The sequence below is a fragment of the Limanda limanda genome, chromosome 21 (assembly GCF_963576545.1).
Source record: "Limanda limanda chromosome 21, fLimLim1.1, whole genome shotgun sequence".
Taxonomy (NCBI): domain Eukaryota; kingdom Metazoa; phylum Chordata; class Actinopteri; order Pleuronectiformes; family Pleuronectidae; genus Limanda; species Limanda limanda.
Genome location: NC_083656.1, coordinates 11,109,085 through 11,176,928, shown reverse-complemented (window position 1 = coordinate 11,176,928; position 67,844 = coordinate 11,109,085). Strand labels below are relative to the sequence as shown.

At 41.8% G+C, this 67,844-nt stretch overlaps 10 protein-coding genes across 11 annotated transcripts in view; 7 read left to right on the top strand and 3 right to left on the bottom strand.

Annotated features, from left to right (window-relative positions):
- Positions 1 to 14,834: 14,834 nt before the first annotated feature.
- On the bottom strand, positions 14,835 to 19,164 carry rexo4 (REX4 homolog, 3'-5' exonuclease). Its single transcript, XM_061094784.1, has 9 exons — positions 19,101 to 19,164; positions 18,682 to 18,984; positions 18,250 to 18,578; positions 18,023 to 18,169; positions 17,161 to 17,354; positions 16,968 to 17,056; positions 16,801 to 16,875; positions 16,144 to 16,218; positions 14,835 to 15,994 (listed from the first exon to the last, which is right to left on the bottom strand). The coding sequence occupies exons 2-9, from the start codon at positions 18,886 to 18,888 to the stop codon at positions 15,836 to 15,838; spliced, it is 1,275 nt and encodes a 424-aa protein (XP_060950767.1). The 5' UTR covers positions 18,889 to 18,984; positions 19,101 to 19,164; the 3' UTR covers positions 14,835 to 15,835.
- Positions 19,165 to 19,427: 263 nt separating this feature from the next.
- LOC133027973 (phosphatidylinositol N-acetylglucosaminyltransferase subunit P-like) lies at positions 19,428 to 21,161 on the top strand. The gene is made up of 5 exons (XM_061095157.1): positions 19,428 to 19,668; positions 19,763 to 19,847; positions 19,985 to 20,057; positions 20,142 to 20,260; positions 20,730 to 21,161. The coding sequence occupies exons 2-5, from the start codon at positions 19,763 to 19,765 to the stop codon at positions 20,843 to 20,845; spliced, it is 393 nt and encodes a 130-aa protein (XP_060951140.1). The 5' UTR covers positions 19,428 to 19,668; the 3' UTR covers positions 20,846 to 21,161.
- Positions 21,162 to 21,679: 518 nt separating this feature from the next.
- Positions 21,680 to 28,038, top strand: LOC133028243 (phosphatidylinositol N-acetylglucosaminyltransferase subunit A-like). The gene is made up of 10 exons (XM_061095438.1): positions 21,680 to 21,846; positions 22,023 to 22,059; positions 22,167 to 22,325; positions 22,434 to 22,538; positions 24,531 to 25,016; positions 25,116 to 25,386; positions 25,673 to 25,805; positions 25,996 to 26,128; positions 27,198 to 27,404; positions 27,717 to 28,038. Exons 1-10 carry the CDS (start codon positions 21,680 to 21,682, stop codon positions 27,999 to 28,001), a joined length of 1,983 nt encoding a protein of 660 aa, XP_060951421.1. The 3' UTR covers positions 28,002 to 28,038.
- Positions 28,039 to 34,040: 6,002 nt separating this feature from the next.
- LOC133028331 (phosphatidylinositol N-acetylglucosaminyltransferase subunit P-like) lies at positions 34,041 to 35,051 on the top strand. Its single transcript, XM_061095527.1, is given in 5 exon segments — positions 34,041 to 34,125; positions 34,304 to 34,376; positions 34,461 to 34,579; positions 34,937 to 34,962; positions 34,965 to 35,051. Coding segments are annotated over 5 exon segments (390 nt in total).
- Positions 35,052 to 35,801: 750 nt separating this feature from the next.
- Positions 35,802 to 38,801, top strand: si:dkey-197c15.6 (putative nuclease HARBI1). Its single transcript, XM_061094427.1, has 2 exons — positions 35,802 to 36,577; positions 38,123 to 38,801. The coding sequence occupies exons 1-2, from the start codon at positions 35,884 to 35,886 to the stop codon at positions 38,551 to 38,553; spliced, it is 1,125 nt and encodes a 374-aa protein (XP_060950410.1). The 5' UTR covers positions 35,802 to 35,883; the 3' UTR covers positions 38,554 to 38,801.
- Positions 38,747 to 49,614, bottom strand: LOC133027419 (receptor-type tyrosine-protein phosphatase H-like). Its single transcript, XM_061094424.1, has 22 exons — positions 49,292 to 49,614; positions 48,433 to 48,562; positions 47,367 to 47,624; positions 46,863 to 47,120; positions 46,359 to 46,616; positions 45,855 to 46,112; positions 44,974 to 45,231; positions 44,580 to 44,837; positions 44,078 to 44,335; positions 43,299 to 43,556; positions 42,992 to 43,213; positions 42,400 to 42,669; positions 42,081 to 42,174; positions 41,950 to 41,997; positions 41,470 to 41,551; positions 41,269 to 41,359; positions 41,074 to 41,150; positions 40,659 to 40,793; positions 40,313 to 40,435; positions 39,933 to 40,093; positions 39,346 to 39,481; positions 38,747 to 39,155 (listed from the first exon to the last, which is right to left on the bottom strand). The coding sequence occupies exons 1-22, from the start codon at positions 49,358 to 49,360 to the stop codon at positions 39,024 to 39,026; spliced, it is 3,834 nt and encodes a 1,277-aa protein (XP_060950407.1). The 5' UTR covers positions 49,361 to 49,614; the 3' UTR covers positions 38,747 to 39,023.
- A 1,981-nt stretch (positions 49,615 to 51,595) lies between these two features.
- LOC133027420 (receptor-type tyrosine-protein phosphatase H-like) lies at positions 51,596 to 56,495 on the bottom strand. Its single transcript, XM_061094426.1, has 8 exons — positions 56,461 to 56,495; positions 55,963 to 56,220; positions 55,465 to 55,722; positions 54,967 to 55,224; positions 54,469 to 54,726; positions 52,423 to 52,680; positions 52,082 to 52,229; positions 51,596 to 51,864 (listed from the first exon to the last, which is right to left on the bottom strand). The coding sequence occupies exons 2-7, from the start codon at positions 56,084 to 56,086 to the stop codon at positions 52,198 to 52,200; spliced, it is 1,188 nt and encodes a 395-aa protein (XP_060950409.1). The 5' UTR covers positions 56,087 to 56,220; positions 56,461 to 56,495; the 3' UTR covers positions 51,596 to 51,864; positions 52,082 to 52,197.
- Positions 56,496 to 58,323: 1,828 nt separating this feature from the next.
- Positions 58,324 to 60,170, top strand: zgc:56095 (Ferritin, lower subunit-like). Of its 2 annotated transcripts, none has more exons than XM_061094422.1 (5): positions 58,324 to 58,419; positions 58,867 to 58,970; positions 59,064 to 59,210; positions 59,297 to 59,422; positions 59,653 to 60,170. In XM_061094422.1, the coding sequence occupies exons 2-5, from the start codon at positions 58,869 to 58,871 to the stop codon at positions 59,800 to 59,802; spliced, it is 525 nt and encodes a 174-aa protein (XP_060950405.1). In that variant the 5' UTR covers positions 58,324 to 58,419; positions 58,867 to 58,868; the 3' UTR covers positions 59,803 to 60,170. The 2 variants fall into 2 exon arrangements, with proteins under 2 accessions (XP_060950405.1, XP_060950406.1); XM_061094423.1 differs by lacking the exon at positions 58,324 to 58,419 and adding an exon at positions 58,689 to 58,756.
- Positions 60,171 to 62,446: 2,276 nt separating this feature from the next.
- On the top strand, positions 62,447 to 65,263 carry syt5b (synaptotagmin Vb). The gene is made up of 8 exons (XM_061094965.1): positions 62,447 to 62,675; positions 63,418 to 63,593; positions 63,683 to 63,781; positions 63,877 to 64,044; positions 64,248 to 64,415; positions 64,557 to 64,674; positions 64,811 to 64,944; positions 65,054 to 65,263. Exons 1-8 carry the CDS (start codon positions 62,447 to 62,449, stop codon positions 65,261 to 65,263), a joined length of 1,302 nt encoding a protein of 433 aa, XP_060950948.1.
- A 1,664-nt stretch (positions 65,264 to 66,927) lies between these two features.
- LOC133027822 (dynein axonemal assembly factor 3-like) overlaps positions 66,928 to 67,844 on the top strand; it is a 3,798-nt gene continuing 2,881 nt past the window's right edge. The window contains exon 1 of the mRNA XM_061094964.1: positions 66,928 to 67,009. Within this exon, the coding sequence (XP_060950947.1) occupies positions 66,928 to 67,009 (82 nt within the window). The remainder of the gene's footprint in view (positions 67,010 to 67,844) is intronic.

The window sequence follows — 67,844 nt, the reverse complement described above, 5'->3', positions numbered from 1 at the left end:
TGGTGGTGATGGTGGATTTGGTGCAAAGTGACCTTGTGCAGGTGCAGTGAAGAGGGAGAGGAGGAGGAGGGGGGGGTGCAGGGATGAAGAGGAGGGAGGTTTCGGGCACAGAAGCAACTCACACTTATCATTGCGAACACACAAAGGACAACAACACAACAACACACACAGGTGAGGTGGCTCTGCAGCACGTCAGCGGCCTCACTGGGGGATTGGGAACACCACATGCACGCGTGATGGGCAGATTTTAAGCTATAGTGACCGGGCTGGGGAGGGTGGGGGTTCCCAGCGGGGGGGGGGGGGGGGGGGGCAATCCCTCGCCCTGTAGCCCCCTTGTCCTGTCTCCAGAGCCCCATATGGATGATGCTGGAGCCCAACGCTCACTCGAATCGTCTCTCCCTAATTAGGCCACTGTGAGACTGCACAGCACACAAACAACACCAGCATCACCCAGAGACACTCCCCCCCCACCCAGACACACACACACACTCACACACATATCCCACACCTCAACAGCCTCTGACAGAAGGTGAGGGCTCAGAAATGTGGAAGAAATAGAAGAACATTTTAAATCCAGCTTCCCCCCCACCCACCCCCAGAATGCCTCTCTGACATGAGGTGGTGCAGCACTGTGTGTGTTTGTGTGTGTGAGAATATAAGTGTGTGTGTGTGTGTGTGTGTGTGTGTGTGTGTGTGTGTGTGTGTGTGTGTGTGTGATGTGTGTTAATTGCCTCCCGAGAGTGCAGTGTCCGTACTAATGTTGATCTCCTCAATCAGCCCGTGTGCGTGCTACACAAACTGCAGCCACCCCCCCCCCACACACACACACACACACACACACACCACCACCACCACCACCACACACACACAAACACACACACACAAACACACACAGCACCGAGATTCACACAAGATCAAGTCAATCCTCTGCCTGCCACTTCTCCCATGCACTGCTTTGTATATGTGTGTATGTATATGTGTGTGTGTGTGTGTGTGTGTGTGTGTGTGTGTGTGTGTGTGTGTGTGTGTGTGTGCGTGCGTGCGTGCGTGCGTGCGTGTGCGTGTGGAGGGTAAGAAGAAGGAGTAGAGGGTAAGAAGGGGAGAGAGGGAGATGGAGGAGGAGGAGGAGGCCATAAATCTGATTTTTAATGGAAGGATAGAAAAGGACAGAGCAATCAGGCAAAGCAAGGCAGGCAAACACCTGGAGACAGGGACGTAGCGAGGGAGACATGGAGGTGTGGAGGGGGGGGGAAGTGAACGCAGCATCCCTTCTGTGTAATGGAAGAATGGGGCTGCAGGAAAGCAGTGCAGAGGGGGGGGGAGGAGGAGGGAGAGCATCGAGAAAAGGAGAGGGCGCTATAAAAGTGAATGAATTCTGCTGCAGTAAAAAAAAGCCAGAGTTATTTGCTCTCGCTCTCTTTCCCTCTCTCTCTCTATGTCTGACTCTCTCTCTCTCTCTCTCTCTCTCTCTCTCTCCTTCTCCCAGCGAGGTCAGATTGTTCGCCCGTGAGCTGCAGCGCCAGCCGTGGGGGGGTGGGGGGCCTTCAGAGGAGACACGCGTTCGCAGCAAAAAAAGAAGAAAAAAAGAAGCCTCCATACGTGTGCCGTATATCTGTGTTGTTAACCTTTTTCCTCTGTTCAAAGAAATCCAGCGTGCTCCCTCCCCCCTTCCTCTCCCATGTGAGGGCCCACTGCCCCCCCCCTCTTCCTCTCCCTCCCACTACACTCGCTCTCTCTCTCTCCCTCACTTTTCCTTCATCGCTCGCTCTCGTATTCCGCATAAGGGAATCACATTTCATTGAAGGGGATTCAAGGCTTCACTTCTTCCTCCTCTTCCTCCTTTCCGAACATTCCGATCCAGTATCCCCACCACCTCTCTCTCTCTCTCTCTCTCTCTCTCTCCCTCTCATTCTTTCACTCAGCTCTAATGCAGTCTTTTCTTTCATTCCTCCCCTCTTTTTATCCTCCTGACCCATTCTTTCCCTCCCTCTGCTCAAAGTAGCATTCCTTCACTTTGGCTCAACTCTCTCCTCCTCTCTCTCCCCCTCTCGGACTTTTGCTGCCTATCTTGTGGGACACTGCAGTCATCCTCTCTTACGTGTCTTTGCTGTTCTTTGGCTCATTCCACTGCACTTTTTTCAATCGTTTTGGATTTATGGAGAAGTTTGTTGTCTCTCCCTTCTTTTCAGTTCATTTATTGACATTAAGTTGATCTTTTTTCTGATTTTAATTTGACCTTTCTTGACATGATTACTCAACTTTTTTCAATTTTGGAGGATCCTGGAAAAAGACTTAACGACACTCAGGTAAGCTCAAGTAGATCAAGGCTATTGCATGGGTAAACAACCAACGTACGCATTTTTAAAACTGCGCAGAGCTGATAAAACCCCCCAAATGATGTATCATATGTGCGCAGATCAGAAAAATAAAGTACCTTAAGTGTTAAATGCCTTAAATTTCTACTTCTTTGCAGTTTTTTTCTGCAGGACCATGAAATCTGCTTGCTTGGCAAAAAATGTCTGCACCGAGTTTTGCAGTTGAGCAGAGTTGCGCTGTGTCGCAGAGCCAATGTGGTTTGGTCTGCATCTTTAACAACTAATACAGATTTAATAGGAATAATTCATTGAGTGAAAACATCTACACCAAAGAGGTGGACGGTGGAGGGGACAGCGTAAGAAGATCTGTATCCAGACTCAGCTTTGTCCTGTGGGGTTTTCCAGCAGGGACCTGCTTGTGTTGGGAGGTTTGTGTTTCAGCACCACGGACAGCGGCACACTCTGCCTCCCTGTGACGGGATGCAACGCTTCTCTGAAACTTTCATCCTTCTGACTTTCCTTCATAGGCTGCTGCAGCTTATTGGTGGACTGCTGAATATTTTATACGCAGACAGCCACAAGTCTGTAAGTGTGGTTAAATGGCCTTTTGCTCCCCGGGAGTCATGTGTGGTGAGCGTATTGATTATATGAATTTGATTGAGTATTCTTTCATTTATTTGAGTAAAATCGGAGGTTAATCAGTGGGTAAGGAGTAGCTGGGCTCTTGCCAACTTTTCCACAAACTAATAACATCGTTAGGGTTTAACGTTATAAAAGGGTTTTGAGTAAAAGTCTTGTTGTCAACAAGAGCCAGATTATTGATCCTGACGGGCATGTGAGCCGAATGCTTTCCAGTTGCACTTCAGGACGCCTGCAGTTCTCAGCTTAATACAGGGGGACAGTGAGCACATCCCTGAGAGTCTGCCTCAACACTTTGATCACTGACAGCGAGTGTAATTGCTTTGAAAAAAACAACTACCACCACTGAGTAAAGGGGGGGGTAAACCCTGAGGAGGAGGTGTTGAGGCTACAGAAAGTGAGCGTCGCATGGAAAATGGAGGAAGGAAGTCAAGCATAGAGGTGAAGAAGGAAGGCAGAGAGAGCGACAGAGCGTACGCATGAGAAGAAAGGTAAAAATCGGAGTGAGAGGCAAGGGAGGGGGAAGCCAGAGGAGCAGAGTGGAGGAACAATACCTCCCCCACCGCTACAACCACCACCTCTCTCTCTCTCTCTCTCTCTACTGCAGCCTTTCCTGCCTTGGCCACCGTGTCCTGCGCCACCCTGCTACTACCAGCTCACCACTGCACACACACACTCAGGTGGAGAGAATCCAGAGAGAGAGAGGCAGAGAGGGAGGGGGGAGGAAGAGAAAGGGAGGGAGACGCATACACACACCTGAGTGCAGCAAACGGGGCGAGGAAGACCAAAACAAGGCTTAATCGTTATAACTCAGAGGAAGATCATTTCTGCAGAGGACTGATAGATAGAGAGAAAGAGATCGGGGCTGAGAGAGAGAGCGAGAGCGTGCACTAAGGCTGCACTGACGCTAATATATATTAGCAGAAACACTGCAGCAAGAGGGGGAGGGAGCATAGAATTATGGGATGCATTGACTGTGAGGTACCAGCAGCAGTAACCGGGGAGGGTGGCGGGAAGAGAGAGTGAGAGAGAGAGAGAGAGAGAGAAAGGGAGAGAGAGAGAGAGAGGGAGAGAGAGAGAGAGAGAGAGAGAGAGAGAGAGGGGGAGAGAGAGAGAGAGAGAGATAAGAGAGAGAGAGAGAGAGAGAGAGAAGGGAAGAAATGGGAGGAGTGCTGACTGTGCGGAACAGACCCAGCAGTTGGCAAAAAAAGCCAAAACCTTTACCAATCGCAGAGAGGGAGAGATAGGAGGGAGTGAGATAAGATGGGGTACAGGGCAGACAAGGAGAGAGAAAAGGATAGAAAGAGAGAGAGAGATAGAGAGAGTGTCTGTGTGTGTGTGTGTGTGTGTGTGTGTGTGTGTGTGTGTGTGTGTGTGTGTGTGTGTGTGTGTGTGTGTGTGTGTGTGTGTGTGTGTGTGTGTGTGTGTGTGTGTGTGTGTGTGTGTGTGTGTGTGTGTGTGTGTGTGTGTGTGTGTGTGTCTGTGTGTGAGAGAAGGAGGGGATGGGGTGAGGTATAGAAGAGAGAGGGTGCTTGGGGAAAACCAAAGAGGGGAGGAAGACAGAAAAAAAAAGACCTTGCGTTGGCTCGGGGTATGGTACCTAAACGGTTGTGAAGGTGAAAGAGGGGGAGTGTGCTGGAGGGTAAGGAATGGTCTGCAATACTAATAAGAGGAAAGAGAGAGAGGAGGAGGTAGAGAGGAAGGAAAACAAGTGTAGGGATGTAAAACAGATAAACAGCTGAGCAGAATGGCAAATGTACCACTGGGGGAAAGAAGGGTATTGCAGGCGAGTGTTTAAGGTATGTGTGTGTGAGAGAGAGAGATAGATAGAGAGAAAGAGTGTGAGCGTGTATATGAGAGAGAAAGATAGAGAGAGACAGTGCACAAATTACGTATGTGTTTCTGGTGCACAGCCATTTTTTTTTCCACCCGCTGCCTCATCAAAGGATGTAACCACAAGGCTTCACGCTGCTCCATCCATATCGCCTCCCTCCCTTCCTCACCCCTCCTCCTCGACTCTACCTTGTCTCCCTCTCCCTCCCTGGCACGCACACTCCCCGGTGCTGAGGAGACCCCAGCCGGAGAAAGCAAGTCACTGCAGCGCGGTGGAAGCACTGCGGTCACCTCCCCTTTTAGTGCGGTGTCACACCACACAGTGTCCTCTCTCTTTCTCTCTCTCTCTTTCTCTCTCTATCTTCCCCCCTCAATCCCCATCCTCCCTCTGACTGTCAATGCGCCTCACGCTGGATCTCTGATGCTGCCAGGAGAGAAGACGCCAGATAAGGTGTCGGTGCATGTGCAAGAATAGCGAGCGGAGCGAGAGGATGAATCAAATAAAATCAGAATGAACGCGAGAGGAGATGCATGAATGGGTGAGAGAGTGAGGGGAGACAAGAACAGACACAGGGGTGGGTATGCAGATGAAAAACAAGAGGAGGGGGGGGGGACACAAAGATCCAGCAGCTCTGAGAACAGCTCATTTAGACAGGGGGGGGGGGGGGCATTTCTCATCATAACAAAGCTCACCAGGGGCTTATTCCCAAAACGTGAATTAAATAGCCAATCAATTAAGCAAGCAGGGAGGAAATCTACCAGTGTGGACATCTCCTCCAGGGGCTGACCAATCCCCACAAACTGCAGCAGCAACACCCCCCCGGGGGCTACAGGTTTGTGCATATTGGTCGGCCACCCCGCCCCCCCACAACCATCCCCAGGAGATGCTCCTGCTCTTTTGCTATGATCCAGACACTTTTTTTTTTTTTTACAGAGACAGAAAGGGAGGGAGAAAAACAATCATGTGCTCCTGGTTTCCTCCTTTTAGCTAGCTGGGGGGATGATTAATACATAAGGCCATATTCAGGAATAGATGAGCGGCGATGGAGCCTGTAATGGAGCTCTGAAAGCTCAGTCAGTGTCCGTGACTAAAATCCTGCCTGGCCCGCAGGAGGATAAACGTTGAGATTTGGTTGAGGGGGGGGGGTAGACTGAAGGGAGTGATTAGGAGAGGAGTTACAAAAACTCCCTGAGGAGCAATGATTGGGTGGAGCTAGAGGTGAGAAAAGGCCTGAAAAAGCCCTGAGTGCAAGAGGAGGGAGAAATCCATTGGATGGGATCCAGTGTCATGTCGAGAAGGAGCTCTATTTTCGAAGGTGGAAAAATCGGAGCTAATATCCTTTGACTTTGAAATCTGGTTCTCGGTGGAATTTGCATCGAGAGCAAATAGATCTAACCCCCAGCACCTTCCCACTCTCTCTCAAGTATTAAAACCGTCTACTTCTAATTAATGACACTGCCCCAACGGCGTAATTAGGCCCATTACGATCCAGCGGTGTAAAGACGTGATACACGGGGCCGGACGGGAGAGAAGCGGCACGAGGAAAGAAAAGAGAGATTACTGCTCAGACGCTCGGCCTCTGAACCAGCCGGCGATTAGACCCAGAGGAGGGAGGAAGGGAAGTTCACAGGTTAGACTCTCAGCAGCCAGGGAGGATGGAGAGAGAAGTTGGCCTCTATACAAGAGGAATGATGGAAAACAAAGAGGAGGTGTAAAGTGAGCTGGAGGTGAATGTCAAGGTCAAGGGGTCGATCGGGTAATAAATTAGTCGGAGGGACACGAGGGAAAGTTTTCCCACAACTGAGGAGAAAACCGTCAGGGACGAGGAGAGAGGAAGGGTCAGGGGCGAAGAACACACACACACACCCAGGACACGACACATGCGTAATTCAATCACGGCCTAAAAATAGATTTATCCCCCCCCACCCCATCACCATCCCCTGCTCAATCAACAGGGCCCTCCTTTTCAAGCCCCATCATAACTCTATTCTCCATTCACATCCACTGACACAACATGCCACTGTCTCTGGTGGGTTTGGCTTTTTATTCCCCCCTCCTATCATTTCCTCCCTTTTTTTTTTTTTGCTTAAATCGAGACGGGTGTTTTCTGGGTTACCCTCACATCTAAAAATAGCTCAGGCTGTGGATTTATAATGCAGGACTGAGGTGGGGGAAAAGCAGGGGAGCGAGCAAATGGAGAAAGAGGAGCTTGAGTTCCCATTAGGGGGAAGAGCACGCTGGCAGAGGGAAGGCAAAAAAAAAAAAAAAAGAGGAAAAGAAAACGTGTGATGCACGAGAAAGTGAAGGAAAAAAGAGGCGTTATGAAACTGGACACTTGGTGTGTGTAGATGCAGACGGAGCTGCAGGTTGACAGAGTCTAGACGTTCAACTGCCCCCCCACAGACCTGCAGGACCAGATCTCTCGCAGTGACGCTATGTTCTTCCCCATGGTTCCACTCCAGTAGCCCCCCCCCCCTCCCCCCTTCCACATTTCTTCCTCACACCTTCCTCTCCCTTGCTGTCATGCATGTGTGTGTGTGTGTGTGTGTGTTTGTGTGTCTCGCCCTCCTCCCCTGTGGTACCTTTATCAAACCTCCATTTCAGGCCTTGACACCTACCCAAGTGTGCACACAAACACACACACACGCACACACACGTATTTACACACAGTGAGACAAACACACACACACAAAGGCAAGTGAAACGAAAATGCGTGCGTGGAAAAGGCACAAAAGCAACACACACGTTGACAGTTCCTCATGCAGGCAAGACACAAAATGATGCTGAGAGGAATGCACACACACACACAGACAGACAGACACACACACACACACACACACACACACACACACACACACACACACACACACACACACACACACAAACACACATTCCTCCCAGTGGCATTAAACTGCTCTGCTGTGGTGGTGTAGATGGGGAAACACCCACCAATTGTGCCGTGAGGAGTGTTTGTTATATTTCATATTTTTTCCAGGCGTCACATTCATTAAACCAGACAGTGTGTGTGTGTGTGTGTCTGTAAAAGTACACTTCTCTTTGTATAACACATGCAGTGAAGAGCTCCGTGATTCCTATGTGATCGTTTCTCCTCTCACATCCTGATTCCTCCAGATTACTCATCAACACGCACGCACACACAGGAGGATACAAAATGTGGATATATTAAAAAAAAAAACACACGCAGCTATTGTGGATAAAACGATACTTGTTGAATGTGGCTTCTGGTCGCTGTGATCTGTGGATGTGGCCGCGGAGCCGCTCGGACATCACCCGGAATATAAAGCCACCAGATGCACAGACACATGTATAGATACACACCGATGCACACGGACACGGTTCATACTCACTTGGTTCAGGTTGGTTTCAGAGGTAACAGATCGATCACAAGGTAGTTTCTCTGTGTGAGATCGCTCTTTTTCTTATGATTTCACAGAGTATCCAGTCTCTCGCAGGCATTCAGCTACAATTTTTGTTTTTGTTTATTCTCTCTCCCACCGCTTTATAATAAAAAAAAGCCCCAAAAAAAACAACCGGGATTGCGCGCGACTGTTGGACGCAAATCTCTCGTCTCTTTCTCTCGCTCTCTCTCTCTCTCTCTCTCTCTCTCTCTCTCTTTTGTTTCTGGCACGGTTTTCACCAGAGCTTTATGGTCATGCTGCTGATGGTGGCACGGGGATGGAATGAAGCAAGAGGTCCCCCCTGATATCTGTTTCTCTCTCTCTTCCCTCTATTCTCCCTCGATCTGCCCTCTCCCCACCTCTTTTGTTATTGCCGGGAAAATGGAAAAATAGATTTGCCAGCCTGTGTGACAGTGTCTCTACGCTTCCAGGCGCAGCGACCATTCAGCTCCTTCTCCCTTTTATTCCCCCCAAGATGTTTCAGTGGATGCAGCCTGTGGACACCTCTCTCTCTCTCTCTCTTTGCCTTTCCCCTTTCCCTTGTTCCGCTGGATGAGCGTCACCTTCTGCACTATTTTTTCTCTCCCCCCCCCCCCCCCCCCCCCCCCCCCACGTCTCTCTCTCTTCCTCAGACGATACATGTGGGCGGATTAGAGAACAAGACAACATGGGGTGGGAGGACCCCGGTGGATACAGAGGCTAATTTCTCATAACTGAACTTCATAAATATACACAAACGCAATAAAGATGCAACACACACACACACACATACACACACACACGCGTGGCTATAAACGGAAGGAGCTGTGTTGATTTATCATCATCTGTTTAATTGGCCCTTTTTTTTCTCTCTCTCTCTCTCTCTCTCTCTCTCTCTCTCTCTCTCTCTCTCTCTCTCTCTCTCTCTCTCTCTCTCTCTCTCTCCTCTTCCTCCCTCCTCCTCTTCCCACTTTAGCCTGCACAGCCCACACATGCTCACGCTGCTGGACGGACGCACAAACACCATTTTGTCTACAGGTTCCCAGCCTTGACTCTGGCTGGGGGCTGACATCAGCAGTCATGTGGCAGCAGAGGAAGCAGGTGGGTTGATGTGTGGTGCTGGAGCCTGGCTCTCTGTGTTCTCTGATGATTTCAGCAGCGAGAGGAAGAGCAGACACACACCGATTTGAAGAAAGCGTCTTTTTGCTCCGAGGGCACACCTCCATCCACGAAGAGAGAAAAGGATCCATTTCTGTTTGGATTTTTTTTTAAGGTCGCTATATAGCTGTGAATTTCTTGGGACAAGCCTGGATCAATATTATTGGATCATTTCAGATTCCTCGAGAGAAATCAATGTCTCAGGGTTGAAACAAAAATAGTCTATATTCAGATACAGTTTGATGACATAAAATCCTGTATAAGACACATAGAAGACACATTTATCAAAAACACAGAAGGCCACAGCGACTGCTGCAAAAAATCCATACGTAAATATAAAAATATCAATAAATCAATCAATCTCAATTGTATTTGTATGGCCCATATTTACAAATCAGTTTATCTCAGGGTTTAACAAGGTGCAACATCCTCTTTCCTTAACCCTCAACAATAGTGAGGACAAACAACCAAGAAAACCTTATCAACAGGTGGAGAAAAACTAAGAAACAGCTTGTAACATAATGAAAAAATGCATCAATGTTTAAAGTATTTGCACTTAGGAAAATGTCTGATAGAGATGAAGGGAGCAGCAATGGCAAAAGGAAATGGAGGAGCTATTGCCAGTAATGGTGGAGTATGTGAGGCAGGCGTATTATATGTCAAGCTATCTTGAGTGGTGGAGTGGTTCATCCACTGACCAGAAGGTCAATGGTTCGATTCCAGTCTCTCCATTTGCATGCAGAAGTGTCCTTGGGCAAGATACCAAACCCCAAATCGCCTGTGGTGACTGTGTCAAGAGCTATAAAGAAAGTGCACTGCAACACAGATGCATGACTGTGACTGTGTGTGAATGGCAAACTTGTACTGTAAAGTGCCTTAGATGGTCATCGAGATGGGGAAAATGCAATGTAAATAGATACTATTTACCATTCACTCCAAAGATATACATGTTTCAGTTTCCAGAAGTCCCACCGCTGCAGATTCTTCCTGCAGGAGGTGGGTTCCTCGTGCTGCTGAGGCACTTATCGACAGGAAACTCAAAGTGAGTGCAACATCGCCTCATAAACATTACAGGAGTAGTAAAAGGGCAAAGGCTATGGCTAGGTGCCGGTGGCATTTTCCATTGACCACAAAATGTTCTTGTGAGAGCAGAGTGCGGACAGAGAAAGGATGAGTAAGGGAAACACGGTGAAGTGGAGGACGTTCTTTTCTTTTAAGTGCATTTAGAACTACAGGACCGACATTATGTTAATGTTAAATTAAGCATTTAAAGCTGCAAAGGGGATGCTGATGAATACAGAGCCCGTTTTATTAATTCATCGTCTCCTCCTTTTCTAAATGAGACAACAGCTGACGTCGACAGATCTGCACTGTCTCCAGACGCTTTTCACTTACGTGTGTTCAGACTGCGTGATCCGTCAAACTCACTGCCAAGGAGAGGTCAGGCTTCCTGGTGCCGCACGGCTCCAGTGCTAAACAGTGAGAGGCCGCACCTTCCTCTAAAAGGCTGTTTTCTACACACACGCACAAAATAGTTAACTCTAATGTTCAAGGATTGAAACGTTATAAATGTGGGCTTTGGGTCAGCGAGGTGTATGGGGTGAAAGCCGTCGAAACGCAAAGCCGGGCCTGTAACACAGTGGTGGATTTAGGAATTTTTTTTTTAGCAGCGGCCATAAAAGGGCCACAATTAACACAGAGTGGCCCGTTATTATATATGTCCGACATCCACGCACAATACCCGAGCTCAGAAGGCCGGAAATTCATTGTTGACTGTTTGACCTATGTAGTCACACAAGCACAATTGTTGTTCAAGCACATTGTGGACTTCAAAAATATGTTCTCTGTCCTGCTACAAGTTCACAGCACTGGCCAAGCAGCTACACGTTCATATGAAAAGTTTTTAGGTTGAGCATAGCCGCCCTTTCTCTTTTTATTCAAATATTTAGTCCAGCCTGTGTGGCTCAAATCTGCACCACATCGCTCCTTGTTCATTTACCGCATCCCAAACTCCTGCGGTGCCATCCGAAATCAGTCAAATGCAAAATGTACCCGAGTGTTGAACCTGAGAATTCATAGATAATTCAGGTTGTTCAAGCAGCAGCCAGAAGCTTCTCAGCAAAGTCTAACCCAGCTTTAATACATCTACTAAAGGATCTACAGCACTTAGCTGCACACAGCAGATGTTGTTAAGGGAAATATCACAACAAGACACAGTTATTTTCATGGCAGAGCATTATAAACATCAGCTGTGAATAAAAGGAGGATAGGATAAATAGGATGAATCCTTAAAGACGGACCCAGTCGAACAACAACCAGGCTGAAGATCACAGCTCATTAAGGCCAATTCTCCAAAACTGAACCCGCACCCAGCGTCGACAGACCACAACCAGACGAGCAGGAGGTCGTACACAGAATGCAGACGCCACCTTCTTCATAAACCTGCATGAATACTGGATGTTCCAACTTTGTGTGCAACCAGAGCGAGCATTAGTCAAAACGGACACATCCACCGTCGGTCTCTTGGCAGCAGCTCATGCATAAGGAAGTAGCAAGCAGCAGACCTTAGGAGACATTGTGTGGTCAATAGAAGAAGAGGGGGGGGGGACAGCTGTGTGACGACAGCCGCTGTCTCATTGGTTTGCCGTTATTTCCTGTAAATGTCAAGGGCGTCTGCTGAGCATAAGAATGAGCATGCACTGTGTCTCTGGCTGTAGGGTGCACATCAGGACTGTGCGTTTCAGGGTAAACACAGAGGATCGTCGGCCTTGAGGACCAACAGTGAGAAACTAGAGCTCCAATAATCTGTATTGATGTCGCCCATCACTAATTGACTCGCTGCTTTTTTGTGCTCAGAAAAAAAGAAAATGTCACTTTGTAGATGAATCTATAAGAAAAATGTCAATATTGACTCGAATCGCGTGTGAGACACAAACCAAGTGCAGAACGACTGCTAGCCACATTTGTATTTTTATTGGATTATAAAACAAGTGCCATGATAGGGACATGTTGACTCATTTATTAAAAGTGTAATGTGAAAATGTGACAACAAATGTTGGTATATATACAGACACACTACATCCACCTGTATTTACAACTGATAAATGGATTAAAACAGGATTTTGGTGGTGGTCTGCTTCTTATTTTATGATTCCATGCGTCTAATCATAATAACACAGCCCTGCAAAACAAAAGGGAACTAAATTAAATCTGATGACCAGATCAGATGGAAAGTTGTTTTTCATTTAAAGCAAAGCATTTAACTGCTCTGTTTGTCAACACTATGTAGAGTCATGAATGAATGATGTGGCTTTGTACATTTATAGACAATTTCTCAGAAATAAAACGTTTGTCAATAAAGTTGGATTCTGTTTTCCTTTTTTTCAGTTTACTGTGTATGGATTTCCTGGAAACGGTTGCTTAGCTTTGAAAATGGTTTTCTATAGACTGTACCAAATGAAAGAAAAAAAGTTATTAGTATCAAAACTTTTAAATACTCAGTTTGGCCTCAACAGGTTCAAGCATCTTCTCATAATTTGCTTTCATAAATGTCCTTTATATAAATCCTTTTAGCCATCCAGCTAAAACTCACCCATTGTTATTTACACACAACAGTAAATCTAAACTAAGTAACAATTTTAATATTATATATATGTAGATATCCTGTTAAAATAATTGTTTTTGGTTGCATTACCTGTTATCATTTTAATTATTATAACACATTATATCCAACTGTGTTCTATGAATCACAGCTTTTTAATGTGAAATTCCTCTTCAAACCCACAGTGATGCATAGATTAAAGTTTTTCTTTCCTGAGAAGTTAGTCAGAGCTGTTTGCTGTGCGGCGTAATTTCATTTTTATGAAGGCTCCAGTTGATTCAAGAGACCACACAGCTTCAAAAATAGTCGTGCCAACTGTTTACAGGCTCCATTTTTTGCAATAAATCCCCCCCCTATAAACTATCAAATTACCACTGATGTGTTTCTCCTTCTCATGAACGCAGACAGAGCTGTGTAATGAGGGAGCTGCTCTTTAAGAGGCTCTGATCAGCTTTCATTATTTATCAGTGTTACAGGCCTTCAGTCTCTCTGAGCGCAGAGGATGTGAACTCACTCCTGCAGGTTCAGATCCTGACGGCGAACTCAACATCATAATCATCCAGTTTATCTGATGACAAGTTATTATCATATATCTTAAATCAGTGGTTCTCAAAACGGGGTTTGTGTCCCACTGTTAGAGGGTTTGTGAAAAGTCTCCAGATTCATACATTTAAATGATACAGTGGTAATATGAAGAAAGGCAAAAGAAAAGTGTAAAAAATGTGAAATAAAAATTCCAGTGTTCTTTGCAACAAGGGTGGTAAAATTTTGATATAAAAAGAAACTGATGAAGGTCATTGCGCCGCAACACATTGATGCACTTGCCTTTATTCTTTGCCATGGATGAGCCACACCATTAGGATGTTTTTCCATAGGAGAGATGCCTTGGTTTATTTCTTATTGTATCGAAAATACATTTAATACATGTAAATTATTCTGACAACTTTCTCTTGTGCCGTTCTTTCACACACAAGTTATAAAAATAGGCTATGTGAAAGTTATTCCAAGAATTGTACATGAAGGGGTCTCCCAGATATTTTATCTTGTATGTAGGGGATCTTTGAAAAAAATTAAATAATGTAGGCTCTATTTTAAATGATCAAGAACCAAACAGCTTCTCTGTGCTCGTTTGTAGTTTCACAAAAGCCCAACAGGGGGAGACATTAGCTTCACAGTTAGCTCATGGGAAACCCAGTGTCATCAGATGAGTCAGTACCTGCCTTCACATTGACTCTGAGGTCTGCTGTGCATCAGCCACAGGCCCTGGTGGCGTCTGACCCAGCTCTGTGCACGGAGCCTGATTTAGAGCCTGGAGGCTGCAGACCGAGGGCATCTGCTTCGTTTCAGCAATTGAGGGCAGAGTGTGCATCAGCTTCTGGGCAGCAAATCACACTGACACAATGCTGGCAAACAAGGAGCCAATCCCCTCGCATTATCACACACAAACTGAAAACAAATAGAAATGATCATACTTAACTGCATTAAAATAGCCAAAATTGTCCATCACCATTTTTTGTTTAAGATTTTGTATGAATATTGATATTAAAAGATCGTTCAAACAATCTGTGCAGGGCTTTGCATCCAGAACAAAGCCAACCATGAAACGCACTTTTGTGAAAGATAAACTTGCATTTGAAGAAGAAACAATGAAGTGTTCATCCTAACACTGAAAGATACTTGTCCCTCGAATTGTACGTTTGTTTTAGAATTATAAAAAAATTAAATTTTCATCAGTCTGAGGTTTCCAAAAAACTTAAGAGCCTGGACTCTTCTGACCTAGTTTCATCTCTACAGTGAGCAGTGCACAGTATGAATCAAACATGGGCGGCAAATTACAGACTCTCACTACGAGTTTAGACTCAAAGAAAAGCACAAGTGTGAAGCCCGACTGTGATGATGCATATATTTAACATATACATACAGTTTGGTAAAAAATGCGAAATCATTACGCAAAAATAATGAGAAAGACTTGAGATTTAAAATGAAAGGATTATGTTCTGAACAGACAGACGACACAGCGAGAAACCATCAGTGAGAAAAATAACGTTGACAAATGTTGTTCACCTGCTTCCAAACCTCTGAGATGGACATTGGGTCGTGTGAGAAAAGCAAATTGTAATATCATAAACATGAAATGTTGACCATCTGCTTCTTAGGTCTGTTCGAGACAAATCTAAATTGTGTCAATAGTTTCACGTTTGTCATTGATAAAAATAAAATCACTGTTAATCTGATATATAAACTTAAAATGCAATAAAGCGACAGAGAAAGAGGTCTTGTGTTTTAGTCACACTTTTCCAAACATACAACTCTTGAGGCAACAAGAAATCAAATCACAAACCGAACATCTAAACAATTCATACCAGACGTGGGCCCATCCATCCATCATCTATAGCACTTATCCTCTGAGGGTCACAAGGGAACAGGAGCTACTTCCAGCTCATAGTGATACTGATACACTCACCGGGACTGAGTCTCAGACCACAACGCAATATCAAGCATTAATTCTGTGACATTAGAGAAAGGATTTTAAACACCTCTGTCAGGGAGAAGCCTGGACAGAGATCTCTGGAACAGCAGTGTCTAGCTCCTGGGAGTAAAACTGGGAGAGGGCGTCTGGCAGAAAGGTTCAGTGCTAATAAAAGCTCTGATCTCTCACAGATGTTAGGCACACAACAATCCTGGGTTTGCTGAAGTCCTGGTGAAACCACCAAGTTCTTTGCATCCTGGAACTAAAGGTCTCAGGCTGAGTCACACATTTATTCTGTATTCAGAATGTTTTTTTTTTTCATCACTCTCTTGTGATAGATCTTGAGAATCACTCTTTTAAATCGTGGTAACGGTTCTGATGCTCGGAGATGATCTGTCCTCATGCAGATTGGCTCTCAGTTCATAAGCCCGAGGGCTTCTTGCCTTTGCTCTTAGGGGCCTTGGGTTTTCGCTCCCTTTTCTTGTCCGAGTCTTTGTTCTGGTGACTGGCTTTAATCTCGGCTTCCCAATGTTTTCTGGCCATCGTGTACAGCCTCATGGTGGCCTGTGCGTCTTGGACCTGGAGAGCAGAGAACACAAGAAGAGAAAGATGAACTCCAAGATGTCACATATTGTGTGCTTTATTTATAATGTTACTACTGTAGATGTGAGTTCAATTGTGTTGAAAAATGTCCGGCGAGAGTTTTGTTTGACATGCCGATGACTTACAGATGAATGTTCCCCCTGCTGGACCTTCACGTTGAGGATTTCTCTACAGAGAACTTTCAGTGAGGGTCGACCCAACTGTAACAAGAACATTATCATCATCACTATCACTTCAACGTCACGACTGAGTCAAAGATCCTCTGCAGCGCTGCTGGGGGGGAATCATAGACTGTGTGTTAAGATGGACGACATGACAGCTCCCCAAAAGTGAAGCCAAAGTGTCTCAATCGCCACCTAGTGGCTGGCTGTGGTAGAAGTCATAAACCCCCTGCCTTCTTCATGTTAGCAGATGAAACCTCGACCAAACTAAAAAGTCCACGTCTAATAATTTTTTATCAGAGGTCAGAGCCATATCACAATGATCTATGTTACTTTTCCAGGTAAATTTGGGTTTAATGGTTCAGTTCATGATTGACAGCTGAGGCTGACTAGCGATGGTCGAGCACGTGTGTCAGTAGAACCTGGGTAACATGGCTCTATCCCCCTCTGGCTTTAAAATGTAATATCAGCAAGATGGCGGCGTTTGATATTTTATCTTCATTTCATGATAGTTGGAGGAGGTGGCGAGACATCATCCATCTTTATCCACAGTCTATGAGAATATCCACAGATCTGAATTAGTCACATTCCTGATGTTTGTACACGTGCTTATATTATTACCTTAACTCTCTTCTTGAAAGGTTTATACTTCTGGGTGTCCCGAATTTTTTTTTTTGGATGATCCAAGAGTAAAATCTGAAACGGTGGTTTAAGCCAAGTTAATACATGTTTACATTTATTTGGAAAATGATCAAATTAATTTCCTTCAGATAATACACCCTGGCTACCTTTAAGTCATTGTGGATGGCATGTCCAACCACGATTCGGCCTTGTAGGATCTCAGCCACCTCCTTCTGCACGGTGCGCACATCCTCTCCTGCAGTGAGGAAAACATACATCAAACAATTTGCAATTGAAGATGATTTTATAGCAATTATTTATAACTCCTTATTGTTGATTACAACTCATCACACAACTCACCATCTTTGATGTCGTGTGGTCGGATGCCGCTGACGGCCGTCCTGTAGTCCGTCACCTTCTCGGTGGGTTTGACGTATTTGTCATAGATGCATTTTCCAAAGTGGTTCACGAGGGACACACGCGCCAGGATGCTGTCCTCTCCGTCCAGACCCACTCCCACCATCTCACAATCAATAGCCACCGCTCTGGTGAGGCTGATGATGGCGAACCAGGGCGATAAGAGAGGAAAGTCACCACTATGACGCCAAACTGCCTGAGGAGTTAAAGCTGGGAAGAAACCCTCGCTCTAATGTTGGTACATATACTGAAAAGATGATCCATCTATGAATTTGTTTTACAATCAAGGAGGCTACAAGGTCAGAGCTGCATTCACAAACCACCCAAATCAGGAAAGTTAAAACTGCAAGTTGGTTTATTACCACATTAGAAACTAAATGGGAATCAGTGGCTGCCTTAAAGGTGTCAAAACACTTTCAGCAATCTAAACCACTTTGCATGCGTGGTGATATTAACTATATATGCAATTTTAAGTAAATGTAAAAAACTACAAATATGGCAGTATGGTCCTGAAAAAGCACTAACACATGTCGTCTCTCCCTCATGGTATAAATCTAATGTCTCTGCAGCTAAACTGGTGCGAATGCTTTGTTCAGGTCATACTGGATTTATCCGTTTGTGACTTAAACATTCGCATCAGAAAGTTGTGTATGGCGGAATTATGAATTCAAACAGTATTATTCCTATAAAGAATGAATAAGGTCGTAATAAAGTGCCATCCTGTCCTTTAACTTTTCAATCATGATGAAATGGGATCATTGTATGAACATTTTTTGAAGCACATCTCCTAAGCACCAACACTCACCCCTCAAAGGCTTTCTCCTTGACCAGGGCGCTCTCTGGGTCCTGCGCCGGCCGGATGCCTTGCTTCTTCCTCATGATCTCCGCTGCCTCCACTCCCACCGTCGCCTCGATGTCGTCGGGGTCCACGTCATCAAACCACAGGTCGTCTCTACAGGATCAGAGAACAGGGTTATATTTATTCTTCATCTAAAACATCAGCAGGAGTTAAAGCGGTGTGTGTGCATTTACTCTGTAAGTTTAGTCTCTTCGACGACAGGCTTCTTTCTCTTGGATGCACGCTCGCTGTTTGACTTTCCACCGTCTCCTTTCCTTTTCGGGGCAGTAGACGGTTTTGTCTGCATGACATCAGGAACCTTCAAGTTGTCCTTGGAGACAACACTGTTAGACTTGCTCTTGAGTTTCCCTTTTTTCCCAGCGTCTGTCTGCCCTGCACCGGTGTTATCGATCTTGGACGCATCTTTAGAAGAGTTCTCTTTAGCCTTCTTTTTTGGCAGCGCTCCATTCTGAGGCTTCGGTGTCACGGGCGGTTTCTGCTCCGGTGGATCGGATTTTAACTTCTGTGAAAAAAAGATTTACAGAAGGTTATGAACAATCTTCAGGTAGAGAAAGACAGAACAGGAGAGTAGGGAGACAATATACAGACACCGATCAGACTCTTACCTCCTGCAGAGCTTTCCAGTTGGCAGAGAAGTGCTGGGAATCTGTTGGAGGAAGCACTTGCTTGTTGGAAGGAGGCCTCCTCGTTTTCACCTTCTCCTCGTACCAGAATTTATTTTTCTTCTTCGCGCTGATGATTTTAGTTTTCGACACTGGCTGCTTTGTTTTGGCTGCAGAGTCGCTTGTCGTTGGCTTCACCTTCGACATCATGGAGAGTTCTTGTGGATTATTTCTCTATGTGTGTGTGTGTGTGTAGTCCTCGGTGATCTCAGTCCTCAGCCACGCTGGACCATCGCAGATCCGTCACTTCGTCACCAGGCAACGTTAAAACGGAAACGATTAAAACTATGTCACTGCACAATAATTGTATCTACCGTGTTAACACTAAAGTAAAGAGAGTTGTCTCATAATGTCTTTATTACCTGGTTAAACTGCTCTCTACTGAACTCCAGTTGCCCACGAGCCATGCTGCAGAGTTTATTTCCGATATGTGCAACGCGCTAACGTGTCCGACATAAACTGGCGTAACATGCGCACGACTTCTTATTCGCAAAGCTACAAAACATAATCGTTTTGGGGTGTTTGTAATCTCAATTTTTTTCTAGCGCATAATATTACTACATTTAAATAAATTGCGCTTTAAAGTGTTTTTTTTATATTTTAAATCTTAGAGCCGGACCAATATATTTGAATACAGTTTCACATCGAGCTACATATGACGCGGGACGATTTGTAGGAAAGATAGCTGATCGCCGATACTGTTTACGGAAGTTCTGTGGTCAGGAAAAGAAGGAGTCTGGAAGAAATTGTGCCTTCAACGTGTTTTGGTAGTTTACGTTAGCTACTTTATTTATATTTAAGTAAATAACATGTAGAGGACGTGAATATCCAGAGTTTAGTGAAAAGGATGCAACAGGAAATGATTTCTTTGAGATATTTGCATGAGAGCTGTTGGCAGTAGCTAGCAGAACCACTTTCTTTGATTTACAGGTGAGTAACACCAGTTCACTTCCTGTTTGAATTGTATATCGTGTTGTTTGGGTCGCTCCCCTTCCTCATGTGTGTTGTTGATGTGTGTTTTCAGATGATGGTGGAAAACTCCCCCTCTCCTCTGCCTCAGAGAGCCATCTATGGCTTTGTGCTTTTCCTCAGCTCACAGTTTGGCTTCTGTAAGTCTGATCATTCAGTTTGTATGTTAATTATCTGAAGGAGTGATCATTTTTATTATTATTATTTGAAGTAGATTTATTCTTTAGGGTTATGGGGATTGTTAACGAATGTCTGTAATGGGACTGTCTCTCCACAGTTCTGTATTGCCTGTGGGCTTTCATCCCTGATGAGTGGCTTCATTATATAGGACTGACGTACTGGCCTCAGAAGTAAGTACAAAACACCGTGATTGGATATGATCCGTTAATGAGTTTGGTTCCTGGAGGTTTGCTGACACATTTTGTCTCGTGCAGATATTGGGCTCTAGCAGTGCCGATCTATCTGCTGGTTGCTTTGATGATCTCTGTGCTCCTGCTGTTCGGAGTCAACATGAACAACACGGCTCCACTCGACTCCGTAGACAACATCACAGGTGAGGACATGTCCATGTATTATGAATACAGACATGCATTACAGGGAACACTGATATTAATACTACTACCACACTATACAGTTTAATTTCCTCAGTCATAATGAGAAATATAACAATCATCCAATAGAGTTCTAAATGGGAACTGCAATAGCATTTTAAAAGCTCAAAGTATGATGTAATGTATGTGCTTGTTTGTTTAGCTGTATGTCACACTCATAGCTCCATTTTAGTATAACAATTTAATAAATAAATGACAATATACAGTTGAGGCCCTTATGTAACCATAATATTCCTTAACACAGCATGAAAGGTGGGGAAATTGCACACCCCGAACACGGACTTGCAATTTGTTGTATACAATTATCAAACGCAAATATACGTGTCAAGGTTCATCCAAATACCTCACGATAAAATGCTTGTACGAGAAGAAGAGTTACTCAACACCTGGAATGTCTCCTTCCCACCACAGATGTGTTTTCCCGAGGCCAGATGACAGAAAGCAGCAACCACAAGGGGCAAATACCAAGACTGAGAGATGTTCCCATCAGCGAAGTCAACCGCAGGTTCTACTTGTCGCCCAAATGATGCCAAGCAGAGACGAAGAAGAAGTGAAGCTGCTGGGGATTTACTGGGAGGGTTTACTCCATGTTTATAAAGGAAGAATAATGCTTTCATTATTTATCCAGGAACAATGCAATGTGGCTCAAAGTTGCACTGAGTGGGCCAAGTTTTACTGACGCTAAAAATTATGTTTTATTTTGTGATGGAACACATATCATCATTGTCTGAGCAACTTGTCCATTGGATGAACAAAGGTAGCTTCTGGTTATTTTCTATTCATGTGACTTTTTATATATTGTAACATTTTGTGCAATAATGATAAACTATAATATCGGATAAACTGCAATTATCTTCCATTTTTTTACCAATTTAACCTCAATGTCTGCTGCTAAATGATTAGGAGGTGCTGAAGCAGCTCAGTGGGTTGGAAATATTCGGAATCACATTCGCTACATTAAGATATTAGACAAGGTGTTATTTAGGGCCCGAGCACTGACTTCAAAGGTCAGGTGAGACCCTATTGAAATTGTAATGATTATTTATTAGGGCCCGAGCACTGATCAAAGGTCAGGTGAGACGCTATTGTTATTGTAAGGATCTATCTATCTATCTATCTATCTATCTATCTATCTATCTATCTATCTATCTATCTATCTATCTATCTATCTATCTATCTATCTATCTATCTATGTATCTATCTATGTATCTATCTATCTATCAAACGTGAATATTTATTCAATATTTATTTAAATTCATAAGAGTGATTTTTTACTTTCTATTTTTCATTTGTATTAGTCTGATTATTATTACGTGACAATAAACTCGTAACTCTTCAGTGACGCGTCACACCAGCCACCCATGCACTCACCTGTTGTGCTCCTCCGCCTCGCCCCGAGGACCTACATTCGGTCCCAGCCTGCCCGGCGGATGGATCTAACGTCCAACCTGAACCTGGGCGACGACACGGAAAACCTGAGCAGCTTCTCCGCGATGTCGCTCCATCACGGGACGAAACTTCGGTCCAGGTGAGCGACACCATAGATGAGCGACACGTCGCCAACATGGTCATATATAATATAAGTGACGTGGACTCCGTGGATTTGCCTGGTTTCCCCCCTTGTTGTAGTTGTGTGTGTCCGGGAGGAGAGCAGCGTCTCAGGTGATGCTCTCCATCACCTGTCGGGGCGTGTTCACCTCCGAGTAACGGCTGCTCTCCGCCGGCGCCGGCTCACCTCCGAGTAACGGCTGCTCTCCGCCGGCTCACCTCCGAGTAACGGCTGCTCTCCGCCGGCTCACCGCCTCTCCCTCCGCTAAAGCCCCATGGTTGTGTGTCCCTCACCTGCAGGCTGTGACCAATGTGATGGACAGCGACCGACAGAGACCTGAGAGAGACACCCCCCCCCCCCCCCAGCACTGGACGAGCTGCAAGCTGATCATCGACCCCGCGTTAACCAACGGACTCCACAAAGTGTTCCGCTATGATGGACGGCTCTTCAACATCCCAGTGAGCTCCTCTTCATCACCTGCGGGAAACAATGGGGTCGGGCTGGTGTGTTTTCCACCATGTGTCGTGTTGTTCCATCAGGATGTGTAACTGTGTTCGCTTCAACAGGTGGAGGACCTAGGTCTGTTCCCTGTGGAGACTGTGAGAGATCCACGCATCAGCCGCTTGTGGAGCAGATCAGACCAGACCGAGCTGTCAGTGCCCAAATTCAAGGTACAGTCTTTATCATCATCAATAATAACAACAATAATTACAATAATTAAATTAATACAAATATGATAAAAATATCTTCTTTTAAATTGCTTTAAGATGAGAAAAGATGAAGTGATTAAGGACATTACATTCCATTTAGCTGATGCTTTTATTCAAATCGACTTACAATAAGTGCGTGACAGGTAAGTACGTTTATTTATAGCACCTTTCGAGAGCAGGGACTTCACAAAGTGCTTTAAAGGGTTAAATAATCATATACATGCTTACAAATAAGAAACAGAGTCTTTATCATCACCAATAATAACTAGGGTTGCAAAATCCCGGGAACATTCAAACGGGAATTAACAGGAATAAACTGAAATGTTGTGGGTAATTTATACTAACTGTATTTACCTTGTCATATACAGACATAAATATAAACATTTTGTTTAGTCATAGGCTGATTTGAGCCCTGAGGAAACTTTGGGCACTTGACTATATGCTTCTGCATCGTTGTGTCATTCTTAACATAGGTCTTTGCACAGTATTTGCAAATGTAAACAGCCTTTCCTTCTACATTGGATGGGGTGAAATGTCTCCACACATGAGATAGTGCACGTGGCATTGTTCTGTAGAATAAGATGAGAAAAAGTTTGTAAAAAAACACTAATGCAATGCTAGAGATATAAATAGTTAGCCAAAGAATTGGAATCGTCTGTAAAAGTATTTTACAATTGATGGATAAATTAATGGAAATAGGCTAGATGAACAGATGAACAATCCTCAATCAGCATGCTAATATATTTTCCCCAGTAATATCATCGAAACTTACCAGACTAGTCCTGCACACTACAGCAGGCCTCACTAGCCCTGCTGTAGAGTGAAGGATGCTGGGAATTATCTTTATTATTATTATTAAGGCAAATGAATTGGCTTTTTGAGGGCTTTACCATGTTCAACTTCTTACCAAAATTTGCAGAAAGTTAGAAAGTGGTGAAAATTTACGTATTCTGAAGGAATTTTCAATGGGCGTCGCAAAATGGCTCAACGGTGCCCCAGAGACCCCTGGAACGTGTTCTCATTGACCGGTCTTCACAAAAATCGATATACAGGTGTATCATGACCAGCCAAACAAAAAAGTCTTTAGGTACAATTGGAAAAACAATTGTACCAGGGTTTATATCGGATCAACTTCAAATTGAGATGAGTGTCATCACAACAAGATGGAGATAAAAACTGACTGACGGATTTTTTTTTTGTCACACGGTGTGACCATGGCATGGCGTCAAAGTTTGATAACACGCCATTAAAACACGATGTTCTGTAACGCGGACATACATGGACCATGAATCCATTGATTTCAGTCTTCCTAGATCAAAGGAAACTTTATGTCTTTAGGGCCCGAGCACAGACATCATTATTTTAGTTTTTTCAGGCAAAAAGCATGCAACGCTTCAAAATGCATGTGCTCGGGCCCACCCAGTGCTGCTTTGCAGCCCTAGAAATTTTAGTTTAGAGTTGGTACTTTGCAGGGTTGAGCAATTCTGGTTATTTAGTTTATTATTATTATTAATCATTATTATTTTATTATTATTATTTTATATTAAATTTCTGTCGATAGATCCCTTTCACCTAAATCTTGCACACTGGACCTTTTGAGAAAGAAAGTTAAGTTTTAAGTGTTTGTTTAGCTGAAGTCTGTTATTATAAAAGGAATTAAATATATACCTGCAAGGGTTTAGAGGATAATCAATTAGATGGTTGGCAGTAGAATACTCGTATACATTCCACAATATTGTAAACTGAATATTTTCGTTTTTTTACTTTTTGTCTAAACAAGACATTCAATGACAATCTCAGGCTGTGGGAACTTGTGATGAGCATTATTCCCTCATTCAATTTTCTGGGGTTGTATATGAATGTTCAATTCATTAACTGATTATTAAAATACTGTTGAGGCTGATTTAAATAAATTGCTGTTGATGCACTAACCGGTGAATTAATTCATTACAGTACTGGTGCAGCGCACATCCACACAAGGAATCTGCCATGAAGCCATCCGTCAGAAGAGCGGCAGCTTTGAGCCATCATTCATCTCAGGGAGACTCTGGAGCTCCTGCAGAGTCTGTCAGGGTCCTCAACAGGAAGCACAGAATTTGCATGGTGTCCGACTTCTTCTATCCAAATATAGGAGGAGTAGAAAGTCACATTTACCAGCTTTCCCAATGTCTGGTTGAAAAGGGACACAAGGTGGTAATCGTCACCCATGCCTATGGAAGGAGGAAGGGTGTCAGGTACCTGCCCAATGGACTTAAGGTCTACTACCTCCCCCTGCAGGTGATGTACAACCAGTCCACAGCCCCTACCTGTTTCCACAGTCTCCCACTGCTGCGCTGTGTGTTCTTCAGAGAAGGCATCACTGTGGTGCATGCACACAGCTCGTTCTCAGCTCTGGCCCATGATGCACTGTTCCACGCCAAGACCATGGGCCTGAACACGGTTTGTGACTCATAATGAACCAGATGAAACATTATAAAATCCTTTTAACTACCCCTGTACCTGTGCTACACGTGATCTAAAGACCATTATCATTCACAGGTATTCACTGACCACTCGCTCTATGGCTTCGCTGACATCAGCTCTGTGCTGACCAACCAGCTCCTGTCTGTGTCGCTGTGCGATACCAACCACATTGTGTGTGTGTCGCACACCGGTAAAGAGAACACGGTGCTCCGAGCAGAGCTCAACCCAGAGATAGTGTCTGTTATTCCCAACGCTGTTGACCCTTTGGATTTTACCCCTGATCCCTCCAAGCGCCCAGACGACAGAATCACCATTGTGGTCATCAGCCGTCTTGTCTACCGCAAGGGTACGGAGAAATAAAAATTGTATAAGCTATGTTTCAGTATTTCCAGCTTGCTGTAGTCAAGGCAGTGGAGTGTTATGGTGAAGGGACAAAACCCTGTAAAACAATTCATCTTCAGGGCTTCTAAGAATACATGTTTATTTACATAATACTAAAAGCGAGAAACTTGGCTGACAATAATCATATGTCTTCATCCTCATAAATCCAGTATCAGTATTTAAAGTCTTGTGGCATATGTGTTGCACTACATTCATTGTTAAAACCGATTTTCTGCTCTTCGTCTCATAAGGAATCGATGTTCTTGGTGGAATAATCCCAGAGCTCTGCCGCAAACATCCAGATCTGCACTTTCTAGTTGGTGGAGAGGGGCCAAAGAGAATTGTGTTGGAGGAAGTGAGAGAGAAGTGCCAGCTGCACGACAGGTCTTGCACATAATTCTTGAGAATATTTGACAGGATGGTATGATATAACCTCTTAAAGGATATGGTCCCCGTAAATTATTTCACAGAGTGTCTTTGTGGAAATACAGTGAATTGCTGCATTATGCATGACAAGAGTGTCCACAACGTATTTATTGCATGTGCCTAACTTCTTTCAATTGGAACTTTGCAGGGTGCGTCTTCTTGGGCCTTTGGAGCATAAAGATGTCCGTGACGTGTTGGTGCAGGGTCACATCTTCCTCAACACATCACTGACCGAAGCGTTCTGCATTGCAATTGTGGAGGCAGCAAGCTGTGGACTTCAGGTCTGGTGCCATTCATGCAACAGTTGAATGAGACGAAATGATGATGTGTGATGGAGGGCAGACGGTTTGAGGGTTTTCAGTCCAAAGAAACAGTATCCAGTGGATAATTTACCCTTGAATTGATTCATTATTTATGGAAGTGAAACTCATGACTCTACATGGAACAATCTTACACACAACTTGGTTAGATTATGATTGTTTACGTTTGTGTTCACATTTGCTTTCTAAAACTCATTCCGACCAAGAATCTGATATTAAGACCCGCCTTCTCTCAGTCAGTTTTAAATCATTGCGAAAAACTTTTCCAAACATAGATATAAAAAAAGAACTAAACAAACAATTGCATATCTCATCAGCTTTACAAAAAATATAGCTAAATAGAATTGGGATGATAAAGCTGTAATTGTTGAAATCTTGTCATAGATTTCCTGTGGGTGTGCTCATAGGTGGCTGATCAATTCCCTTTCATAGCAAATGAGGAGAAAGGGAGGGGAGGCAAAGCGAGAGTTTTAATGATCATTAAAAAAACAAGCCAATTCATGACAATAACATTTACATATGGAGGACAGAAGCTGACGGTGCAGGACCCAGACAATCACATGTGAGAGGGAAAGTTGGTGTCAGTGGGTGTTTGGCCTCAGAGGATGGGAAAACAGTAGTGTCGGGAATTAATTGAGGAACAGAAATAACAGAATAATGTGACTGGTAAATGGCCGGTTCAGCTAATCTAAGGGACTAGTGCCCTTTCTCTAAAAGATTTCATGATGCTGAGATAAGATCAAGATCCGGATGCATATTTGGAGCGTGTCTGTACACGCTTACAGCAGCAATCACACAATGCTTTCATGCTGAGTGAGTTCTGATATAAAACGGACAGAAACTTTTACCCAGAAACAGTCATTGAAATGATTGTTTTCAACCTGATACTAAGACTGTGTTAAATACTTTCAAAGAACGTGTCCAATACTTTAGATTTATACTAGAACAGATTCTCATAAATGGCATCCTTCATACCTCTGGTCTATATGTCTTCACTGCTTGTGCATCAAGTTTTTGTTTTAATTTTAAGGTGGTCAGCACCCGTGTCGGCGGCATTCCTGAAGTGTTACCTGAAGATCTGATCACCCTGTGTGAGCCCACTGTGGGCTCGTTGTGTGCTGGTCTAGAAACGGTTATCGCCCGGCAGCGGTCCGGCTCGGCCCCCTCCCCCTCATCCATCCATTCACGTGTGAAGACCCTCTACAACTGGAGAAACATTGCAGAGCGGACTGAAAAAGTAAGTTCACCAACACCTCAGTCATATCTTGTTATCGTCACTTCAGTACATGCATTCACGTTAGAGCTTGTCAATGGGCTTAAGACCTTTTCACTTTTTGTTTCTTTGCAATGAAACAGAAATGTATTCTCTCCGTGTTTGAACTTGTGCGTGTGTTACTGACTGACGAAATATTTATTTCCCCTCGTTACCTGGTTTGTCCTGTTAGAATGTAAGTGTACTGACTCACTCAGCTGAGGCTCCAGCGGTAGATTGTGTATCGTTTGTCGCCTCTCATCATTGGGTTCCCCCCCCCCCCCCCCCCCCCCTCAGGTCTACGACAGGGTGGCTGGAGAGGAGGTGCTGCCTTTGGACAGACGGTTACGGAGACTAATGGCTCACTGCGGCCCAGTAGCCGGCTTCATCTTTGCATCCATGGCTGTTATAGACTTCCTCTTCCTGCTTCTCCTGCAGTGGTGGTACCCAGATCGGTTCATGGACATGGCCTTGGACGCCACCGGCCCTGACGGACTGTGGACAAAAAGTAAAAAAGAACCTCATTCTAAAAGATCCGCGAAACCAGCAGCAGAACTCAATCACCCTCCGCCTCACTCCTAGCTGCAACCACTAAATGCTGAATGTGCTCACAGTAATTCAAAGCACTGTTTACATTTACTTGTCAAAGGGATCTCGTTTGAAAGCAGCCTTTGTAAGATTTATTTTTATATTTACAAATTAAAATGGAAATCTGCTAGAGCCCGAGCGACTGTAATAACCACTTTTTTGATTTGTTTAAAGGGCTTATAAATTGTACTCTTACAGTTTCATTGTTCTAAACTGCATTGATTTATTTTCAGTGTAGCTTTTATGTTTAGTGTAAATTTTTTTATTTTGATACCACTAATTTTACTCCGGTTTATCTTTTCTCTCCTTTGCGTTTTACTGAATTTCAAACCCGGGAGTTTTCTAAGACGATTGTGTAACTACCAGACTTTCCACTCGAGAAAATAATGTGTACTTTATTTCATCTGTTTCCACTCTTTGTTTATTTAGGTTGCCTCCAGTTTTATCTTGCAAGGACAACACACCCAGAAAGACATTGAAGAGCCGCTTACTTAGAATTAGTTTTACAAAGGCGACAGCTCTTAGGAATGTGGAGTACCAGACGAAACACAAAGTATCTTTAATCTTATTATTCAGGCAAATTAATTGTTTTTTTGAGGGCTTTAACATGCTCAACTTCTTACCAAAATTTGCATAAAGTTAGAAAGTGGTGAAAATTTACGTATTCTGAAGGAATTTTCAATGGGCGTCGCAAAATGGCTCAACGGTGCCCCCGAGACCCCTGGAACGTGTTCACATTGACCGGTCTTCACAAAAATCAATACACAGGTGTATCATGACCAGACAAACAAAAAAGTCTTAGGTGCAATTGGAAAAACACAACAGGAAGCCTGCTATCTTGCATTTAATGGCCATTTTGGCCATATTCCACATTTTTACTTTGATGTACTTGTACCAGGGTTTTCATCGGATCAACTTCAAATTGAGATGAGTGTCATCACAACAACATGTAGATAAAAACTGACTGACGGATTTTTTTTTAATCACACGGCGTGACCGTGGCGTCAAAGTTTGATTGCACGCCATTAAAACACGATGTTCTGTAACGCGGATATACATGGCCCATGAATCCTTTGATTTCAGTCTTCCTAGATCAAAGGAAACTGTATGTCTTGCAAAGGTTACGTCTCTTTCTCTCTCAGAACTGGTTATTTTTGTTTTTTCAGACAAAAAGCATGCAACGCTTCAAAATGCATGTGCTCGGGCCCACCCAGTGCTGCTTTGCAGCACTAGAAATTTTTATTATTATTATTCAGGCAAATGAATTGGCTTTTTGAGTGCTTTTACATGCTCAACTTCTTACCAAAATTCAATGGGCGTCGCAAAATGGCTCATTATTATTATTTATTTTTGATTTTGATTTGCATCCTCCATGGATTTGTGCATATTTACCACAGTCTCATTATTATTATGAGCAACTCTTGTTTATAGTTGGTACTCCTGCAGGTACTTCAAAAACTCAAAAAAAAATGCAACTAATTTGTTACTATGACTTTATATTATTGAGAAATTATTAAAAAAATGTAAGCATATTAAGGAAATGAATCAATTTTAAGATAAATGACAGTCGCACCACATGAAATTTTTAAGGCCACGGCCAATTCATCTAATCACTAAAATAAAAAAATAAAAATAATTAGAAATTTTTGTATATGATCTTATTCGACACAACATTCCTAATGTCTGAATAATTACAGAAGGGGGTTCTTTTTTTTTGTATTTTAAAATTGGCCTGTTGAAAATCCTTATACGTCATTGTCAGAGGCGTCCCTCTGTGTGAATTAAAGGAACGCAGCCGCAGCGTGTCTGGATCCTGTCTATGTCATATCTCGTTCCGATTGCAACTGTAGGCTCATTTGATGACATATAGCATATTCTATGAAGCATTTCATGACAAAGCATCTTCTAAAGGAGCCTATGCTATATAGCATCTTCTATGTAGCATATGCTCCATATGCTCCTCAATGTAAGTCAATATAATATCCTTTGAATTCATGGAGACACTATTCTGTGTTTGTGTCCGTGTGTGTGTCTGTGTGTAGATAAATGGGTGAATGATGTAAGTGTAAGGTGCTTTCCAAATATTTATCTTGAGTAAATTACCTCATACATCACCATTGTTCTTTTGACCACTTTTAAGGGAAAAATGTTCTGTGCAGTTTGTACTGAATGTGCATGGGTGGAATATTCCAAACTATCCCACTTTGAACATTTGACTCATTCAAACTTTAAATGGGTGTCACCCTGTGGTTTTCCATTATCGTTATTTAAAGCACCAGTTAAAGTCATATTCTTTTTTGGGACATTACAGTGAGTGTGCAGCCATGATTCCAGTTTAAAATACTTCTGTGTTTGGTGAAAATCACAACAAGAGCCGCAACAAAGATCTGCATTAATTCTTTTTTGGGACATTACAGTGAGTGTGCAGCCATGATTCCAGTTTAAAATACTTCTGTGTTTGGTGAAAATCACAACAAGAGCCGCAACAAAGATCTGCATTAAATGAGCCTGAGGTGGCAGATAGAGTTTAAGGCAAAGTGGAAAATGTAAATGTTTCCTTTGGGTTATCACAGTTTTCTCTGACGCAGCATCAGTCACACTGTAACAGATACTGGGAATACAGTTTTGAATTTCTTACTTGTCTATAGACACCACGGTCATGTATAAGGATCTGATAGATACTTTTCTTGATTGATTTTGAGTCCAACCCCCCAGAGGTAACCAACGATCTAGTAAACTTTCATAAACCAGTATATATCTCATTGAATAAATCACAAACGGCTGTAGTTGGTTTCAGACAGTGTGGTGGCAATGTCATCTGCCCCCAAACACCCCTCACAACTGTGACAGCTGCCTCCAAACAGGGTGGAAACAGAGGTTTGAGGCAGTTTCCTTTTTTTGCCACAATATTTAAGGGAAGCTGCAACACTGCATAGAGCAGGGGTCGGCAACCTTTTTCACAATAAGTGCCTATGTGAAATTTTCTTGTTAATTAGTGTGCCATATCAACATTATTTTTAACATTAAGTTTTATTATAGAACAACATTCACAACAGACATGTCATTTTTTTCTATCCATATTGGCTATATATATAGAACACTTAAAATAATATGTTTCTCATTATGACAATAGGTTTGTCATTAACCCCACCAACCACACTCATATTAAGAATTTCCCCACCCCATGACAGATTGCACTGACACCATTTCAAAACATTGCTTTCAGTAACTCATTAACAAGTATTGCATTGGAATTGTCCAAAGTGGACAAAAGCAGATCAAACATAAATAACAGTACTAGGGCTGTACAAGAATGGGACCTTATGAAAACATCAACATCTGAGTCAGAGAAAAAGAGGTGCACAAACAGCAACATATACAAACACATGTGTAGGCCCTGCAACAAATACAATGATGCTATTAGTCAGTGTGACCCCTGACCTTGCTTTCCCTGCTGAGCTCCATTATTTGGGGCAGGGGTGTCAAACATACGGCCCGCCAGGGGGTCCAGCTTGGCCTGCCGGATGCAAGGCTTGCTCGAAATTTAAAAAAAAAAATAATAATAATAATATTTTTTTTTTTTTTTTAATTTTAAATAATAAAAAAAAAAATTCAAAACCGCCAACCAAGTTGAAAATAACGTATGATGAAGCCTGTCTTGCTCTTGGGTTCACAGTAAATGAAGGGGGGGATGAGGAGAGAATAGTGTATATTTTAGGTCTGAAAACTCTGGCAGCTGACAGTATCAGACCCAACAAATTAAGAAGACACTTAGAAACATTACACCCCAGTCACATGCATGTGTTATTTTTAGTTGAACTTCATCATCGTTGTAACAAAGTGATTCTAATTTAATTTATTGTTTCTCTATTTTTGAAAAAGTACAGATTGATGGAGGAATGTAGTGATTAATAGCACCAAAAGTACTTCAATAAGGTTGAATTTAAGCAAAGTTGAAACAGCTTAACAAAAAAATAAAGCCTGTTTTAATATATCTGTTTCCTACCATTATTGTTGTGGAAATCGTTGTTAATGATTATTGCGAGAAATAATTTAAATTGATGTGATCAGACATTCTCTTCACATATATTATTATTAAAATGTGATCTTTGCAACTTTGTTATTCAGGAAGTTTGTATCAAACAAGTAGCCCTTCGTACTACTCAGTACCTTCTAAGTAGTTCTCAGTTTCAAAAAGGTTGGTGATCCCTGCCATAGACCATCGGTTCCCAAACTGGAGTACGGGGTACGCAAAGTGGTTCAGGGGGTACGCAGTGGTGTGCACGGAGCCCCAGCGGGCTGGAATCCCACCTCAGCCGGCGCGCGCCGGCCCTCACCTTTCACTTTCAATGCGTGTGATAGACTCCTAGGTCCGTGTTCCAAGAAGGGTCAGACGCGACGTATTCCAGGGCAGAGGGGCGTGGTGGCGACGGTGAAAAAACGGGGGGGGGGGTACGAGGCTATTATGCTATGATTTTACTGGTCTGGCCCACTTGAGATCATAGTGGGCAGTGTGTGGCCCCATAACAAAAATGAGTTTGACACCCCTGATTTGGGGGTTGTAGTTCGTGACTTTAAGTTGCACACATGCTTCGGAGTGGTCAGTGGTCAAACGACTGCGGGAGGGGCTGAGCAGTGAGCCATGCGATAGCTTGCTTCGGTCCCATGGTTTTTGGAAGTGGCAAATATTTTCAGAGAGTTGGCCTGCTTCTCATACCTGGACACTGCACGCCTGATGGATTCTCTCTTGTCTGCCTGGTCTTTGAAAGTTTTTTCGTGCTTGGTCTCAAAGTGGCGCTTAACGCTGGACGTTCGGCAAACCATATTTTCTAAACATAAAGTGCACACGGCACGGTCCTTACTAAAAACGAATCCATAGTCTTCTTCCCATGAGGGCTGAAATGCCCAGGCCTTCAGTTTTTTAGACCGCGGACACGCCATCGCTATTACACCTGAGCGGATGCACTACGCAGAGATTCATGCGGGAAACTGCGAGCAGTGCCGGCTGGGAGGCTTCTTCTTATTATTATTTAATGGCGATTGGCATCCAGCCTATGGTGCAATACTGCACCTAGCGGCTGGGAGCTGTTAATACAGGCTGCGTGACGGCAAAACCTTTGAACATTTCTTTAATAGGAAATCGACTGCGTGCCATGATTATGGCGCCGCGTGCCAGGAAGCTTTCTCCAACTGTTGTCAAAAAGGCTGCTGCCTCCAAACAAAATGACAACAAAGGCAGTTGCCTTTGAACTGTGTTACAACAAAGCTAGCTGCCTTTGTTTACATATCAGTGGCAGTTTCTGTTGACACCAGAGATGCCTCTACCAGCTACCGCTGCCATGATTTGAGCTTGGCCTGAAGTAGTCGGTTTTTACGCACGCACGCAGCTTCTACGGACTCGTTTTGGTTTATAGTTCCCCAACAGTTGCTTGTGTTGCAACGCAATTCACCGCCAGACCACTAGCCGGAGTAATGTTTTTTGTTGAAGTCGGCTCTTCTTCGTGTGTGGCACACGTTTATTTAGATCGCCCCGGCGGCTCCTCAGAGCCTTTTTCTGGCGGACAAATTCGCCGGTCAGTGACGGGTTATACTAGTGGTCATAGTTTCGGATCTTTTCTGCCAAGTGCTCTTCTATTTTGGTCCATATTCGTTCTTCTAAATCTTCCGTGGTTTCCGCAGTTTCCGTGCATGAAATCGGAAATGCGACTCCGGACGGGATGTAGTAAGCAGACCAATCACAAGCCTTGCGGGCTGCGTGAGGCTCGCGTCGCTTTGTCGTATAGTTAGAAAAATTGGCTGACGCACGCAAGCCGCAGGAGGGGCCCCGCAAGTACGCGAGGGGCGTGTTGCGTCTCTTGCGTGCGTGCGTGCGTAAAAAGCCGAGTATAAATCGGCCTTTACTGGTAACAAGCTGAACCACATTCATAGGTGATTTTCAGGTGGGTAACTCAGGTTTACTTCTGCTATGAATTTGATATCGTATTGTTTGAGTCGTTCCTCTTCCTCATGTGTGTTGTTGATGTGTGTTTTTAGATGACGGTAGTGCACTTTCCCTCTCCTCATCCTCAGAGAGCCATCTATGGCTTTGTGCTTTTCCTCAGCTCACAGTTTGCCTTCTGTAAGTCTGATCATTCAGTTTGTATATTAATTAACTCAAGGAGGGATCATTTATTATTATTATTTATCTGTGTGTCTGCTTCGGTTGAACATTCTACAGATGTAGGTTAATTCTTCAGGGTTGTGGGGATTGTTAATGAATGGAGTGTCTTGTCTGTAATGGGACTGTCTCTCCACAGTTCTGTATTGTCTGTGGGCTTTCATCCCTGATGAGTGGCTTCATTATATAGGACTGACGTACTGGCCTCAGAAGTAAGTGGAAAACACCTTGATCGGATATGATCCATTAATGAGTTTGGTTCCTGGAGGTTTGCTGAAACATTTTGTCTCGTGCAGATATTGGGCTCTCGCGGTGCCGATCTATCTGCTGGTTGCTTTGATGACCTGTTTTCTGATGCTGTTCGGAGTCAACATGATGTCCACACCTCCACTTGACTCCGTGGACAACATCACAGGTGAGGACAAGAAAGAACGTAACTATAACCATTATCCAATAGAGTTCTCAATGGGAACTGTAAAAGCATTTAAAAAGCTCAAAGTATGATGAACTGTATACGATAGATTATTTGTTTAGCTGTAGGTTATGCTCAACTCCAATTCATTAGAAAAAATCAATAAATACATGACAAAATACAGTTTAGGCCCTTATGAACCCATTTTTAATCAGTTAATAAACACAAATTCACACATAGTATTGAAAGGTGGTGACATTGTAAACCACAAACGTAAGTAGACATGTAAGACCTCCTCACGAAATGCTTGTATGGGAAGAGGAGTCACTCAACACCTTGAATGTCTCCTTCCCATCACAGATGTGTTTGCCGAGGCCAGAAGACAGAAAGCAAAAAACACAAGGGGGGAATACCCAGACTGAGAGATGTTCCCATCAGCGAAGTCAACCAAAGGCTCTACTTGTCGCCCAAATGATGCCAAGCAGAGACTGATCTTTGCCGGAGGGAGAGAAGAAGTGAAGCTGCTGGGGATTGACTGAAACTATAATATCTAATTAACTTTAAATATCTTCCACATGTTACGAATCTAACCTAAATGCCCGCTGCTAAATTATTCGGAGGTTCTAAAGTAGTTCATTGTTTATAATATTTGAAATTAACGTTAAAATAAAAGATAAACAGTTTACAGTGCTTTGACAGACAAAGCAGACACATGATACTCAGCAGTAATCTTTGCGTTATCTAAGATTTGTTCACACAGATGTAAATAAAAGCAGTAATAAACAAGCTTTTTCCCACTTTCCACCAGCTCTGTCTAGCCTTTGGATTTTATTCGTCCATCATTTTTTATTATCTTCCTGTCTGATACCTCTGCCTGCCATCACAACACAGTGAAGGCGCTTTGTTTGATGTGTAGATCCTGTGTCTTCCAGAAATCCTCAGGATCATCATCAGACCTTATTGTTTACAGTGCTTAAATGTTTCCTGATGAAAACTGCAACGGTTATAACACTTAAATCAAGTCTTAATGGTTAAATAATTCCTGTCAGTGCTCGGGCCCTAAAAATAATAGGAGCACTACCAAATATGAAGTGTGGTTGGACCATTCCAGTTTTACTTTATTGATTAATTTGGATGTATCTGCATTTGTTTGTAGTTCGAACTCCCTCCACTGGGGGGCGCCCACGCACATCTTTGCGCACAGCCAAAACATTACAGAAGAAGACTGTGCCTCCATGACACTCTCCATCTCTGTTCCTGTCCCTCTCTTCCAGTGACTGTCTCTAGTGTCTCGGCTCTCGGGACACATGGCCTTCGCGCTGCCGGTGTGGCTCGCCGTCCAGGAGGAGCTGCTCCGACACACGGACTCGGGCAGCGACACCCGGAGCTGCTTCGACGACCTGGACGATGAGGCTCTGTTCCAGATGTTCCACCTCACCAGACCCTGCATCACCTTCATCACAGAGACCGTCCAGAGCCGCATGGAGGACACGCAGCTCCAGGAGGAGAAGCCCGAGCTGCCCCTGGACGCCATGGTCATGGTGGCGCTCAACTACTACGCGCACGGCATATCCTCCGCCGCCGTGCTGCAGCGGGTCGGCCTGGGCCAGATGGACCAAGCCGCCGCCATCATCGCCATGGTGTCCGTGCTCATCGCGGGCTTGTGCGACCAGTTCGTCTCGTTCCCGCTGGCCCGGGACGCCAAAGCCAACGTGGCCGTGAAGGTCCAGGAGCTGTGCGGGATCCCCGACGTGCTGGGCGTCCTGGCGCCGGCTCACTTCAAGATCCGAGCGTCCCCGTACGAGAGGAGCTCCTTCCGGTCCTTCGTCAACACCCTGGGCTACACGTCCGTGGTGAGCCAGATCATCTGCGACTCCGAGGGCAACGTGCTCAGCGTGGAGAGCTGCTGCGTGGGCAGCACCGGCGAGCAGGACATGTGGGAGGCGTCGGACAAAGGGAGGGAGATAGAGAAGGAGCTGCTGGGGCAGTTCTGGGTGATCGGTGAGATGACAACCACAACAAGCATGGCACAAACAAGACAAGACCAGTGGTGCGAAGTAACGAAGAAGAAATACTTCGTTACTGTACTTAAGTAGATTTTTCACATATCAGTACTTTACTTGAGTATTTATTTTCCTGACGACTTTTTACATTTACTCGTTACATTTGAACAGAAATATCTGTACTTTCTACTTCTTACATTCTCAAACTGGCTCGTTACTTGAGCAGCGGAGGAGGCTCTCTCTCTCTCTCTCTCTCTCTCTCTCTCTCTCTCTCTCTCTCTCTCTCTCTCTCTCTCTCCTAGGGTTCAAAATTTGTAAAATTATACATTATATTCATATTGTTGTTATAATTTTTCAGTCAGTTGAGATAAATCTTGAGGAGAAACATTTTGGGTTGTTTTGTGTCTGTATAGGCCTACTATAAAAAGCACTTTGCATTTTTAATTTTGGTACTTGTACTTTTACTTTTGATACTTAAGTACATTTCAACACCAGATACTTTTGATACTTAAGTACTTTTAATATGAGCTACTTTAAGACTTTTACTCAAGTCATTTTCTGACGGGTGACTTTTACTTTTACCGAAGTCACTTTCAGGTCAGATATCTGTACTTTTACTCAAGTATGGCTTTCAAGTACTTTATACACCACAAGAAAAGACAAAGTACTCCCCCCTGTGCCAATGGAGGGGTGGGTGGAGGGTTAGAGTCCACTAAACACTTCTGGAGTTTCAGGGGTAAACAGCGTTGCAGCCAAATCCAATACAGTTCATTCAAATTCGACCTAAAACAGCCACATTTACTACATGTTTTTATTCTAAATGTCTGTTGTTATTCTCCTAGTTACTCGCAATACCAATACCTACGAGGTCTGGCTGATCTGAAACAAGGTGTAAATTATGGTGTTTCGAGTCTAATGTATGTCTGGGCTAACAGACACTTGGATGACACCACAGGAGGAGTATGGAAGCATTTTATGGGGAAAGGTTTTTACGCTCAAAGAAGTGGTCGCCGTTTACTTAAATTGTAGTGTCAAGTGTATTAGTGGACTCAAACACTCCACCCACCCTTCCATCGACAGAGTGGGGAGGCGATGGAGTCAATTTTCCTTTTCGGGTGAACTATCCCTTTAACCTGTTTCTGTATGTGTTTCATGGGCTTTTGTGTTAGATCCCATTAACACACACACAAGCTTCTCTGTTGACCCACTAGACAATAAACACAATTATTTATGTTGTGAATGCTCCAGAGATGTCTTCTTCCCTTGTGGCAAACTTTACTGTGTTTTAAGTTCTAAAATCCATCAGGTAAAGTTGCTATTAGCAGTTTGTATTCCTGTCCACTGTCAATCCCTTAAACTGCGTCACAATGCTGCTCTAACGTGATTACAATAGTTTTGTGTAGCTGCACATATGAGTGGAATGATTTCTGTGAGACGTGTAAAGGTGTAATTCACATTATTAGATGACATTACATTGCAATACAACCTGTAGCAGTAATGTTTTACTGGTCCTAATAACTGCATTGTATTGTGTCTCTTGAAGGTGGAAGAGGATACCAGTTAAGCAAAAATGTCCTGCCCCCTCTGGCGGCCCCTGGGACTGACAGCGAGAACCGCTTCAACCAGGCCCACGCGAAGATCCTTGACGTCATGCGGACGACGCTCGGCTCCATGAAGAGGCGCTTCAGGTGTCTGATGCAACTCGGCTTTGCAAAAGAAGCCACTCTGGACAAAAAGTCCAACATTATCAAAACGTGCTGCGTCCTGCACAACATCGCAATGAAGTTCTCCGTCCCTCCCCCGCCTGCAGCCGGTAAAATTGAACCCCTACACCAGGGCAGGCAGGTGACCTCTACAGCAGAGGTCAACCCAGAGGTCCTACAAGCGAGACAGAAGGTCATCGAGAGGAGCTTTTCTTTAGCCCCCAGTAGCCCGGACCCACCGGGGGACAAGACCACAGAGGAGAAAGAGTGAACAGAGTTTCTGCTCTAGGAAGCAGGACAAGAGCATCGCTGACATTCTGACACATGAAGGACAAACACTGGAACTAAAACACGGCTCATGTCCTTGGAGGTTCTCAGTCTGAGGCTCGTTGTTTACTGTTATTCTTCAGTTCTAACACCAATGTGTAAATATGACAACATACCGTTTTTTAAACATTCAGGTATTTGTTCCTACAAAACATTTTATTTCTTGTACAAATGGATATACACTGTTTTCTACCTACATTTGTTATTGTTAATAAATGTCATTTTAAAGAATGTGATTTTCTGGAGAGTTGCTTCGTCACACAACAACAATAACAGTATTTGGGAAATTCAAGCAAAAAGGTTTGTGATGAATGTATAGTACATATATATCTCAACACTTCATATTTACAGTTTATAACAAAATATAGTAAATTAACTTTAGGATTCTCTTAGTGCAAAAAAGTCTATCTTGCGTTAACGAAACTCTTTGAGTGCAGTGGCGTTGACGTATATCATTTCTGAATTCTCGTATATGGGTTCTTCATCCGTCATCTCCTGCTGCTGCAGACTGTCCATGATGCATTGGTGCAGGAACACGTACTGGGACTGAAAAGAAATGAGCAGATAAGAAAAGCAGAAATAATACGTTGCTGTTTACTTAGAGCATAGAGTATAACTGTAAGTACACACTGATATTATGTCCCGAGCTGTGTCTAAAAATAATTCAAACGACCCGAATGTTCCTCAGAGAAATAGATGAGTACTGAAGGAAGCAACTTAATAGGTTGAGCTTTACCTCTGTCTGCACCATGTGTGGTCGACTTAGTCTCATCTTGTGCACAAAGCTGTTGATGTTCACTGCCTTGTTGTGGTCGAGCTGCTGAAGCAGCACATCCAGGGCGATGATGGTGCCTGTCCTCCCCACCCCAGCACTGGGAGAGAGACAACATGGCGAAAGGTGAACAGTTGATCATCATGTAAAAGTCCTGTTGGTTTCAATGTGGATGTTAAATTCCAGATTGAAATCTCCCACTGCTGACCCTGAACATTTCCCCTTGTGGACCTTCTCAGTCACTACTAAGACAGAAAACAAAGCCTAAAATGTATAAAAGCTGCTATTTTATGTACAGTATTTTTACATTCATATACTGCACCAGTACATCTTATTGCCATCTGGTTCTGGAACCCGAGGATCATGGGTAATATCTTCTGTTCAGTGGTGTTACAGTAAGGTGAGAGGGACTACACAGTCAGAGATCCGGTCTGGCTTCCTTTTTCTCTACATCTCAACCAATCAATCTCTCAGTTCCCAATGTGTGGCTGCAGAGGGCGCTGTTGCTCTGTAAAAGTTACATAGTGCTGCTTTAGAAGAATCACTCGTACCTGCAGTGAACTACGGTTGGCGCTCCGGTCCCTTCTCTCTCTATGTGCCGTCTCACCAGTCCTCTGAACTGGATCAGGTCTTTGGTGCCGTGTGGGACTCCGTGGTCGGGCCAGGCTGTGAAGTGGAAATGTCTCACGGTGCGCTCCTCCGACGTGTTTATCTGTGAAGACGATTCACAAAGAGGGATTTCAGAAAATTCTGTAGCTCGACTTCTTGAACCAAATATAGTGGCAGGTAAATGATATTCAGAAGATGTTGTACATGAAAAGAATTGCCTCATGAACACCAAAATGCATAATTCAATGAGGACTGTCACAGTTTGTTTCAGAACAACCTGCTGTTACCAAGTTATACAAAAATGTTTAGAGGTGTTTCATACATTTTTCACACTAAATTCCCTCAATGTCCAGTCGGAATCCCGGTCCTCAGATCTGACGGTGATCAAGAGTTCTCCGTGGGGACGAGGCTTCTTGTCTGCAGGCCAATATTGTTCACACTTGTTCTAAGAACAGGAAATAGAAGGGGGGGGAGTTTGCAACAAACAGAAGTCTCAGGCCTATGTGGGCGCTTTGTGGTGACTTAAAAACCAGCACAGAAAAGTTCCCACAGTCATGTCGCACGTATGGTCGCTACTCGACACCACATTATTATGACCATATCATTTACATCAGCTCCAAAAATGTGAAGGTATCACTCTCTTACACAGAGCTTCCCTCGAGACTCACCTTTCCTAATTCGACGCAGTTGGTTACCATGACGATGCCTTTCACTTTTTGCTCCCAAATCATCCTCCAGAAATCACCGACCGTGGAGGGCAGAGGACCCTGAGTGGCGATGTACTCAGTTTTCTTGTTGAAACCCTGAAAAGCAAATGTCAAAGTTCACGTCTCTAGCGTTTACTTCCCATTATGTTCGGTATGAAATAAAATACCGGTTTGCGCACATGAAGTCAGAAGAAAAATTGCCAGACCTCATATAAATGTGCATGTGCAGAGGTTTTAGCAGCTAATATATGATATGATAATAAACTTTATTTATGCAGCACTTTTAAAAACAAAGTTACAAAGTACGTTACAGGAATAAACAGGGATTAGGACATTTCATGTGGTGCTATAGATATTTTCACCAAATAATACCTACTGGTATGTAATTGGCATTAATGTAGTCAGAGGTCCCTTTGGATTTTGACGTTGTTAGTTTCACTCGACTCCAGTTGTCTAGGATGAAACAAGGGAGGAGGGTTTAACTGCAAAGCTCCACAGTGAAGAAGACGGTTTAAAACAACGAGGTGTGGAACATTTCATGCATTTCTATTGCAGGTCAGATAGATCTTACATGACAGCACGTTGTTGAAACGATTCTTTTTTCGATTGTCAGGTCCAAGCGCCGCTTTCTGTGACTGCTCTGTGCCGACAGGTAGGAGGTGCTGTATGGTGATCAATGGAAAAAGAATGAAACAGATACGATTTCACAGTCCTGCACAAAAACAGGAAGAAAACTAAGAGGACGTACAAAATATATATATTTTCAATTCACCTCATATTCTTCGCTGAAGCCTTTGTTGTCATCCTCACTTAAATGGAAGAAGTGGCCGGGAAACTCTGCTACTGATATAGTACTAATATTGAAAAAGAGTGAACATTTACTGAACATACATTTCACTAAATAAAGATAAGTGGTAAACAACAAAGTATTTGTCAAATGTATTTTTTTGTCTGTATATTTGTATATTTGTTAGCAGGATGATGCAAAAACTACAAAACTGATTTCAATGAAATTTTCTTCAATATTTCAAGGTCGGGCGGCTTTTTCAAAAACAATCACTTGTTATTACGTGAAGATCCACTTTAAAATCTGGATCTAGTGAAATTAAATGTGGTTTCCTTGAGGACTGTTGGGCCTTGGTGGAGGTGCACTCTGCTGAGTCCCATTCTGATTAATGAACTACTTTAACTACACAGACTGACACAGACAGTGGTGTCACCGTCATGCAGAAATGATTGAACGTTTACTTACCTGTTGCTTTTACGGGATACTTTGGATCCACTACGGAATTGGCGTTTTCTGTTTTGGGAAAGAAGCGGGTTCACTAAGAGAGAGCCAGGGACTTTGAATACATTACAGTTTGTCACTGTGGCTGCACCAACCTGATCAAATCTGGCCGTTTAAACAAAATTAAGAGAACCATGCAGACCAGGGCAATAAGAAGCAGCCCCCCAAGCACGGAACCGGTAATGACTCCTGCAAGGAGTAACATCTGGATTAACTTTTTAGACACACAGCAGAAAAGTCCCTTATCTTACCACTGGGGGGGATTTTGTCATTTAAGAAATGGGGTAATTCCTCAAAAAACAAACAGGTATAAATACAATGCCAAAAAGCACAATAATAAGGAAATTGTGATCAGAAAACAAACCTAAATAGATACTGTGTACACTATAAAGTAACATAATCATTGTGACTCACCCCTTGGATCAGTAGAACACAGAAAGACGAAGGGTTCATAACTTCTCACTGCTGGATTCCCAGAGACCGAATCTAAAGACACCACATACTCTCTGGCAGGACTGAATCCAGGTATCTTAGTCTGCTGTTCCCCATTTTGAGGCACCTTGTGAGTTTGTCCGCTCACTTTCACCTCCACCTCAGTCCAAACACCGTCTGGTTTGTCCCAGACTACAAGGATGGAATAGCCAGCTTCCGAATACTCACAGTGGCCGCTTAAACTTGGAGGAACTGAGGGTAAAGACGAAAGATGCACAATCACAAACAACATAACGCTCATGACAGCAGTGTAATAATATGACTTTAATTCATGTATTTCATGACATATAGATCTGATGAAAACTTCCTGTCACTTTAAACTCTGCCCTGTGAAGCAGAAAAACAACTTTAAAAAACGCCATACTTGTGCTATGTGAATAATAGACTGTATTTAAAGATGGACGACATGACAAAAATATAAGCAACTACAGCAATGGCTTTGAAATCTTTAACCTTCAAGTACAGATTGAGGAATATCATCCTGGTGATTCATATTACTTGCGGGTGTACTTACGGACGGTCAGATTGTGGCGACATTGTTCAAAGAGTGTGGAATGTCTTTCGTACACAAGTGACACCTCGTAGGTTGCGCCAGGGTAAAGGTCAGTAAACGACACATTGCCACCTGCAGGACTGACGTGAGTTCCGTTTGCAGTTGCATTCGAGAACAAGCCTTGAACCATCCCTTGGATCGATGAGTTGGTAACGTGCCAGGCCACACTGGTACAGTCTATGGCTGAAATGGATGCGAAAATAACTGAAGACACAATATTTCACTTGTTGAAGTTAGTGTATAAATGAGAGGGACAGTCTGTGTATACCTGTTACAGTGAAGCCCTCATAAGCAGTGCTGTTGAGGCCGGAGAACACTGTGATCACGCTGAATAAATACTCTGTCCCAGGCTGCAGAGATGTGACTGAATGTGACACAACATTTGAGGATAACTCTCGGGTGATTGTCACATCATCTCCATTAATCTGAAGTGAGTAGCTCCAGTCTTTATCCACATTCTGCCACTTTAGAGCGAAACTGGTCACAGAGCGTTCAGTCACGTTGACAAGAGGCACGGCAGGTGGAACTGTTGAAAAAGGAAGGAAGATTTGACTCGCCATAAAAACAAAACATTTGCACGGTACTAAGACCATTACACAGTAAAACACTGTCACATTGCTAATGTTTTCAGAAGCTTAAAAAGGTCAGTCACACAGTCGTACGTGAGGTAGAGAGAGAAGTAAGAAAAGAGGACAACAAGTCAAAAACATTCTGATATTTTTTGAAAAATCCACCATTGAATAACAAGAAAACATTCTGAAGTCATTTCTGACACGTTTATAAAACTGTGTGATTCCTCCTGATTTCACTTCCCTGCAACTGTTTACCTGTGAGTCCCAAATAAAGACTACGCGTGGCTGTAGTGAAGCTGAATCTGAACAGCGACATTAACATAACTTACCACCAACGTCAATACAACATAAAGCTCACTTCAAAATTGGCAACACCATTCATATTTAGTAAAGAATCCCCTACTAGATATTAATTTGACATATCACAACACACCCTTTGCCCTCCTCTATTTCAAAGTGAATCAAAACATCTTACCAGTGAATGCAGTGAGGTTCACTCCACTGCTGCTGAAGTTTTCAAACACAGTGAAGAGACTGAAATAATTTTTTGCTCCACTTCTGAGACCTGAGATCATGTGTGTCACTGGTTGATCTCCCTCTGATGCAGTGATGTTTATCTCTTCATTGCCGGACACAAGTGTATAGTGGAGGGAGCCATTGACTTTGTTCCACTGCAGAGTGATACTGGTCTCATTTTGTCCCACTGATTGAAACTCGTCAGCATTTAGAGGAACTATAGGATATAGAGACATGAAGAAGGAACTATATCAAAATCAGATTTATAAAATGACAGGATATCCCTGACAAAATGTTGTGTTTGCATAGTTATTTTCAAAGAAATAAATGTTCATTAAATTGTGTTATTTTATTACAATCAAAATACAGAGTGAGCAAGTTCCACAATTAATAAGTAACTTTAAATTAGATATTGTTACAGAGAAGAGTTTTATGGCTGTATTGGAAGATGATTATCTTACCAGTGACTGCAGATAGGCTCACTCCACTGCTCCTGACGGTTTCAAACACAGTGAAGAGACTGAAATAATGTTTTGTTCCACTGCTGAGACCTGAGATCGTGTATGTCACTGTTTGATCTCCCTCTGATGCATTGATGTTTATCCCTCCTTTGCTGGACACAAGTGTATATGTGACGGAGCCGTTGACTTTGTTCCACTGCAGAGTGACACTAGTCTCATTTTGTCCAACAGATTTAAACCCCTCTGCATTACGAGGAGCTGGGAGAAAGAGACATGAAGAAGGAAATGGAAATGTTGTGTTTGCAGAGTTGTTATCACAAATAGAAAGGTAAATTCACTCAGTTCATTTCAGCACAGAGATCTGTCGTGGTTCATGTTGTTAATAACATCTTACCAGTGACTGCAGTCAGGTTCACTCCACTGCTCCTGATGGTTTCAAACACAGTGAATAGAACGAAATCATATTTAGTTCCACTGCTGAGATCTGAGATTGTGTGTGTCACTGTTTGATCTCCCTCTGATGCAGTGATGTTTATCCCTCCTTTGCTGGACTCAAGTGTATATGTGACGGAGCCGTTGACTTTGTTCCACTGCAGAGTGATACTGGTCTCATTTCGTCCCACGAATTGAAACCCGTCAGCATTTAGAGGAACTATAGGATATAGAGACATGAAGAAGGAACTATATCAAAAATCTGATCCATAAAATGACAGGATATCCCCAACAAAATGTTATTTTATTACAGTCAATGTAACTGTCAGCAAAACCGGCCAGTTTATGCAGACTGTTTTATTCTTTTATTTTAGGGTTGGGCTATATATTGTTCTTATGTTCAACTACGGTTTGGGTTATTTTCAGTTTTATTTCGTTGTCTTTTACACGTAGCGACTCCCCTCGCATAGTTACCTGCAGTAAAGGAGCGGACGGTTTTATTCGACACACCTGATCCCTCGTTTCCGCCCCAGTGCAATAAAATACCTGCCGTCACCCCGGCACAGATAGGAGCGGAAACCGCTTGATTTTAATGATTAAAATCTTTGTAACTTGTAACTTGTAACTGTCATTACAGTTTTACGGTGTCACTACGGCAAGCCAGATGTGAAAATAAAAGAGCCGTGTACATCAGTTGAAGCGACTCAGCGTTTGTTTGGAGAAGCGGGGGGCCGTTACAGTCAAAATACAGAGTGTGCAAGTTCCACAATTAATAAGTAAGTGTAAATGTGATATTGTTACAGAGCAGAGTTTTATGGCTGTATAGGAAAATGATTATCTTACCAGTGACTGCAATGAGGTTCACTCCACTGCTTCTGACGGTTTCAAACACGGTGAAGAGAGTGAAGTTGTATTTTGTCCCATTGGTGAGTCCTGAAGTTACGTGTGTAACTATTTCATTTCCCATTTCTGCAGTGACGTCTATTTCTCCGTCACTGGACCCAAGTACATATGTGAGGATGTTTTCCACTTTTTTCCACTGCAGGGTGACACTGGTCTCATTTTGTCCGATAGATTTAAACTCTGCTGCATTAAGAGGAGCTGGAACAAAGCAAAGAGATATTAGTCCTTGTAAATTTCCAAAGTGCATTTGTCTCTATTGGCTCTAGGTTGTATTTAAGTCATCTATTAAATAGGAACCATTGTGCATTAAAATATATAAAAAATGTATTTCAAGGAAAAAAGCCTGATCCAAAATACACACTAAATAACTTAAAAAATAAGATTTTGTACAGTGTTGTGTCCTGGCTTTTGTTTCGTGGCTTTATAACAGAAAATGTATCTTACCAGTGAATACAGAGATGGTCACTCCACTGCTACTGACGTTTCCAGACACGGTGAAGAGAGTGAAGTTGTATTTTGTCCTATTGGTGAGTCCTGAAGTTACGTGTGTAACTATTTCATTTCCCATTTCTGCAGTGACGTCTATTTCTCCGTCACTGGACCCAAGTACATATGTGAGGATGTTTTCCACTTTTTTCCACTGCAGGGTGACACTGGTCTCATTTTGTCCCACTGATTTAAAGTCCTTTGCATTAGCAGGAGCTGGGAGAAAGCAAAGAGAAATGAGTCCTTGTAAATTTCTAAAGTGCATGTGTCTCTATTGGCTATAGGTTGTATTTTAGTCATCTGATTAATAGGAACCATTGTCCATTTAAATACATACAATTTTTATCTACAAGGAAAAATGACTGATCAAAAATGCATACTAAATAACTTAAAAATTAGATTTTGTACAGAGTTGTGTCCTGGCTTTTGTTTTGTGGCTTTATAACAGAAAATGTCTCTTACCAGTGAATGCAGAGATGGTCACTCCACTGCTTCTGACGGTTTCAAACACGGTGAAGAGAGTGAAGTTGTATTTTGTCCCATTGGTGAGTCCTGAAGTTACGTGTGTAACTATTTCATTTCCCATTTCTGCAGTGACGTCTATTTCTCCGTCACTGGACCCAAGTACATATGTGAGGATGTTTTCCACTTTTTTCCACTGCAGAGTGACACTGGTCTCATTTTGTCCGATAGATTTAAACTCTGCTGCATTAAGAGGAGCTGGAACAAAGCAAAGAGATATTAGTCCTTGTAAATTTCCAAAGTGCATTTGTCTCTATTGGCTCTAGGTTGTATTTAAGTCATCTGATTAATAGGAACCATTGTGCATTAAAATATATAAAAAATGTATTTCAAGGAAAAAAGCCTGATCCAAAATACACACTAAATAACTTAAAAAATAAGATTTTGTACAGTGTTGTGTCCTGGCTTTTGTTTCGTGGCTTTATAACAGAAAATGTCTCTTACCAGTGACTACAGAGATGGTCACTCCACTGCTACTGACGTTTCCAGACACGGTGAAGAGAGTGAAGTTGTATTTTGTCCCATTGGTGAGTCCTGAAGTTACGTGTGTAACTATTTCATTTCCCATTTCTGCAGTGACGTCTATTTCTCCGTCACTGGACCCAAGTACATATGTGAGGATGTTTTCTACTTTTTTCCACTGCAGGGTGACACTGGTCTCATTTTGTCCCACTGATTTAAAGTCCTTTGCATTAGCAGGGGCTGGGAGAAAGCAAAGAGAAATTAGTCCTTGTAAATTTCTAAAGTGCAAGTGTCTCTATTGGCTGTAGGTTGTATTTTAGTCATCTGATTAATAGGAACCATTGTGCATTTAAATACATACAATTTTTATCTACAAGGAAAAATGCCTGATCAAATGTTAGGATGTCATCCACTTTTTTCCATTGCAGGGTGACACTGGTCTCATTTTGTCCCACTGATTTAAAGTCCTTTGCATTAGCAGGAGCTGGGATTTAAGAGTTAGAAAGAAGAAGCTGTAACAATATTCTTTTTTAAGTATGTTGTATTAATTATTACAAGGAGCTAGCATGTGAGGAAACACTGAGTAGTAATCATATGAAAAGTTTGATATCATATTAAAGATATTGCAAGTTGCTTGATCATCCTCTTCAACTGATGAACATGACCAGTCATTGTAATAATATAAAAATAATAATTTTTACATAAGCTTAACATATAAACATGGGCCAACTACTTCAAAGTCATCAATTGGCAACAGCTTTAATGCTGTTCAGAGACGAGGAACTATTTTCCCACCATGGGCCATTACTTTATATACACACACACACATACATGTATACATGGCTGTGATTAAAAAATACATATTTTCACAGTTATATGTTTTTCTGACCAAACTGTCTTTCTGGCCATAGGAGGTCCCCCACCCCTGGTTTAATGTGAGATTCTTAGTATTATCATTATTGATTTATGGTATTTAAATAAGTCTGCTCCATGATCCACGAAAATACAAACATGAAACTAAAGATAAAAGACATCAGCTCATACTTACGACGTATCGTTGTTGAAGGGGTTGTCATCTGAGTAGTTTGAGGTGTGTTTGTCGTTTCTATTTCTGTTGGATTTGTCCCTGTCGCTGTTGACCCTGGGCTTTGTGTTGATGAAACGGAGCCGGTGGGACCCTGCAAACATAAGATTTGATGAGGCACGAGAGAGAAATTACCTAAACCCCAAAACCACAAAGTTTAGTTTTATAAAAAAAAAGTCTATTGACTTCATCTGACTGTGGAATTCACACAGTCTCTAGCTGAATATCATTTCTGCTTTTTATTGAATCTGTATCGCAATGTTCAAATATACAGCATTACTGTGTTCTGCTGTCAACAATTTCTAAACTTTGGAAACTTCCAAAATGTTAGCGACAAGCAGGAAATGTCAGAGTACAAATCATGGTACAGTATTCATTTTTGAACTTAGTATTTCTTCTTCCAAATTAACAATTATAACAACGCCTATAATTCAGACAAAGCAACCATTGCCTTTTTAAAATAAAATAAAATAATACACATTAAATACAGATATTGTGAATATACGATATAATACATAACTAAAATGCCATATCTATAAGACTTCATCCAGCTATAACACCTTATCTAGAATATCATATAACAATAAAGGTTTTAGATACACCTCGCTTTCTAGTTTTACAGTGAGACATGTTTTGTTGCTGCTTTTGCTTTGACGCTTTACTTCCACATCTCTTCTTCATATATAATTCATATCAGGCATTGAGGCTTGACTGTGGTTTTGGTTAAAAAGTTTCCTATTGTTGAGTCTAATCTGCTGCTGAAAGGAGATACATTATCTGATGACTACGAAAGCGGAAAGTGAGAGAAAAAAAGAAAACTTACCACGAGAAGACTCCAGACGACGCCGAGCAGCAGCAGTGAGCGGTCTGAGGTGAAAGATAAAGGCTTCATCTTCTTTTTAGCTTATTAAGTTACTCACATATTATGAACCTGTTAAATTCCGTTGTTGTCCCGAGATAAAATTCACTTTTCTGTTTTCAGTAGCGGTGTGTTGACAGACACAACACTTAAGGCTGGCGAAGAAGTTCTTTCAGCCTGTGCTGACACAGACCAATATTCACTTTACTCCTGCGGTGTTGACTTTTAATTCTCAACCTTGTCCTCCTCTCATAACCTCTCCTCCCCACTCATAAAGGCAAGTGACTAAGCAAATGGCTGCTTCTCGTTTCTTTTGGCCTTGAACAACCACAGAGACCTTTGCCCCGCCTGTTACTTCCTTGTTAACGGTCAATGTGTGCAGCTTGTCGAAGGTGCGTCAATCAAATAATTGTTTTTGCTTCACATATTTATTAGTGCTGGTTGCGGAATATCTGCTGTATATTTGTCAATTCCAGACTTGTACTTTGTACCTGCCTTTGTAACTTGATTGAATGCAAAAACTTTCAAATGCTTCTCAATTTAAAACAGTCAAAGTGTATATGTAAATACAGATATACACATGAATATATAAATGAATGTATTCATATTCATATTTATTGACTATTATCATTTCTTTGTTGTAATTTATCTTATAATCATTGTCTCATATCTTCAGTAAGGCTGGTTTTGCAGAACTGTCTATTTGCATTTTGCTTCTTCACACTGTATAGGAAGTGATATTTTTAGCTTCCTTGTGGTTGACATGTATGCGGAACTGTGAACGGGAAACATAATCGGTTCATAATTTCAAAAGAACATCCAGTCAAAACCGTATATGTGGTCTCATATGATACAGAACTCAATAAAAAAGTGCTAGTATGTCAAAGTAAACACTGTCCAGCCGTGTCCACTGAGGAAGGAGGGAGGTGGAAGTTCACATTTATAAATGCTAATAGGTTTCCCTATATTGCACAAACTCACTCATGAACAGAACAAGTCTCTAATAAGTTTCTGCATTAGATATTGTAAAAGTTTAACGTTCACATTTCCACTTCCACTCATATGTATACACACACACACATATTAACCTCTGGTTCGGATCACACATACGTGAACGTGAAGCCTGTATGTTGATGTGCGTATTATAAACTAGGTCTGCTTACCATCTACACTCTTCATATATCTTCTTCATTGTCTTGTTCACTAATGGAAACATTGTGGGAAATGTTTCTTACAGCTCAACTATTTGTTGATATGAAATCTACTGAGTTAGGCATCTTGTTTCAGTTGTGTTGAACAAGGGCTAGTTGATAAAACAATCATTATAGAAAATTAATTATCAACGATAGCAGTATATCAAAAGTCCAACATATATCCGTGTAATGCTAATGCATTGTGTCAGCACAGTGAGGAGGTTTAAAACATAATTGATCTACCTCAGATATGTAAAAGAAAGTTCTGTTCATCCACTTCCCCCTCTTTAATTCCCCATCAACGGCATTTTGTTCATCTGTACACTGTGTACGCGGATGAATGATAATGAATTTGACTTGACGGGTGTTTGTTATTCTCTGACGATAAAGTGTAATTTAAAACCACAAACGTTTACTTCAGAGCAAAAATCTACAGCGACAGATAGATGCAAATAGAAAGAACACATGCAAATTAAGAAAACAATTTGACGACAAATTCGCTGGAAAAAGTCATAACACATGCAAATACAGAAACATGATGCAAATAGCCAAAACAACACTGACAATGTTTCCAGGGGACCCAAAAAAGTTCCATCACCACTGATGAGTAGCAGACTGCAGCCACGTCACAAAGCATTGAACTACAGTCAGGTTCATCACTTTTTTCTGTCCCCTGGATACATTTCTGTTTTCGCTTCCGCAATTGTCGCGAGTTTTTTCTATTTGCACGTGTTTCCTTAATTCGCGTAGAAATATGTCTGTAAGCTTAAAAAAGAATATTGTGACATTTATCGTGATAATCATCGATATCGACTAAGTTTACATTTTTTTTCCTTGATATAATTTTGGGCCATACTGTTGTGGGTCAGAAATGTCACAAAACCTCCAACAAGACAGGTGGCAGTAGAGACACACAGAAACCGTGGCCATACAAACGAGGTAAACGCATCACTGTTTTGGAGGAGTGTAAACAAGGAGATAAAGACAAGCAAGGTGGTGGAGAAGTGGTGCTATGTGAATAACAGACTGTATTTAAAGATTGACGACATGACACATATATAAGCAACTACAGCAATGGCTTTGAAATCTTTAATCTTCAAGTACAGATTGAGTAATATCATCCTGGTAATTCATATTTGCGGTGGTACAGAATTGGTGTTTTCTGTTTTGGGAAAAAAGCAGGTTCACTGACAGAGAACAAGCCAGGGACTTTGAAGACATTACAGTTTTGTCACTGTGGCTGCACCAACTTGATCACTTCTGGCCGTTTAAACAAAATGAAGAGAACCGTGCAGACCATGGCAATAAGAAGCAGCCCCCCAAGCACGGACCCTGTAATGATTCCTGCAAGGAGTAACATCTGGATTAATTTTTTAGACACACAGCAGAAAAGTCCCTTATCTTACCACTGGGGAGATTTTGTCATTTAAGAAATGGGGTAATTCCTCAGAAAACACACAGGTATAAAAACAATGCCAAAAAGCACAATAATGAGGAAATTGTGATCAGAAAACAATAGATACTGTGTACACTACAAAGTAACATAATCATTGTGACTCACCCCTTGGATCAGTAGAACACAGAAAGACGAAGGGTTCATAACTTCTCACTGCTTGATCCCCAGAGAGCGAATCTAGAGACACCACATACTCTCTGGCAGGACTGAATCCAGGTATCTTAGTCTGCTGTTCCCCATTTTGCATGTGTCTCTATTGGTTATAGGTTGTATTTTAGTCATCTGATTAGTAGGAACCATTATGCATTTAAAAAACATAAAATGTTTATCTTCAAGGAAAAATGCCTGATCCAAAATGCACACTAACTAACTTATAAAATTTGATTTTGTACAGAGCTGTGTCCTGGCTTTTGTTTTGTGGCTTTATAACAGAAAATGTCTCTTACCAGTGAATGCAGAGATGGTCACTCCACTGCTTCTGACGTTTCCAGACACGGTGAAGAGAGTGAAGTTGTATTTTGTCCCATTGGTGAGTCCTGATGTTACGTGTGTAACTATTTCATTTCCCATTTCTGCAGTGACGTCTATTTCTCCGTCACTGGACCCAAGTACATATGTGAGGATGTTTTCCACTTTTTTCCACTGCAGGGTGACACTGGTCTCATTTTGTCCCACTGATTTAAAGTCCTTTGCATTAGCAGGAGCTGGGAGAAAGCAAAGAGAAATTAGTCCTTGTAAATTGCATGTGTCTCTATTGGTTATAGGTTGTATTTTAGTCATCGGATTAGTAGGAACCATTATGCATTTAAAAAACATAAAATGTTTATCTTCAAGGAAAAATGCCTGATCCAAAATGCACACTAACTAACTTATAAAATTTGATTTTGTACAGAGCTGTGTCCTGGCTTTTGTTTCGTATGGAAGCCCATTTCCGCCACTGTGATGAAAAAAAAAAAAAATTGGTATCTCATAATTATGAGATACTATCTCATAATTATGACTTAGCATCTCATTATTATGAGATACTATCTCATAATTATGACTTAGCATCTCATTATTATGAGATAGTATCTCATTATTATGACTTAGTATCTCATAATTATGACTTAGCATCTCATAATTATGACTTAGTATCTCATTATTATGAGATAGTATCTCATAATTATGACTTAGCATCTCATTATTATGACTTAGCATCTCATAATTATGACTTAGTATCTCATTATTATGAGATAGTATCTCATAATTATGACTTAGCATCTCATTATTATGAGATAGTATCTCATAATTATGACTTAACATCTCATTATTATGAGATAGCATCTCATTATTATGAGATACTATCTCATAATTATGACTTAGCATCTCATAATTATGACTTAGCATCTCATTATTATGAGATACTATCTCATAATTATGACTTAGCATCTCATTATTATGAGATACTATCTCATAATTATGACTTAGCATCTCATTATTATGAGATAGTATCTCATTATTATGACTTAGTATCTCATAATTATGACTTAGCATCTCATAATTATGACTTAGTATCTCATTATTATGAGATAGTATCTCATAATTATGACTTAGCATCTCATTAATATAAGATAGTAACTCATAATTATGACTTAGCATCTCATAATTATGACTTAACATCTCATTATTATGAGATAGTATCTCAAAATTATGACTTAGCTTCTCATTATTATGAGATAGTATCTCATTATTATGACATAATATCTCATAATTATGACTTAGCATCTCATTATTATGAGATACTGACTGCAGGGTCTGTCTTGCGAGTCTGCGTGTGTGTGTGTGTGTGTGTGTGTGTGTGTGTGTGTGTGTGTGTGTGTGTGTGTGTGTGTGTGTGTGTGTGTGTGTGTGTGTGTGTGTGTGTGTGTGTGTATGCTTGTCTCTATTCCTCTTCACTAAAACTGATAATCACATGTATTTTTTAGTAATTATTCGATGATGACCGATCAAGACTTCGGATCGCTCCGTCACTTTAACGCTGACGGTCCTGTACTGTGCGCGTCACGTTACATCTCACGTTACGAAACACATGTTTAAACACCGTGTGCACGTAGTCCCCAGCTCCACACAACACGTGTTTCATGAACTCAAACAAACACAAAGTAAACATCAGTCCTGTACGTGGCCTAATAACTTGTGATCGGTGCTGGTGTTTATTGTTAAAGTGTGAAGTGAGCGCGGGTCAGAGGGAAGTGAGGCGGAAGCAGAGTCCGACACACACAAGACAACCGGACTTTTAAAGAGCGTCTGTTCTGATCCTGGAGCAGCGCTTGTTATAATTATTCAGCGGCAGCACATCGCTAAGACAATGAATTTAAAAAACATAAAATGTTTATCTTCAAGGAAAAATGCCTGATCCAAAATGCACACTAACTAACTTATAAAATTTGATTTTGTACAGAGCTGTGTCCTGGCTTTTGTTTTGTGGCTTTATAACAGAAAATGTCTCTTACCAGTGAATGCAGAGATGGTCACTCCACTGCTACTGACGTTTCCAGACACGGTGAAGAGAGTGAAGTTGTATTTTGTCCCATTGGTGAGTCCTGATGTTACGTGTGTAACTATTTCATTTCCCATTTCTGCAGTGACGTCTATTTCTCCGTCACTGGACCCAAGTACATATGTGAGGATGTTTTCCACTTTTTTCCACTGCAGGGTGACACTGGTCTCATTTTGTCCCACTGATTTAAAGTCCTTTGCATTAGCAGGAGCTGGGAGAAAGCAAAGAGAAATTAGTCCTTGTAAATTGCATGTGTCTCTATTGGTTATAGGTTGTATTTTAGTCATCTGATTAGTAGGAACCATTATGCATTTAAAAAACATAAAATGTTTATCTTCAAGGAAAAATGCCTGATCCAAAATGCACACTAACTAACTTATAAAATTTGATTTTGTACAGAGCTGTGTCCTGGCTTTTGTTTTGTGGCTTTATAACAGAAAATGTCTCTTACCAGTGAATGCAGAGATGGTCACTCCACTGCTTCTGACGTTTCCAGACACGGTGAAGAGAGTGAAGTTGTATTTTGTCCCATTGGTGAGTCCTGATGTTACGTGTGTAACTATTTCATTTCCCATTTCTGCAGTGACGTCTATTTCTCCGTCACTGGACCCAAGTACATATGTGAGGATGTTTTCCACTTTTTTCCACTGCAGGGTGACACTGGTCTCATTTTGTCCCACTGATTTAAAGTCCTTTGCATTAGCAGGAGCTGGGAGAAAGCAAAGAGAAATTAGTCCTTGTAAATTGCATGTGTCTCTATTGGTTATAGGTTGTATTTTAGTCATCTGATTAGTAGGAACCATTATGCATTTAAAAAACATAAAATGTTTATCTTCAAGGAAAAATGCCTGATCCAAAATGCACACTAACTAACTTATAAAATTTGATTTTGTACAGAGCTGTGTCCTGGCTTTTGTTTTGTGGCTTTATAACAGAAAATGTCTCTTACCAGTGAATGCAGAGATGGTCACTCCACTGCTTCTGACGTTTCCAGACACGGTGAAGAGAGTGAAGTTGTATTTTGTCCCATTGGTGAGTCCTGATGTTACGTGTGTAACTATTTCATTTCCCATTTCTGCAGTGACGTCTATTTCTCCGTCACTGGACCCAAGTACATATGTGAGGATGTTTTCCACTTTTTTCCACTGCAGGGTGACACTGGTCTCATTTTGTCCCACTGATTTAAAGTCCTTTGCATTAGCAGGAGCTGGGAGAAAGCAAAGAGAAATTAGTCCTTGTAAATTGCATGTGTCTCTATTGGTTATAGGTTGTATTTTAGTCATCTGATTAGTAGGAACCATTATGCATTTAAAAAACATAAAATGTTTATCTTCAAGGAAAAATGCCTGATCCAAAATGCACACTAACTAACTTATAAAATTTGATTTTGTACAGAGCTGTGTCCTGGCTTTTGTTTTGTGGCTTTATAACAGAAAATGTCTCTTACCAGTGAATGCAGAGATGGTCACTCCACTGCTTCTGACGTTTCCAGACACGGTGAAGAGAGTGAAGTTGTATTTTGTCCCATTGGTGAGTCCTGATGTTACGTGTGTAACTATTTCATTTCCCATTTCTGCAGTGACGTCTATTTCTCCGTCACTGGACCCAAGTACATATGTGAGGATGTTTTCCACTTTTTTCCACTGCAGGGTGACACTGGTCTCATTTTGTCCCACTGATTTAAAGTCCTTTGCATTAGCAGGAGCTGGGAGAAAGCAAAGAGAAATTAGTCCTTGTAAATTGCATGTGTCTCTATTGGTTATAGGTTGTATTTTAGTCATCTGATTAGTAGGAACCATTATGCATTTAAAAAACATAAAATGTTTATCTTCAAGGAAAAATGCCTGATCCAAAATGCACACTAACTAACTTATAAAATTTGATTTTGTACAGAGCTGTGTCCTGGCTTTTGTTTCGTGACTTTATAACATAAAATTTCTCTTACCAGTGAATGCAGAGATGCTCACTCCACTGCTTATGACGTTTTCAGATAATATTTTATATTTTATATAAAGTATGTTGTATTAATGATTACAAGGAGCTAGCATGTGAGGAAACACTGAGCAGCAATCATATGAAAAGTTTGATATTATATTAAAGATATTGCAAGTTGCTTGATCATCCTCCTCAACTGATAAACAGAATCAGTCATTTTAATAATATAAAAAATCATAATTTTGACATGAGCTTAACATGTAAACATACACACACACACACACGTATACATGGCTGTGATAAAAAAAGATATATATTGTTTGACAAGTTTTAACCAAAACTGCCTTTCTGGCCATAGGATGTTCCCCACCCCTGGTTTAATGTGAGACTCTTAGCATAATCAGTATTGATTTATGGTATTTAAATAATTCTGCTCTATGATACACAAAAAAACAAACACGAAACTAAAGATAAAGGACATCGGCTCATACTTACGAATTGTTGAAGGGGTTGTCATCTGAGTAGTTTGGAGTGTGTTTTTAAAATAAAATAAAATAATACACATTAAATACAGATATTGTGAATATACTTTATAATACATAACTAAAGTGCCATATCTATAAGACTGTATCCAGCTATAACACCTTATCTAGAATATCATTTAACAGTAAAGGTTTTAGATACACCTCCACCACATTGAGGCTTGACTGTGGTTTTGGTTAAAAAGTTTCCTATTGTTGAGTCTAATCTGCTGCTGAAAGGAGATACACTATCTGATGACTACGAAAGTGGACAGTGAAGTAAAAAAAGAAAACGTACCACGAGAAGACTCCAGACGACACCGAGCAGCAGCAGCGAGCGGTCTGAGGTGAAAGATAAAGGCTTCATCTTCTTTTTAGCTTATTAAGTTACTCACATATTATGAACCTGTTAAATTCCGTTGTTGTCCCGAGATTAACTTCACGTTTCTGTTTTCAGTAGCGGTGTGTTGACAAACACAACACTTAAGGCTGGCGAAGAAGATCTTTCAGCCTGTGCTGACACAGACCAATATTCACTTTACTCCAGCGGTGTTGACTTTTAATTCTTAACCTCCTTCCTCCTTTCATAATGGCAGGTGACTAAGCAAATGGCTGCTTCATGGTTTTTTTTGTTGATATAAAGTCAACTGAGTTAAGCATCTTGTTTCAGTTGGGTTACACTAGGGCTAGCTGATAAAACAATCATTATAGCAATTTAATTATCCACGAATTATCAAGGAAAGCAGTATAACTATAGTCCAACATATATCCATGTAATGCGAATGCATTGTGTCAGCACAGTGAGGAGGTTGAACACATCATTAATCTACCTCAGATATGTCAAAGAAAGTTCTGTTCATCTTCTTCCCCCAAGCTATCAGACTCTTTAATTCCCTATCAACAGCATTTTGTCCAGCTGTACACTGTGTCTGCGGATGAATGACAATAAATTTGACTTGACGGGTGTTTGTTATTCTCTGACAATAAAGCGTAAGAGTTTAAAATCACAAACCTTCACTCCCGAGCTAAAATCTACAGCGGCAGATAGATGCAAATAGAAAGAACACATGCAAATGAATCCCTGGATACATTTCTGTTGTCGTTTTCGCAATTTTCGAGAATTTTTTCTATTTGCACGTGTTTCCTTAATTTGCGTAGAAATTTGTCTGTAAGCTTAAAAATAATGAATATTGTGATATTTATCGTGATAATCATCAATATCGACTAAGAAAAAACAATTATTTCCTTGATATAATTTTGGGCCATACTGTTAGTGGGTCAGAAATGTCACGAATCCTCCAACAAGACAGGTGGCAGTAGAGACACACATAAACCGTGGCCATACACGCGAAGTAAACGCGTCACTGTTTTGGAGGAGTGTAAACAAGGAGATAAAGACGAGCAAGGTGGTGGAGGAGAAGTGGAGCAGCGACACTTTCACAGAGCCGGTGAGTAACAACAGAACTAACACTGACCCGTGTTACACCAACTAGACTGCAGCCACTAAGCTGACCTGGCTGGTGAGCTAGGCTAACTAGCTTTAGTTGGTGCTAACTCGGCTAACTACACTGTCACATCAGCAGTTAGCTCCTCAGCCAAGCCTCTGTTACCTCATCCCGTCAGACCACTGAACTCACCGCACAGCATGTGACTTCACCCGGGCTTATCTTTCACTGGGGGGGGGGGGGGTTAAACATCGGTTGCTTAAAAGCAGGAGGTGTCCTCAGCCTCTTCAGAAGCGATAGTTCACTCAGTGTGTCTGCAGAGAAGAGACAGGCGAGAGAGGTTCGTGCTTCCTCTGCTCTGTTTTCAAGTTGGAGTTTTTTTGCTTCACCTTGTGCTTTGTTTTACGCTAATTTCAGTCACACGGATTGCAATGTTTTTCTTTGTTTCAGAAATGCAGTCTGTGGTTAATCAAAACCTCCACGCGGAGACCGAAGGAGACGTCAACAAGCTCATCAACCTGAAGCTCAGTGCCTCCTACACCTACCTCTCTCTGGTAGGATCTCTTCTCACCGTGCGATCAATCTTATTTGTGTGTTGCTGGACGTTGCCCATTTTTTTTCCTGTTATCGTTTGTCTCTTTTTTTAGGGGATGTATTTCGACAGGGATGATGTAGCCCTGCCAAAATTCTCCAGCTTCTTCCTGGAGCGCTCGGTGAAGGAGAGGGAGCAGGCCGAGAAGCTGCTGGAATACCAGAACCTGAGAGGAGGCCGTATTCTGCTTCAGACTATCGCTGTAAGTCACAAAACGTTTGGCCGTAACCATTGGGTTTGCTTAGAACATTTGCTGATCATGTTAAATATCAACTTTTTGTGTTCTAGAAACCAAGTAGAGAGGATTGGAGAGGTGGCCTGGATGCAATGACCTTTTCCCTGGATTATCAGAAGACCCTCAACACGTGCATCCTGGACGTGCACCGCAGAGCCACCAGTAACACCGACCCTCACGTACGTCTGGCTCTGTTAGATAAAAACTGCCACTTCTTCTAAGGCTGTTGTTGAGCGGTTAGATTGGGAATATGATAAAAAGCAGCTGCATTGCTGCACGTGAAAATTACATGTGCGAATTAAGCAATATCAGTCTCGAAGATTTTGAGGGATGTTTAATAGTCCAGTAATGTGCTTACCTTTTTGATTTCACGTCTCACTCACTTTGTCCTGTTTTACCTCTTTTGTAGCTGTGTGACTTCCTAGAGCATTCCTTCCTCATCGACAGCCACGAGACCATCAAGAAGCTGGGCGACTACATCGGGAGTCTGACCCGCATCACTGCGTCCGAGACACACGGCGCTATGGGAGAATACCTCTTTGATAAACACACTCTGTAAAGGTCAAAGCAGTGCGGTGACACAAGCTCCACAGTGTAACAGTCTCTCGCTGTGTTTATTTTTTCCGTTACAAAAGCTCTACAATATTTCAACACTTGAACCAAACTTCATTCTTGTATCAAAGGCACAAGAGAAGTTCAAACGCAAAATAACATAAAATACCTCAATTTTTCTTAAACCTCAGTGTAAAAAAATAAGGTGCTAAAAACTACTTTTTATCACTCGTTCATTTGGACTCTGTATCATGTGTCATGCATTCCACTGTCTGAGGTTTCAAGCTTCAGTTTAATAAAAATTCTTTAAATGTTGTGCCAATCAAAAATTTGGATGACTTTGGAGACATTTAATAAAGTCAGATTTTAATCACATGGTTTTTTGTTGATCTTTTATTTTTTTTAACAGTTCATGTTCAGACAGTCACCTGATGTGTTCTGCAGTCTATACATATTATCTGTGCTTTCCATAATAGTACGTCTGACTATAGAACACTATAAAGATAACAGTGGAACTTTGCTTACTCACCATTGGGTGGTGGGCGTTTAATGTTTAACATTAGGGAACCAAACAGCTTGTGGTTAAAATTGCTCATGCTGCTTCTTAGTAAATGACATGTTTCAGCAAAGATAAGACGCAGTTGCAGAGGTGTAATCAGACGACATCAGAGTCAAGTGTATCTCCTGTTTTACTCTAACCGTGTTTGGTGATACAGCACCACAATGTCCACGATCAATTACATGGACTTTAGGAGAATATAATGCAACCTAGAAGAGCACACACTCTGCCAAAGACCTACAATTCAGTCAAGCTGCACACTCAGATATCAGCCCCATAAGTATGAGTTTGATTTTTTTTAAGATCCATGAAAATGAGACCATCAACGCCCTACTTCACAATGTCCTAACCTTGGCAGAGGTTACAAGAATAACCTTGCAATAAATAATTTAAAGCTCACAATATTTTCAATATTTGTGAGTTGGGTTGGAACCACTGAGATCTCCAGATGTAGCGGTGCAAACACGTAGCAGCGTGCCTGGGGATTACTCTTCACAGTGCTCTAATACATGTTCAGTACTGTAAAATAGTAAGCCAAGGGATGGGGAGGCTGGAATATCCACTCACGATGCAAGTTGTTGGTAGATTGCCGATTTACTGCGAGGGCAGCTCTGGTGAGGGGATTAGCAAAGAGCAGGATGCACTACAATCTCTTCAGACTAATGGATAAACACAAGCACCGCTGCCATGCCTCATCAGTCTAATGAAGAGTTATTTTCGCTACTTGGAGAAAAGCCTTTAATTGTTCAACATGTGTGACATTACTCGCAGTGGAGCAATAAAATAAGGGCAAGGCGATGCTTTTCATGCATTTTCCTTCAGAGACGTAAAGCAACAGATGTGTTGTCAGGATTCTAATATCGGGAGGAGGGGTAGGGGGGAGTGGGGGGGGGGATTAAATCACAACACTGCTCTAGTGATTTGCCAGAGCTTTAGCTTTGAAGGAAAGGGTTGCAAAGAGCCAGTCAACGACGTAGTGAAGGGACGATGGATGCATGACGGCTCCAACGGGCCAAAAGCGAAGCAACGATAAACACAATTAAAAGTTGCTCCCACAGATCTTTGGATATAGAAGATATCACAGGAACACATCAACAGGTAAGCTCCATATTACGATTGTTAACATGTCTGTTATGATCATGTGCAAGAGCATCGCATCGCAACAAATTTTAACCAATGAGAAAAGCGAGACAAATCATTTTGTTTTTGAACACACCTACGTAAAAAAGTGGTTGTATAGACTGGTTCTGTAGTTGTGAATAGTTTTTCTATTTTTCTACTATTTTGATCAAAATCATCCCCCCCCACTATGATCATACCTACACCCCCCCCCCCCCCCCTCCATCAAAGCACCTGCGACAAATTTGATAATTGCATTGCAAAAATGTCTGATTTCCAAAATGTGTTTATTATACACTTAAATGTAACTTCATGTACAGTTTACCCTAAAAAGTATAATTCTTAATTCTTAATTAAATAAAAACGTGGGTCAAATATTCATAAAAAAATTTCAAATAACAAATCCAGAAATTTGGACATCACACAGGAACTGCGGGTGTGGACAATTCAGGGAAGGAGACCAGCCCCTATTTATTTGAGCTTTGGGGATCTGGGATTTTGGATTAATATTGTTGCCCTGGCCACCAGATTTTAATCCAGTTTTATGCGGAGATCGTGACGAGAGAGAAGTGGGATGGAAGGAAGGGGGAGTGGAAGCGTGGTTTGTGGGATGGGGCTATGGCAGAGAGAATGAGTGTAACAGAGGGATTAGGGTCAGCCATGTTGAGCATCTGGCTTAGCGATGTCCTGTGCTCCTGCACTGTACTGCAACGCATGGACATAGGGATTACACAGCACACATACAGAGCTGTGCTAACTCTCGCTGTACGCCAAGTGTAACAAACCAACGCAATGTGTACTAGAATCCTGTACTAGGCCCTTAAATTCAATCAAACTGCACCAAATTATACACACTTTATCAGTCCCTTTAATATGCTTGACTTTTTTCAACAAGATCCATGAGTTATTTACTGGGAAAACCCCTGCAAGGTTACAGACATTTATGACAACTTCTCCTATTTTCACAGCTGACATGAGGTTAGTCAGCGCAGGGGTCCGGGCCCAGCGGGCCGCGGAGCCGGCTGAACCAGAGGCAGAGGAGACTACGGAGCCGGTTCACCACGAGCACCCTCATTCAGAGCACCCTCATTCAGAGCACCCTCACCCAGAGCACCATGAGCATTCCCACCCAGAACATCACCCTGGACACGACTACAACCACATGAAAGAGAAGTTCATGACTGAAATCACTCATCTGCCAAGTAAGCCACTTCTAGGAAACAAACTTAACTTGAAATTAAAGTGTGTATCTTTGGGTATTTTTTTGGAAGAGCGGATCTACCCCTATACAGATGTCACTTTATTTTTAAATATATTGCCATATTTGTTTTGACTAGTTTAAACCAGCCTATTCTGGTTCAATTGGTTCAATGAACAATTGTTTTCCTTCCCGTAACAACTACTGCTCTTGCTTGTATAAAGCACTTAATGATAACAATGATTAACTGCGTCACTGGTGTTTGTGGCTGTGGTTGAACAGTGCCACTTCTCGCTGGGAGTGTGTTATTATCTGATTATGGCGAAGGGTGTTGTTACTGACCTAAGTGCAGGCTCAGCAAACTATCCCTAGATAAAGACGTATTAGGTTTTCCTGTAGATTTTATTTTGCATTAAGACCTTGCTTCTTTTACCAAGCTTGAGAAAAGCAGTTTAAGTTAAATTATAATATTGGAACTGGTTAAGACCGACTCATCTGAGTCGGCTTTTATTCAACGTAATCTCAAGATGAAATCCCAATGTGTGAGACTAACAAGATTTTAGAGGGTAGAGTCTTAAAGTTGAGATATTAAAATAAAGTTGTGTTTTTTTGTTGCTATTGTTTGAGTGTCAAGATTTTCCCAGATAATATCACAATATGTACTGTAAATCTAAAGTACTTAAGGTGATCAATCGTTATAACCTCGATAATATTGAAGAGTTAATATGCCAATTTTTGTTTTGTAGTTCCCGCGTGGGCAGTTGCAGCCATCGTTGTGGTGGTACTGGCTTTGGTGGCGTGCTGCATCTTCTGTTTTTTCAAAAAATGCTTTGCTAAAAAGAAAAAGCCGAAGAAAGTGAGGGAGAGGAAGGCAGGTCGCGTCAAAAAGAACAAGGATGGTGAAGGAGAAGCCGGAGAAAAGGTATGGGATTTCTAGTAATTTATTACTGGAGATAATCTTACCCGATCTTAACAATGATTATCCAATGCACTGATGTTTGTGTCTCGCAGGAGGGGGAGGTGAAGAAGGAAGGCGAGCAGGAGGAGAAAGAACAGGAAAAGTTGGGTAAACTGGAATTCTCCTTGGACTACAACTTCACAGATACCCAGGTGGGTCCTCTGTAAAAAAATAAAATAATACATATTAATAATTGGAAGATGTTCAGAAATTAATTCTGTGAACACACATTTATTTCCCTCTGCAGCTTATAGTGGGCATCCTCCAAGCTCAGGACCTCGCTGCTATGGACATGGGGGGAACTTCAGACCCCTACGTCAAAGTTTTCTTGTTACCTGACAAAAAGAAGAAGTATGAGACCAAAGTTCAACGCAAGAATTTATGCCCGGTTTTCAACGAGACTTTCTTCTTCAAGGTGAATAAGGCAGAAGTTTGGTCTATGTCTCCACCTCCCCTCGTCTTAAGTCTGTTATTCCCTGAGTGGCTTCTGTCAAGTTATCCCTCCACCAAGAATGTTTTTAAATGTATCCCGTCACTACATGTTCTTTGATTAATGGCTGGATTTGCACATTTGGTCTCGTGTTAATAAAACAGTCTCCCTCCTACCTCTCTTTCTAGATCCCGTATGCAGAGTTGGGTGGAAAGACTTTGGTGATGCAAGTTTATGACTTTGACCGTTTCTCCAAGCACGACATTATTGGAGAGATAAAGATTCCCATGAACAGCGTTGATTTGGGTCAGCCAATGCAACAGTGGAGAGACGTGGAGAGTGGTGAGAAGGAGGAGGTATGAAATATCACGGTTTTGTTTTTCTTTGTTTCAATTTTGCAAATTTAGAAGGTAAATGTTTAGATTGCATCTTGTAAGTCCTTGTCTTGGCTTTAATTTCGATGGGACATGACAGTTCTCCATCATATTCCCTTTCAGCAAGAAATGCTCGGTGATGTTTGCATTTCTTTACGGTACGTACCCACTGCTGGGAAACTGACAGTGAACATCATGGAGGCAAAGAATCTGAAGAAAATGGATGTGGGAGGATTGTCAGGTAAACTCACCCTTTTTGTTATTTATTCATATTATCTCAGACGTTCCTTCGTGTCTCGCTAACATCGAGTACTTAAAGCAAACATCAGTGACGTGAAGAAGTTTGACTGTATTTCATTCATTTCCATTTCCAAAAGATCCATATGTGAAGATCGTACTACAGCAAAATGGGAAACGCATCAAGAAGAAGAAGACGACGGTGAAGAAAAACACGCTCAATCCCTACTTTAATGAGAGTTTCAGCTTTGAAGTTCCCTTTGAGCAGATACAGGTAGGCTGTGTAATCACATCCATTACCAGTTTCTGACAGCGAGTGTTAATTTCGGGGCAATAATAATTACCAAAGTATACGATAACACATTTTTCTTTTTCCGTTTCAGAAAGTGCAGGTCGTCATCACAGTGTTTGACTACGACAAACTCGGGAGCAATGACCCCATTGGAAAGACCTTCATGGGCTACGGAGCGACAGGAGTGGGCCTGCGGCACTGGTCGGAGATGCTGGCCAATCCCAGACGTCCGGTAGCCCAGTGGCACACTCTCCTGCACGAGGAAGAAGTCGATGCGTTAGTCAAAGCAAAACCCCGCTAGAGTCAAACTTATTGCATAGGCCTACTGTTGACATGTTCCGTTGACCCTGATGTTGTCTCAATTCGTGTGTTAAGTTCTCCAACACATATTGTTTCTTTTTTTGAGGTACATGATATGACACGTGTGTACGAGTGCTGGTGTGTTGTTTTAGGAAATTTGGTTGTCATTAAAAATCCTGCCTCCCCTATTAATATGCGTTTCACCTGTTAACTGATAGGAATAAGTACTTGTATAATGACAACACAAAAATTTAAATGTGCATATACTGTTTATGCGCTTGCATGGGCCTAATAAAGATTTGTGTCATAAAGAAAGGATTTTAAGATTGCTCTGTGTCCGCCTGAAAATTAAAACATATTTGTTTATCTAGTGCTGTGGTGCACCAGCTTCCTGGATAATGATTGTTGCACTATCCAGGAAGTAAAGGATAAACTTTATTCTCCTTTGCCCTCAGTTCTGAAGGTACAGTGGAAAATGTATCAGCCGTTGGTCATTCATCTCTCTGAATATATTAAGCTGAAAGAGTAACACTTGTTTGTGACTTACTATGGAGCTCCACCTAGGCTTTGTATAAAAGAACACCTCAAAGGATTCATTACCCAAATAATTGTGGTCATAGATCCCTTTGATGTCTTAGACTGTAGGTTAAGATTTATACGATCTGAGAGTAACAAGAGTGTTTTTGACCTGAACCGATCTGTTACTCCGTATGTAGTGATAGTGATATCACCACCTACTGCCAAAAGGAGGTAAGACCTGTTTCGCCTGATCAAAAAAACATATCCATCTCCATCCAGAAGTGTAAATAAAGAAAGTTGAAAGGATATATACATATAAGAAGAGAGGTTTGCTTGTGGTTTCAATGGATAAAATGTAGATATTCACCAGCTTTATATTATTTTTGTTCTGTGGTTAAAATGGTGAAAATTTAGGAGGTTCATTTGAATATTTGTGAACAAAAATGTGCATATAGATTATAGAATAATAAAGTTGATTAAATATGCAAAGACCCCTTCTTCCGGACGAGCATAATAACAAACATCTTTTGTTTTTGTACTTGTAACTAGTCTTTATAAGAAAGTGCAGAAGGTTTTTGGGGACATTTCTTATTTAAAAAACAAACAAATGAGAAATTGATCTGTACTATATTTACGAGATACAATAAGTTGTGCTGTGTGTGAATGTAGTAGTAGGAGAGGTGGTTAAACACATAAAAGTGTTATAATAAAAAAAGTATTATTTACATTCTAAGATCGAACCCTCACATCAACACTAGACAGGTCCTCAGCACGTGAAAGCCGTTGCCTAGCAACAGGAAACCCAAACTTCCTCAAGAAACAGTTCACTGGAAACTTTTCCTCGGTCATTCAAACCGTCTGTGAGGTAAGTTTCCACCTTTGTTTGGCCGGTGATAGTTTCCGGTCACAGCTCATGACAGGGTCCATCACCAATTTGACGCTAGAGACGCGTTTCTCCTCCTGGAAAACAGCTACAAGCTAGCTAGCAGCTGCTTTAGCCTCAGCTAACCCTAGCTAGCGCAGGCTGGGCATTCGTGCTGAGCTAAGCTACGTCGCAGAGAAAACACAGAGAAAGTTGTAGTTCGGCCATTTGGTTTGCGGTGTGAGGCACTTACAGATGAATATTGTTTTTTGTAGGATAACAGGATGAGCGGTGGACAAGCAGCGGAGGGCGCAGGGTGCGTTACGTGGTGGGGACTGAGTCCGGCTCGGGACCTGCTTTCTGCAGGTGAGACACACAGGAGCTCACACCTGGATGAGGACATACTGATGGAGTGATACTCATACAACATACAATTAAACAATTCGCAGTAATATTAATTGTGAAATTATTTACTAAGCAGCTTTTCAAAACATAAGAGACAAGAAGTAAATTAGTATAATGTCATTCAAATCAAAAACAACAAATTATATGATAATAATAATAATACATTGTATTTATTCAGCACCCTTCATTCGTAAAAAAGTACGGCCCAAAGTGCTTTACAATCAAATTAAACAGACATGAAATAAGGTAAAGAAATAAACACATGTTAGCAATAAAACAAAGCATTACGATTAAGAAAAAAATAACTGAAGACAATGGTGTTTAGAATGAGATAAAATCCATTAAAAGCAAGATCATAGAAAAAAAGTGAAAAAGAGTTTTTACTTAAAACTATCAACAGAAGTAGTTTGTCTGATGTGTGGTGGGAGTTTGTTCCAAACCTTTAGTGCATAGCAAGTGAAAGCTGCTTTTGTAATTCATTTTAGTTATTTATTTAGATATTATTCCAGCCTACGGAAGGTGGAAGACCTTATAGGGAATGCTTAGGAACATACTTTCATAAACAATGAGGGTACTGTGCCATTAAGAGACTTAAAATATAATACAATACAACATCTTTTACAGAAAATGAAGAAGCATTACTCATAAGATAAGATAATCCTTTATTAGTCCTTCAATGGGGACATTTGCAATATTACAGCAGCAAGAGTCAAAATAGGCATCAGTAAGTAATAAGTAACATGCAATACTAAAGTGTCAGGAATATGATCAAATATTAATTTAATTAAACTTATAT

What these genes read in the sequence shown, in the direction of transcription:
- zgc:56095 (XM_061094422.1), top strand. Translation starts at nt 58,869, where the DNA reads ATGCAGTCTGTGGTTAATCAAAACCTCCACGCGGAGACCGAAGGAGAC. An exon ending in CCTACACCTACCTCTCTCTG is followed by an intron (nt 58,971 to 59,063) that starts GTAGGATCTCTT and finishes CTCTTTTTTTAG; the next exon opens with GGGATGTATTTCGACAGGGA. An exon ending in CCAGTAACACCGACCCTCAC is followed by an intron (nt 59,423 to 59,652) that starts GTACGTCTGGCT and finishes CCTCTTTTGTAG; the next exon opens with CTGTGTGACTTCCTAGAGCA.
- LOC133028243 (XM_061095438.1), top strand. Translation starts at nt 21,680, where the DNA reads ATGCACTCACCTGTTGTGCTCCTCCGCCTCGCCCCGAGGACCTACATT. An exon ending in CGGCGCCGGCTCACCTCCGA is followed by an intron (nt 22,060 to 22,166) that starts GTAACGGCTGCT and finishes CCTCACCTGCAG; the next exon opens with GCTGTGACCAATGTGATGGA. An exon ending in TTGCAGAGCGGACTGAAAAA is followed by an intron (nt 27,405 to 27,716) that starts GTAAGTTCACCA and finishes CCCCCCCCTCAG; the next exon opens with GTCTACGACAGGGTGGCTGG.
- LOC133027419 (XM_061094424.1), bottom strand. Translation starts at nt 49,360, where the DNA reads ATGAAGCCTTTATCTTTCACCTCAGACCGCTCACTGCTGCTGCTCGGC. An exon ending in GAACCTCATTGCAGTCACTG is followed by an intron (nt 45,232 to 45,854) that starts GTAAGATAATCA and finishes TATATCCTATAG; the next exon opens with TTCCTCTAAATGCTGACGGG. An exon ending in CCAACCGTAGTTCACTGCAG is followed by an intron (nt 39,482 to 39,932) that starts GTACGAGTGATT and finishes TCTCTCTCCCAG; the next exon opens with TGCTGGGGTGGGGAGGACAG.
- LOC133027420 (XM_061094426.1), bottom strand. Translation starts at nt 56,086, where the DNA reads ATGGGAAATGAAATAGTTACACACGTAACATCAGGACTCACCAATGGG. An exon ending in GACCATCTCTGCATTCACTG is followed by an intron (nt 55,225 to 55,464) that starts GTAAGAGACATT and finishes GCTTTCTCCCAG; the next exon opens with CTCCTGCTAATGCAAAGGAC. An exon ending in GACCATCTCTGCATTCACTG is followed by an intron (nt 52,681 to 54,468) that starts GTAAGAGACATT and finishes GCTTTCTCCCAG; the next exon opens with CTCCTGCTAATGCAAAGGAC.
- syt5b (XM_061094965.1), top strand. Translation starts at nt 62,447, where the DNA reads ATGAGGTTAGTCAGCGCAGGGGTCCGGGCCCAGCGGGCCGCGGAGCCG. An exon ending in AAGGAGAAGCCGGAGAAAAG is followed by an intron (nt 63,594 to 63,682) that starts GTATGGGATTTC and finishes TGTGTCTCGCAG; the next exon opens with GAGGGGGAGGTGAAGAAGGA. An exon ending in GGATGTGGGAGGATTGTCAG is followed by an intron (nt 64,675 to 64,810) that starts GTAAACTCACCC and finishes CATTTCCAAAAG; the next exon opens with ATCCATATGTGAAGATCGTA.
- LOC133027973 (XM_061095157.1), top strand. Translation starts at nt 19,763, where the DNA reads ATGATGGTGGAAAACTCCCCCTCTCCTCTGCCTCAGAGAGCCATCTAT. An exon ending in CAGCTCACAGTTTGGCTTCT is followed by an intron (nt 19,848 to 19,984) that starts GTAAGTCTGATC and finishes GTCTCTCCACAG; the next exon opens with TTCTGTATTGCCTGTGGGCT. An exon ending in CTGACGTACTGGCCTCAGAA is followed by an intron (nt 20,058 to 20,141) that starts GTAAGTACAAAA and finishes TGTCTCGTGCAG; the next exon opens with ATATTGGGCTCTAGCAGTGC.
- rexo4 (XM_061094784.1), bottom strand. Translation starts at nt 18,888, where the DNA reads ATGATGTCGAAGGTGAAGCCAACGACAAGCGACTCTGCAGCCAAAACA. An exon ending in CCATCCACAATGACTTAAAG is followed by an intron (nt 16,876 to 16,967) that starts GTAGCCAGGGTG and finishes CCACCGTTTCAG; the next exon opens with ATTTTACTCTTGGATCATCC. An exon ending in CTTTCAAGAAGAGAGTTAAG is followed by an intron (nt 16,219 to 16,800) that starts GTAATAATATAA and finishes TTCTTGTTACAG; the next exon opens with TTGGGTCGACCCTCACTGAA.
- si:dkey-197c15.6 (XM_061094427.1), top strand. Translation starts at nt 35,884, where the DNA reads ATGGCCTTCGCGCTGCCGGTGTGGCTCGCCGTCCAGGAGGAGCTGCTC. An exon ending in GGGGCAGTTCTGGGTGATCG is followed by an intron (nt 36,578 to 38,122) that starts GTGAGATGACAA and finishes TGTCTCTTGAAG; the next exon opens with GTGGAAGAGGATACCAGTTA.